Source organism: Camellia sinensis, chromosome 5 (genome assembly GCF_055761805.1).
Source record: "Camellia sinensis isolate YWXY chromosome 5, ASM5576180v1, whole genome shotgun sequence".
In the NCBI taxonomy this organism is placed as follows: domain Eukaryota; kingdom Viridiplantae; phylum Streptophyta; class Magnoliopsida; order Ericales; family Theaceae; genus Camellia; species Camellia sinensis.
In genome coordinates this window covers 211902104-211974192 of record NC_138965.1, presented here as the reverse complement: position 1 = coordinate 211974192, position 72089 = coordinate 211902104, and the positions used below count along the sequence as shown (strand labels likewise).

Sequence of the window (72089 nt, the reverse complement as noted above, 5' to 3'; positions counted from 1 at the left end):
CTCCGTGAAGATGCTCCTATCCTGAAAGAGGATGAAACTGACCGGCAAGTGGTTGCTGCGGTTGATGCTTGGAAACATGTCGATTTCCTTTGCCGGAATTATGTCTTGAACGAACTTGACAACACATTGTATAACGTCTACAGTCCAATCAAGACTGCAAAGGAACTTTGGGAATCGTTGGAGAAAAAGTACAAAACGGAAGATGCCGGCTCAAAGAAATTTGTGGTTGGTAGATTCTTGGATTTTGTAATGGTTGATTCAAAAACTGTGATCAGCCAAGCTCAAGATTTCCAACTCATCCTACATGACATTCACGCAAAAGGTATGTCTCTCAGTGAATCCTTTCAAGTTGCAGCCTTAATTGAAAAATTACCAAAATGTTGGAAGGAATTCAAGAACTACCTCAAACACAAGCGCAAAGAAATTTCTATGGACGAGTTAATTGTGCGTTTGAGGATTGAGGAGGACAACCGCAATTCTGAAAGGTGGGCTAGTAAGCTTCCTATGGAGTCTAAGGCAAATGTGGTGGAACATGCTTCAAAAACCAAGAAACGAAAGTCTTTTGGAGAAAGTTCATCACAAGGCTCTAAAGGGGGGGAAAATCAAAAGTACAAGTTTAATGGCAAATGTTACATCTGTGACAAAGAGGGACATCAGGCCAAAGATTGCCGTAGCAAAGGCAAAAGCAAAAGAAGAACAAGCAAGGAGCCTGCTCAAGCCCATATGACCAAAGTGGACAATATTTCCAATGGTGTCGATGACATCAAACTTTCTGCAGTTATTTCCGAGGCAAATCTTGTCGGAAATCCTAAAGAATGGTGGGTGGACACTGGTGCTACTCGCCATATCTGTGCCGACAACAAGATGTTCACATCTTATTCTACAAGTGGATAATGTTGAACAACTCTTTATGGGCAACTCCTCAACTTCCAAAGTTGAAGGACAAGGAAAGATTGTACTCAAGATGACATCTGGAAAGGAACTCACTCTCAACAATGTGCTGCATGTACCGGACATTCGCAGGAATCTTGTTTCCAGATCTTTGTTGAGTAAGAATGGGTTTAGGCTAGTATTTGAGAGTGATAAATTTGTACTTACTAAGAATGAGATGTATATAGGGAAAGGTTACATGTCTGATGGCCTTTTCAAGTTAAATGTAATGACCGTTGTACCCTCAGTTATTAATAATACTACATCTTCTTCTTACTTGCTTGAGTCTTCAAATTTATGGCATGGTAGACTAGGACATGTTAATTATGGATCTTTGCGTAAATTAATTAATATGGAATGTTTACCTAAATTTAAAATTGATTCAAATCATAAATGTGAAATTTGCGTTGAGGCAAAATTATCTAAAACTCATTTTCATTCAATTGGAAGAAGTACGGAACCACTTGAATTAATTCATAGTGATATTTGTGATTTTAAATCAATTCAAACTAGAGGTGGGAAAAAGTATTTTATCACTTTTATAGATGACTATACTAGATATAGATATGTTTATTTAATTCGAACCAAGGATAAAGCTTTGGAAACTTTCATTCAATATAAAAATGAAGTTGAAAATCAACTTGGTAAGAAAATCAAGAAACTTAGAAGTGATAGAGGTGGTGAATATGAATCACCTTTTGGTGCGTTTTGTAAAGAACATGGAATAATTCATCAAACCACCGCTCCTTACTCACCTCAGCAAAATGGAATTGCTGAAAGGAAAAATAGCATTTTAAAAGAAATGATGAATGCCGTGTTAATTAGTTCTGGATTACGTCAGAACTTGTGGGGGGAAGCAATACTTTCTGCTAATTATATTTTAAATAAAGTATCCCGAAAGAAAATAAATCAAACACCTTATGAATTGTGGCATGGAAGAGTACCATCCTACAAATACTTAAAAGTGTGGGGGTGTTTGGCTAAAGTGGCTATTCCTAGTCCTAAAAAGACTAAGATAGGTCCTAAGACCATTGATTGCATTTTCATTGGTTATGCCAAGAATAGTAGTGCATATCGGTTTTTGATTCATAAGTCAGAACATTCCGAAATGCATGTAAATACTATTATTGAATCTCAGAATGCATCTTTCTTTGAACATGTATTTCGAAAGAAGACTGGACAAGAGACTAGTACTAATAAAAGATCTTTTGATGCTATTACTAGTCAGGATCAAGAACATGATCAAGAACAAGAGTTAGATCAAAATGAGGAAGAGGAACTTAGGCGTAGTAAACGTGCTAAAACCTCAAAATCTTTTGGTCCAGACTTTCTAACATATTTGTTAGAAAATGAGCCTTTAACTTTTAAAGAGGCTATGTCCAGTCCTGAAGCTCCTTTATGGAAAGAAGCTGTCAACAGTGAAGTTGAATCCATCTTGCAAAATCACACTTGGGAATTGGTGGATTTGCCACCAGGTTGTAAATCTCTTGGGTACTAGTGGATTTTCAAAAGAAAATTGAAAGCAGATGGATCAATAGACAAATACAAGGCAAGACTTGTAGTCAAAGGTTTTAGACAAAAAGAAGGTCTAGATTATTTTGACACATACTCACCGGTTACTAGAATAACATCCATTAGAATGCTAATTGCCATTGCATCTCTATACAATCTAGAAATTCATCAAATGGATGTTAAAACTACTTTCTTAAATGGTGAGCTAAATGAAGAAATTTACATGGAACAACCAGAAGGGTTTTCTGTTCCAGGAAAAGAAAAGAAAGTGTGTAAATTGGTTAAATCATTATATGGTTTAAAACAAGCGCCAAAGCAATGGCATGAGAAATTTGACAAGGCAATGATGTCAAATGGATTTAAAATTAATGAGTGTGACAAATGTGTTTATATTAAAAACACAGATAAAGGTTATGTCATTGTATGTCTTTATGTAGATGATATGCTCATCATAGGTAGTAATAATGATATGATTAAAACTACCAAGAAAATGTTAAATAAACATTTTGACATGAAGGACATGGGCATTGCTGATGTAATTCTTGGTATGAAAATTACCAAAACATTAAAAGGATATGCTTTGTCACAATCTCATTACATTGAGAAAATACTTGGCAAATTCAGCAAAGATGATGATCATCTAGCTAGAACACCTGTAGATGTTAATTTGTATCTTTCTAAAAATGTACAGGAAAGTATTTCTCAATTAGAGTATGCCCAAATTATTGGGAGCTTAATGTACTTGATGAACTGCACCCGCTCAGATATAGCTTATGCAGTAAGTAAATTAAGTAGATATACGAGTAATCCGGGAGTAGAATACTGGAAAGCAATGATAAGGGTTCTAAGATATCTCCGATTTACTCGTAACAGTGGGCTTAACTATACTAGATATCCAGCAGTACTTGAAGGATACTGTGATGCAAATTGGATATCGGATACTAGAGACTCGAAGTCCACCAGTGGGTATGTCTTTACTCTTGGTGGGGCGACTGTATCTTGGAAATCTTCCAAACAGACTTGTATTGCTAGGTCTACTATGGAATCTGAATTCATAGCTTTAGACAAAGCAGGGGAAGAGGCAGAATGGCTTCGCCACTTCCTTGAAGATATTCCAATATGGCCAAAACCGGTGCCTGCTATATGCATACATTTTGATAGTCAATCAGCAATTGGTAGAGCATAGAGTCATATGTATATCGGTAAGTCACGACACATTCGTCGTCGACATAACACCGTAAGACAACTACTCTCTAATAGAATTATTTGCATAGAATATGTTAAGTCTAAAGACAACATAGCGGATCCACTAACCAAAGGGTTAGCAAGAGAGTTAGTTGAGAATTCATCGAGGGGAATGGGACTAAAGCCTATTAAATAAGAGTTACCACAATGGCAACCCAACCTAGTTGACTGGAGATCCCAAGATCTAGGTTCAAAGGGACAACTGAGTTGTGATTGACTCAGAAGGATCACTGTGGAGTCCAACTCCTACCCATTTCTTTGATAAAATAGTGATGTCTGCAGCGGTTTAAGTTAAGTAATACTTTTAATGATTCTTATATCTAGGTAAACCTAGTGGAGTATGGCAGGATACTTTTCATGAGAATCACCTATGTGAGTGTGAACTGGGCCGGTTCTATAAGATTTGTGAAGGGTTACAAGTCTTTAGAGCACTCATGAAAGACCAGGTTGTTCAGGGCCAAAATGAACACAATAGTGAGAACTAAACTGTGTCTGGGAATATACTGTGTGAGTTCTATTGTCTTGGTTTACACAAACGGCTGAACAGTTCAAGACATCATGTTCACTGGTTAGCTAGTAAATCCGATAGTGTCTCACAAGGGAAGGTTCAAAGCCAAAAGCTACCTATCCTTTACAGAATATTTCTAATTTCTGTACTCTCTGATTAGATCATGTTGTTGCATTTTCTCTTCGTCAAATTCCATTCATGTGGGGGATTGTTGGAAAAATGGTTTAATATAGGCTTATTTTGGGCCAACTTTGAGGCCAAAATTGAGTGGGCCCCAAACATCTTTTGGGGTGGGTCCGAAGAGGTGACGTGTTCCTTGTCCCGTGGCAAGTCACACGGTGAAGACGGAACGTCAAAACCATTTATGAGTGAATGGGTAGTTGATGTCGTTTTCGGGTTTAACATTAGACAAAGCTGGGGAAGAGGCAGAATGGCTTCGCCACTTCCTTGAAGATATTCCAATTTGGCCAAAACCGGTGCCTGCTATATGCATACATTGCGATAGTCAATCAGCAATAGGTAGAGCACAGAGTCATATGTATAACGGTAAGTCTCGACACATTCGTCGTCGACATAATACCGTAAGACAACTACTCTCTAATGGAATTATTTCCATAGAATATGTTAAGTCTAAAGACAACATAGTGGATCCACTAACCAAAGGGTTAGCAAGAGAGTTAGTTGAAAATTCATCGAGGGGAATGGGACTTAAGCCTATTAAATAAGAGTTACCACAACGGCAACCCAACCTAGTTGACTGGAGATCCCAAGATCTAGGTTCAAAGGGACAACCGAGTTGTGATTGACTCAGAAGGATCACTGTGGAGTCCACCTCCTACCCATTTCTATGATGAAATAAGTGATGTCTGCAGCGATTTAGGTTAAGTAATACTTTTAATGATTCTTATATCTAGGTAAGCCTAGTGGAGTATAGCAGGATACTTTTCATAAGAATCACCTATGTGAGTGTGAACTGGGCCGGTTTTATAAGATTTGTGAAGGCCTACAAGTCTTTAGAGCACTCATGCCATTCTGCCTCTTCCCCAGCTTTGTCTAAAGCTATGTTGTCTTTAGACTTAACATATTCTATGGAAATAATTCCATTAGAGAGTAGTTGTCTTACGGTATTATGTCGACGACGAATGTGTCGAGACTTACCGTTATACATATGACTCTGTGCTTTATCTATTGCTGATTGACTATCACAATGTATGCATATAGCAGGCACCGGTTTTGGCCAAATCGGAATATCTTCAAGGAAGTGGCGAAGCCATTCTGCCTCTTTTTAAGTTATTTATTTGGTTCAACGAAATAAATTTGAATTGATGGCTACTGAAACAAATGCCCAAACAAGTACTACTGTGGTGGCTGCAATGACGCCAACCCCCTCTCCTGTTGTAACAGTACCGGTAAATCACGGTGAAAAGCCAGAGAAGTTCTTAGGAACTGACTTTAAAAGATGGCAACAGAAAATGTTGTTCTATCTTACAATTCTGAACCTGACTCGTTTTCTCCGTGAAGAAGCTCCTATCCTGAAAGAGGATGAAACTGACCGTCAAGTGGTTGCTGCGGTTGATGCCTGAAAACACAATAGTGAGAACTAAACTATGTCTAGGAATATACTGTGTGAGTTCTATTGTCTTGATTTACACAAACGGCTGAACAGTTCAAGACATCATGTTCACTGGTTAGTTAGTAAATCCGATAGTATCTCACAAGGGAAGGTTCAAAGCCAAAAGCTACCTATCCTTTGCAGAATATTTTCAATTTCTGTACTCTCTGTAATTAGATCATGTTGTTACATTTTCTCTCCATCAAATTCCATTCATGGCCCCAAACATCTTTTGGGGTGGGTTCGAAGAGGTGACGTGTTCCTTGCCGCGTGGCAAGTCACACGGTGAAGACGGAACGTCAAAACCATTTATGAGTGAATGGGTAGTTGATGTCGTTTTCGGGTTTAACATTAATTTCTTTGATAAAATTCATTTGAATTTTTTCAATAAAAATTATTGTGGGAATTTAATTTAATTCTAAATTCAAATTTTGGGTTCCTAAGTGGTTTCCTAAGGTTTGTAATTTTGGGAGTTTAATTTAATTCTTAATTCAAATTTTTAGTTCCTAATTGGTTTCCTAAAAATTTGATTAAACTATTTAAATAGTTTAATAAAGTTATTTCATTCAAGTGAAAGGTTTTATTGAATTAACTATTTTAATAGTTTAATTATGAAGGTTCAAACAGTTTGCCTAAACTGTTGCACCTACGGATCACTTTTCAAATTATATGAAAGTGTGTTCAACGGCTTTTTGAATTCAAATTCAAAGGTTGTCCAAGGTGTGCACCTTTTCACTTTGAAATTAAACCTCTTCGGGTGAGTTCCTTGTGCCTATATATACTAAACTTTCTAGCAGGGGGTTGGTATCCGAGATAGGAAAAATTCAATCTGAAATTGTGTTCCTTTGATGTCCAATTTCTTTTAGTTTGTGCATTTTCCTTCATTCTAGTTTTTTAGGAAAATTATAAAGAGAGTATAGAATACAGGTTTGGTTCGCCGAACAAATTTATTTGAAGTGCTTCTTTAGATTTGTGAAGATCATTGTATCCTGGGAGATAGACGCCATTCAACCGTAAGCACCGTAGCGGGGCGAATCTGTCTTAAGGACAGAGTGTCACACACTCGACTTGGTCTTAATTTTATTTGGGTTCGATAAATAAATCTGGTATGTTATTTATTTGTTTTGTTAGTTTTTATTTCAAGTTATTTTATATACACAGAAGATTGTTACAACAGTAACAACTTCCTTCTTGGATATGGATCACAAAGTTTGTATAGGGTGCAACGTGCTGCATCTACAGTGATCATCCCTGCATGAATTGGGCCCCACTATTATTTTTAAGAGAATATTTTAAATTAGTGTAAAAATTAAAAATAAATCCCATTTCACAAACAGTTTTACCGATTGGTCCTAAGGTTATTTCTATTGTTCTGATTAGTCCTATTAGTGGGGGAATATCTTATTAGTTGATCTTATTTCCTTTGTTTAGTAACATTGAGTGGTCAATTATACCCTTCCTTGTGTGTGTCACGTGACATACATCATTTTAAAGCAAAAAGTATAAAGAGTCTTAGTGTGCTTTGTTGATGTGTGGCACCCATTGTATGTGTCACGTGACATATATCATTCCAAGGAAAAAAGTATAAAGAGCCTTAGTGTACTTTGTTGATGTGTGTCACCCATTGTGTGTGGCACCCATTGTGTGTGTCACATGACACACCCTCATAAAGAACCTTAGGCAAAATGCTTAAAGAGTCTTAGTATACTTTATTGATGTGTGACACCCATTGTGTGTGTCACGTGACATATTGTGTGTGACACCCAACAAACGTTACACAATAACTGATGGCAACAAACATTACACAATAACTAATGGCAATTGTGTCCTTTGACAACAGACAGGACTAAACGGAGCACTAGAAAACATATGGAACTAATTGGATTATAAGATCAACATTTAGGATTTATTGGTAAATTTTCCAAAATATATATTTTTTTTATAGATTTTGTGTAAGAGTTTATTCACTTATTTTAAAATAATAAATTCTTATTCGTCAGCGTTTATAAAATGATATTTTTGTGAAATTTTGTATGAGGATGAATTATTTTCCAATAAACTACCTCAACTTATTCAGATGAATAATTCTTCTAATTTTAAATTTACAGGAAGAGAAGAGGGAAGGAATGGCTGGGCCCTGCATGGACTGCAACTTGACAGGATATATTGGGTCACTGCAATTTTTTTTTTTCCATTTAAATAAGAAAAAAAAAAGAAGAAAAAGTTATATACAAAAAATTTCATAATAATAATATGATAGTAATATTTAAAAAATTATAAATCAATAAAATAAGTCCTTTGGTGTGAAATGAATGTATACACAATTTACCACCTCATATATATATATATATATTGTATAATTTCTTATTTGAATATCATCACTAAATCAAAAACTATTTTTCAAAAACATTAAATGAGTTTGTGATTGTGCCAATTAATTATTTTTATTTTTTGATGAGAAATTTTTTTAACCTCCCTAATATTAAAATTTCAAAAGATAAATGACATATAATATTTTCATAATAATTAAGGTCCCTCAACATTTTTTACAGAGAAAATTCGATTCAGAGAAATTTCGCCTGACTCGAAGAAATTTCAATTTTTACAGAGAAATTTTGAAATTTCTTTGGTATGATCACAGAGAAATTTCATCGAGAGACCTTAACTAACAAAAAAAAACATCTTCAACTTCTCTTACTAAACAAAGTTGAAAATCGATGTTTCACTCATTTTCCTTTTTTTGAATTACTAGAAAGACACAGCACATATATAATACACACAAAAAAAATTAAATAATTACTTCAGGTAAATAAATAATAGTTAATAATCCTCTTCCCCGTTGCGAACCCCCATTTTTTAACATTTATTTGCATCACTTAACTTAGAATTTGAAATTTCATATTTAACAAGTTGTATTTTGAAAAGTTAAATCATTTGGTAAAAATACTTTGAGACATAACTAACTATCATTTTGAGAAGTACTTTCAAAATTATTTTAGATCTCAGTCTAAGACTATTTTATTAAATTATAACTAATGTCATTTTGAGACATGATTGAATCGTAATCAAAATTAATCTCACTTTTAAATTGAATATATGTAGAGCCACCATTACTTTAGGATATAATTAACACCATATACTAGAGAATAAAATACTTATAAAATTGGCCTAGTCATAATTAAAGGCTATAGTTAACAATGTATATTTTGTGGTGATGATTTCTTCTCACGCTTACTCCATTTTTAAAGGAGAATGGGGTACAGGGCAACTTCAATTGTTCCTTAATGTGAAGAGTATCATATGCGCATTTTTATAATAAGAATGGTTAGTTTATATAATTTTAAAAGATGGATAATATAAATTATGAAAATAAACTAACCACGGGTCCACAACAAGGACTATTGTGTCAAAATACGACAATAAGTTTAATTTTTTTTTTTTTTTTTGACATTGTTATGATATTTTCACTAATCGAAATGATTGATAGTTATTTTCGCTCATCAAAATTATTGATATTGATAGGACAAAAAAATGTTTAGATTTAAAAGAAATTTTGATGATTTTAGTGAGAAAATTTTTTATGTCGGTATTTTCTTGTTAAAGTTGGATGCATTTAATAAATTGCGAGTTTTAGGCAAATATTCGGCTAATTGTTGTCGTTTTCATTGGTCATATGCTATCCCAACAATCCAAAAAAAATGTGACACTGCTAAGTACGCAATGTAGGTCTCACTTGGAACATGGGTATGTGGGGTATGTGCTCATGTGGCTCCCCACTCTCCCGTGGATTTTAAGTTGGATTTGATTGATGAATTTAAATATAAATATAATATATATATATATATATATATATATATATATATATATAAAATATAATTATATTGCATTCATATTTTATTTATTTTTGTTTATCTCTTCTTTTCCTTCGTTTCTCCAATAATTAGATATATTAAAATATAAATAATAATAATAATGTGTGGTTTAAATTTTAATTTTTGTACAATGAAACTGAATTGGAGTTAACTTAGACTACAAATTACTTTTTAAAAATAAAAAATAAAAATGCTATGGTTACAGACTTATTTATCTAGAATTTTCTGGATGGGTGGTTGTGTGGTAGATTAAATTTGTGTATTGTGGGTTCTATATGTAGAAAATCTGAATAATAAGATGATAATTATGAATAATTTCTACATAGTTAACTCTGAGTTTGTAATATTACTATTTTTATAATTTTTTTTTTATCTCAATTCTTGATTTCTAACTTTATTATTTAATCAAGAGAGATGAACACGGGTTTCGCTTGAGAGAGCATTTGGGTTTAGTGAACCCATTGTGAACTCAATTTCGATGATCTGAACCGTTCACATTTTATTATGATTCGTTGAGAACAATAAACAGGTAAAAAGTTAAAATGCTTGGACTTTGATAGTTGTATGTTTGAATCACATTTGTCTTAAAAAATGAACTGTTATTCTTGAAATTATATTTGCCGTCCATTTTTTTTAAGATAAATATGATTTAAATATATAACTTCTGAAATCTAATCATCTTAATTTTCTCCATGTTTCTTTTTCAAAATGCAAAATTGAACTCACAATAGGCTCACTAAACCCAAATACTCTCTCAAGTTTGGAGCCCAACCCGATGAACATATATACCCTTCCTTTTCTTTTTGAGAAATAAAATTTAATGGTAATATTAGTGGTGTGATATCACCAACTAACAATAAATTTATATATGGCGAATGAATCCCACATTTAATGAATAAACCATATTACCATGTACACATGATAGGGTAAATGGAAAAAATGGATTAGATGATGATACCAATAATTATATCAGAAATTAAATTTTGGCATGAATTGTTAAAAAATGACTAAGCATATTTCGTAACAAATTTAAACTAATTATAATTTTTTTATTTATAAAGGTGTTTGATAAAATTTGTAAAACCAATGAAAACCCTTTTAATGTTGATCTATTTTCGTGACGAAAGCTTGATAACAAATATTCTTGAAATATAAGAGAAAGTTAAAAATATTAAAAAAATAAAAAAGGCGATATAAATTTTATCAATTTTATATAAATATTTTCTTTAATATATTTTAAAAAATAAATAATTAAAATTATTAAAATCAATTTCAAAATAGACTTATCCAACATATCGGTAATAATACTCTACTCTAAAAAGTTAGATAATTTCCCACGTATGTCGGTTAAGTATTCCTATTTGAGAGAATATTGCTTTGGATTGCCTTTTTTTTTAGATTTGAGAATCGGAGACACCGAGTTAAAATCCTGGGCCTCACAATGCTTTTACGCGTAGCATTGAGAGGGGCCCAGTTGGACAGTGGCAGTGGGAACAGGTGGGTTGGCCGACCCATCTAACATCTTGGGCTCTGAAGCGTGTGAGGTCACACGTGTCATTGTGTAGGCCACTCTATTTGTAATTTTTGACTACTAAATACTACTTGAGATTTGGGGGGTGAATTTTGAATTGATTGTGACCTTGATTTTTTCTGTCTTACCCAAAAACAAAAGAATTGATTGTGACCTTGATAGACCATGTCAATGTGTGGTAGTGGAAATATAGGAAAATGATATGGACTTAAATAAATTATTAATTTTTTTATCAAACTTCTCACATGAGTATAGGATTAATACAAATTATATGTGTATAGGTCCTACACTCATGTAAGAGATTAGGTAAAAAATTTGATAATTTATTTGGACTCTCTAACAAAACTCCTACTTAGAGTTTGATACATTAATATTGTATTTTTGATTTGTGAATTTGAGTAAAAATTAAGCAAAATGTGTAAAAAATATGTGAAATATAATTATATTTTATTTATACATATATATATATATATATATATATATATATATGTTTTCTTTTTCTCAATAAACCAAACACAGCATAGGGATTGTTTTGGAATTTGTCTTTTTTAGCATTTTTTTTTTGATTTTATAAAAAGATGTGTCCAAAAATAAAGAAGATAGTTGATTTTTTTTAAAATAAATTTTTAATTCTTTTGCAAAAATTATGTATTGCCAAAATAGGCCTCGGTTTCAAAATTTTTGGATGATGTTTGGTAATTCAATTCAACTTTTGAAATAAAATATATTAATTAAAAATTAATTAAGTTAGTTTGATGACAATTTATATTTACTTGACAATTTAAGTAATTATTAAAATGGATGTTAAAAATTAAAAAAACAATTAAATAATAAGCAACAAACGCATAGGAACTTCTATTTATACATCATTTTATATATTTTTAATTTCAATTTGATCCTTACACAAAAATCCTCAAATTTTAAATTTTTAAAACCTTAACTTACACAACAAAAATATTTAGTGCTAAAGTAGCTCTTGACATGACATTACATGAATTTGTATTTACTACACCTAAAACTAAAGGAATATCTTATATATTCTACGAAGGAAAAACCCTGGGATGCCTCGTATAATTCCACACAGTGGCAGAAATGGAATGCACTTATTATTGGAGGACATTATATATACAGTGGTGATACATAAATAATATATATAATTTGTACATAGAATTATAATTTAATTAAATGATTTTCAATTATAAAAAATGACACTATCACATAATTTTTGTGATAAATTCTGTATAAAAATTTGTATGAATAGTAATTTTTTTTTTTTTTTTTCATATATATATATATATATATGTCAAATGAGATTGTTTGGTTGGAGTGTGACAAATAATGGGATAAGATTTTTGGATAATGGAAGAAAGATAATCCAAAAAGGGTGAGAGATTCAAAATACCTCATATGAGAATTAATAATTCAGTCCAATAGAAATGATCATACGGATTAAGAATACCACATGGTCTTAGTCGTGTTCTAAAGAAATAATGTTTTGCCTGTGTTTGGCAAGTGGGTTTGTAGGCTTTTTTGGCTATTTTAGCCACAAAAAACAAAATAGGCTATTTTAGCCATAACAAACAAAACATCACATCCAACCCATAATCATTACATTCTTCTCTCACAAAAAAACTCAAAAAAGCCAAAAAGCCAAAAAGCCCTTCCCAAACCAAGCTTTTTAGCCCAGGCTAAAATAGCCAAAAAAGCCAAAAAGCCAAAAAGCCAACCCACTTCCCAAACCAACCCTTTATGATTTGTTTATTATTTTTCTTATTTTTCAGGTTATGTAAGCATATATAACCCGTTTATTGGCCAAATGTTATGGTGTTTTTAGAAAACATGACAATTATTCTTAAGTAGGATCAACAATCTCATCAAACAAGCGCTAGACTGGACCAAATTAAGTGACAAAAACTAACAATATAGACCCAAATATCTCCCATCTCAATCCCCTCTAATCCAGCTAAACAAATAAGTCCTAAAAGTCTATGGAGTAGAGAGGACCACAATGACTATCTCTTTCTTCTTTTCTTTCCTTTTTCTTATATATATATATATATTAAAAGGGAAATTTATATCTAAATTGGGTCAAGCTGAGTAGTGGGCTGTTGTGGGCCACGGTAAGAAGGGCTGAGTATAAAGGCCTTGGAGTTAGCTCGGCCCAAGATAGCCTTGGAGTTAGCCCGGTCCAAGATGGCCTTCAAGTTAGTCCGGTCCAAGAGTTAGCTCGGTCGCCACGCTCAGAGTTAGCCTGATCATGGTGTATTATTGTTAGCTCGGTCAGAACCTTGCTGTTAGTTAGCTCGGTCCAAGCACACCATGGTTTGTACAGGAGAAACCGAGGTAAGAGCAGTGAAAGGAAGAACCAAACTAGGCATAGGTTGGTCTACTCTGCGGTTTTAGCATGGCCATGCTTACCTCGGTCATATTGGAATCCGACCATGGTAAAACCATCTTACTTGGTTTAAGCAGTGAGGGGGTGTTGAAGGATAAACATTATCATTCAGGAGTATGACTCCTAGGAGGACTCTACATGGAGGAGTAAAAGTCCTACTAGGATTATGCCACGCGGAACCTATAAAAGCTCATAACATCACCCATTGAGAGGTAAAACAACTTTAATTCCTGAATACACATAGCTTTTTGTCTATTTGTCTATTTTGCTGACTTAGGCATCGGAGAGGTATCCGGCACATACCTGCCGGCTAGCTCACGTTTGTGTTTTCATGGAGTAAAGCGACGTCGTACGGAGGAGCGCAGATTTGATCAACAGGATTATACGAGAAGGTTTATTTCTTTCCCGTACAATTAGCGCCGTCTGTGGGAAGACCAGACAAAGAACAAAACCTCTTGATCAAGTTTCCCTCGCTAATTGAATGGCGCACAACGAAGATTTGCCGCAGTCTGCCATTGACAGACAAACCCCAGAGGGGGGTGGGAGGGGCGAAGGATTGCCCTCTATCCCTCCCATAGCGGATTTAGAGCCCCAGCGACAAAATCTCCGGAGGGATGCAAGGGGGAGGCGGAACAATAGCCCCTGTCGCTCTCGCTCACAAAGTCCTGAAAGGCAAAGGCGAAGAATCGACCCTCAAGATCTGGAGGATTGTGTAAAAGAGCAAGATAAACTAATAAGGAAGATGGCGGCAGACATGGAGGCCATGAAACGCCAGATGAAGGGAAAAAGAGTGGCGACAGGAAAGGGGCGCAAAGGCAATACGCCTCTTCGCCACTTAGAAGATCGTAGTAGGCATACCACGCTATCGCAAGCAGAGAGTAGAAGTCTTAGGACAGGCAACACTCAATCAAGGACTTCCAGAACTCGTTACTCCAGGTCTGAGAGAACGAGATCATTGAGGTCTTACACCGAGGGAAGTACCTATCGGCCCTTACATATGCACCAGACATCATCCAGGCAAACGAAGTTGCCTAGATCGTCCGACTTACGGACTGTGCTTAAAGAAAGGGCGCGACAGAAGGAGGATGCCAGGGCACACGACCCGCACAGAGTTTCAGCTCTTCAGTGGTTGGCTCCTCAGAAGCATGGAAGCGTTGAGGTTGGAATGCCAATACCGCACCTTGCCTACGAACCAACAGATAAAGCGTTGGCAAGACTACATAACTCGCCGTTCGTTCCGGCGATTGAGAACGCACCATTGCCCTCAGGCTTCATCCAGCCTAAATTTACCACGTACGAAGGGAAGACAGACCCTTAAATGCACCTAAGCCACTTTCGCCAGGTTATGGCAGTATACCGGCAAAACGAAGCTTTGATGTGCATCCTATTCCCATCCAGCCTTGGCGACCTAGGTTTAACCTGGTTCGAAAGGCTACCAGAAGGCAGCATAGCCTCCTAGGCGCAGTTAGCGGAGGCGTTCGTGACAAGATTCAGAACGAACACCAAGACATCAGTGGAGATTGATCAGCTACTCTCCATTGACATGGGCGACAAAGAAACACTGAGGTCCTACAACAGTCGCTACTGGGAGACATTTAACCAGATAGGGGACTGCCCCACCAATCTCGTCATCGCATAATACAAAAGAGGACTTCCAGTCAGAAACAGATTGAGAGATTCCACCCCTCACAATGGAGGCCTTGATGGAGAGAGTGCACTAACATATTCGGGTGGAAGAGGATGGCGCCCGTGCCAAAGCAAAATCTGGTGCAACAGCAACACCAGACAAGAAGACTACAACAAAGGTCAATACGGTAGAACTTCAAAACAAGAATGGACGAGGCAAGCGAGACAACGAAAAGGACCGAAATAAAAGATGGTTGAGAATCCGCACTGCCATTAACACGATATTCAAGAAACCAATCTATCGAATTCTCAGTGAGATACGCGATGAACCTTTCGTCAAATGGCCAGCTAAATTGGGAGAGGCACAGAAGGACTACGACGAAAGATCTCGGTGCACCTTTCATAAAGAAAAAGGGCACCGCACTGAAAACTGCACGCCGTTAAGACAGCATCTGGAGGAGTGAGTGGCAGCTGGTCACTTAGACCGGTACATAGAAGGAGGGACGCAGCCAGCCCCCCAAAACCACGACCACCTAGACGGAACACCGAACGACGCCCCACCTCAAGGCGTGATAAACGTAATACATGGGGTATTCGAGCCTGAGTGAGTATGTGAGCTCAGGGGCATGATAAAGAAGGCTGAGCACTTAAGGGAGGTATTAAGTGCGCAGCCCACCATTAAAAAAGAGAAAGCTGAGGCCACGAACGTCATGTCTTTTTCAGATAAGGACTTGGAAATGATATATTGCCCTCACAACGATGCACTGGTCGTCACTCTCCGCATAAAGGATTACGATGCCAAGCGAATTTTGATTGACCAAGGAAGCTCATGCGAGATAATGTACAATGAAACTTTCAAACAGTTGAAATTGAAGGACAAAAACTTGGCACCAGCCGTATCTCCCCTGATTGGGTTCAACTCAATGCCAGAGTGGCCAGACGGCAAGATAATCCTCCCAGTCAGAGCAGGAAGCATGACTAAACAAGGGAAATTTTGGGTATTGAAAGTGCCCTCCACCTACAGCATAATCTTGGAAAGGACATGGCTGCACGCCATGAGCGCGGTAGCATCAACCTACCATCAAGTAATGCGGTTCCCTAACGAAGCCGGAGTAATTGAAGAGGTCTATAGAGACCAAATTATGTCCAAGCAATGCTTCGTTACAGTAAATGGCAGCCGAGCCGCCAAGGGGTTTGTCCAAATGGTAGAAGAGCCCGAAAATAATGAATTATTTACGGATGTCGGCAAAGTCGCTGAACAGAAGGCAGTGGAAGACTTGGTACAGGTGAATAGATGAAAAGAATCCGGATAAGTTCTTTTTGCTTGGCTCATCTATGTCCAGCGCTGAGAGAATAGAGGTCATGGAATTCTTGACCTTTAACATCGAAGTGTTTGCCTGGATGCCGTATGACATGCCTGGCATTGACCCAAGCTTCATCTATCACCAATTGAATGTCCACCTAACTGCCAGACCAATTATACAGTGCACTCGCAGATCGGCACTCCACCATGCCGAGATAGTGGCGGAAGAAATAGAAAACCTGCTAGAAGCAGGAGCTATCAGAGAGGTACACTACCCCAGATGGATCTCCAACACAGTAGTAGTGCTTAAGAAGAATGGAAAATGGCGTGTCTGTGTGGACTACAAAACGGTCAATAAGGCATGCCCAAAAGATAGCTTGCCTCTCCCACGGATAGACCAACTGGTAGATCGGATGGCATGACACAATCATCTTAGCTTCCTTGTTACGTACAGAGGCTACCATCAAATCGCTATGTATGAACCAGACCAGGAGGTCACATCTTTTACAACACCAAGAGGACTTTACTGCTACAAGGTCATGCCCTTTGGCCTAAAGAACACAGGGGCAACATTCCAACGGATGGTCACCAAGATGTTCGAACCATTGTTAGGCAGAACAATGGAGGCTTACATTGACGACATGGTGGTCAAGAGCAAGGACAAGGGTGACCATCTCAAGGACCTAGGTGAGATGTTTCAGATCCTGAAGAAACACAAGTTACGCCTTAATGCATCTAAGTGTGCATTCGGCGTAAGATCTGGCAAATTCCTAGGCTTCCTGGTAAGCAACCGAGGCATAGAGGCAGACCCTTCTCAGATCAAAGTAATCCAGGATCTAGAGAGGCCCAACTCAGTAAAGGAAGTACAGCATCTAACCGGTATGACAGCCATGCTAAACCGGTTCATCAGTCGGTTGTCAGATAGATGTTGACCATTTTTTCAAGCATTGAAGGCCAAGTTTCAGCAGGATGAAGAATGCGACCGTGCCCTGGAAAGTTTGAAAGAATACATGTCTTCTCCACCTCTACTAGTAACCCCAATACCTGGAGAAGAACTATTTTTATACTTGGCAGTCTCACGGCACGCAATTAGCGCAGTGTTGGTCCGAGCAGAAGGGATCCAACATCTACCCATCTTTTATGTCAGCAAGACATTGCTAGGCGCGGAAACCAGGTACTTACATCAAGGAAGTTGACGCATTACTTTTATGCCCACACAATAATTGTCCTCACAGCTTTTCCATTAAAAGCTTTGTTTGAAAGGGTGAACTTTTCTGGACGAGTCTTGAAGTGGGTAGTCGAGTTGGGACAGTTTGACATCAAGTTCCAACCCAGAACCGCGATAAAAGCCCAAGCCTTGGCAGACTTTGTTGCAGAATTCACCCTAGGAAGTCATCATATCTGCCCAGTCGACCTGACTGATACAATCGAACTAGGGTTGGAAGTTGACGCCGGAATAGCGCAACCCCTGGTGCAGGATACCCAGTCAGACCTCAAGGCAGACCAGAGTAAAGTAAGGGAGGAAGAAGCAAACCATGCTACACCAAGCTAAGACTCACCAACAAATAAAGACTTGGTACAATTAGACAGCAAGGGGCAAAAAGCAAGTATGGACCTTGAAGAAAACACCAGCAACACTCTTGATCCCAAGGCATTATCTGATCCCTCCACTTACTGGAAACTGTTCATTGGAGAGATGTGGAAGCTCTTCGTGGATGGAGCGTCCAACAGGCACGATGCAGGATTAGGTATAGTCATCATCTCACCAGATGGCCTAGTGATAGAACAAGCAATCAACCTTGGCTTTCCAGCATCAAACAACGAAACGGAATACGAAGTGCTTCTGGCAGGCTTAAAATCAGCATCCTACATGAAAGCCACCGAGCTAATGGTTTATAGTGACTCACAGCTGGTGGTAAATCAAATTTCAGGTGACTATGAGGCAAAAGACGACAGGATGGCTAAGTACCAAGAATTAGTCAGAAAAGGGATCAAGAAATTTGAAGTAGTGCGGATAGAACAGATTGGTAGGGAAGAGAACAGTAGAGCGGACGAACTAGCAGGCTTTGCTTTAATGGCAGATACATCCGTCCCACATCCGTTACTGATTAACTACTTACCAAGACCAAGCATTGAAGAACCTGAAGTAGAAGAAGTATGTTGCGCCGAACTAGGCCCTTCATGGATGGATCCCATCATAGCATTCTTAAAAGACAGCATCCTACTAGAAGAGAAGAAAGAGGCCAACAAAATAAGAGCCAAGTCGCAGCAATTTTGGCTCTCCCCATCAATGGCCTTGTACAAGAAATCCTTCACAGGACCTTATCTAAAGTGTGTCCATCCTAGCAAAGTTGAAGCGTTCTTGTTCGAAATACACGAAGGCGTATGCGGAAGCCACCAAGGAGGAAGATCATTAGCTTACAGAGCCATTTCGCAAGGATATTGGTGGCCATATATGCAAGCAGATTCAGAGAAGTATGTAAAGAGGTGCGAGAAATGTCAGAAGTTCGCACACCAAATATATCAACCAACTAGAGAACTTCTACCATTAACTAGCCCATAGCCCTTCGCAATGTGGGGCTTAGACATAGTAGGGCCACTCCCAATAGCACCCGGTAATAGGAAATTCTTTCTAGCAGCAACAGACTATTTCACAAAGTGAGAAGAGGCAGAAGCACTAGCATCAATAAAGGAGAAAGATGTAAAGAAATTCGTGTGACAGAATATCATTACTCGGTTCGGCATACCAAAAGCTCTAAAATCAGACAACGGCACCCAGTTCGACGGCAAAATTTATAGAAGCTTTTGTGAAGAGTACAAGATAGAGTTCTACAATTCTACACCGGCTTACCCCCAAGTAAACGGCCAAGCAGAAACATCAAACAAAGTTGTCTTGGATGAATTGAAGAAAAGGCTAGAAAAAGCAAAGGGCAAGTGGGCTGAAGAGCTCCCTCATGTTTTATGGGCTTATCATACCACATCTCGTCGATCTACTGGGGAAACACCTTTTTCTTTGGCCTATGGCATGGAAGCAGTAATCCTATTAGAAGTCGGCCTCCCTACAATCAGAAGTGAAAATTTTGATCCAGACCTAAATGGAGAAGCCATCACCTTGGAGCTCGACCTTGTGGAAGAAAGAAGAGAAAGAGCATTGGTTCACATCGCCTCCTACCGGCAAGAATTATCAAGAAAATACAACAAAACAGTGCATCCAAGACAATTCAAGATTGGAGATTGGGTACATCGCAAAGTCATGGGAAACACTTTGGTACCCGGAGATGGCAAGTTAGGGCCCAATTGGGAAGGACCATACAAAGTGGTTGGATTAACAGAAAAATTGGCATACCACTTGGAAGATGAAGACATCAAAGCCATTCCAAGGCAGTGATCTCAAGTTATTTTATTTTTAGCTTTTCTTCCAAGTATTTGTAGTTTTTTCTTTTCTCAATAAAACAAGCAGTTTCTTTTCAGTATAGCTGTTTCCTCTGTAAAAGATTATTTTAGTAAGTTAGGAGAATCGAAAGCATAATTGGCCGGAATAACCAACTGTGCACCCCTCCTAAGCCCAGGATAAGGATCCAGGCTACAGGATGTTTGGCTGGAAAAACCAAACACTTTACTCTAGGTTGGCTGAAAAAACCAACTTAGAGGTTGGCTGGAAAAACCAACACCCTTCCTAAGCCCAGGATAAGGATCCAGGCTGCAGGACGTTTGGCTGGAAAAACCAAACACTTTACTCTAGGTTGGCTGGAAAAACCAACTTAGAGGTTGGCTTGAAAAACCAACACCCCTCCTAAGCCCAGGATAAGGTTCCAGGCTGCAGGACGTTTGGCTGGAAAAACCAAACACTTTACTCTATGTTGGCTGGAAAAACCAACTTAGAGGTTGGCTGGAAAAACCAACACCCCTCCTAAGCCCAGGATAAGGATTCAGGCTGCAGGACATTTGGCTGGAAAAACCAAACACTTTACTCTAGGATTGGACGGAAAAACCAACTTAAAGGTTGGCTGGAATAACCAACACCCTTTCTAAACCTAGGATAAAGATCCAGGCTACAGGACGATTGGCTGAAAAAACAAACACTTAGTCCTCTACAGCTGAGCTAAGAATCTAGGTTGAAAAGTGGTTGGCTGGAAAAACTAACACTTTGTACTCTTCAACCGAGATAAGGATCAGGCTGAAAAATGGTTGACTGGAAAAACCAACACTTTGTACTCTTCAACCGAGATAAGGATCTAGGCTGAAGAGTGGTTAGCTGGAAAAACCAACACTTTGTATTCTTCAACCGAGATAAGAATCTAAGCTGAAGAGTGGTTGGCTGGAAAAACCAACACTTATTGTTCTTCAGCTGAGATAATAATCTAGGCTGAAGAGGTTGGCAACTATGGCTTGATAGATTGGAAAGCTAAAGATCAGGATAAAGCATCTCGGCAAGAGAAGGTTATACTTCAATCAGATTACAGTTAGAAAGCAAGTACCAGCATGGAAATAAATCGAGATAACAGCTAGAACAAAAGAAGATTTCGTTAAGTGCAAATTGAGTACATAGGAGGGCCTCAGCCCGGTTACAACTCTTTGTCCAAAAGCAAAAAAAGAAGAATAGTACAGAATCAAGCAAAAAGATCATCTAAGTCAGCATCAAGCACAATCCGGTCTTCACCCAGGGATAGCTCGGTTGTGGCAAGCACCCCTTGGTTAGGCTCGGTTGAAAGCACCGCATCAGCAGGCAAAGGTGGGATGGAGATCTCTGGAGTGGGGGAGGTAGACTGGCGACCAGGCTGAGTGTTGTCTTCTGGAGCCTCATCCTCATCTTCCTCTTCCAGAAATTGTTGCTAGACTGTAGCAGCATACTCTGCCAGTGAGCTCGGTATGAAATATGAAGGAGGATTGAAGACCTCGGTCTCAGGTCCATGACCGAGCTGCACCACGGCACCCCTCCACCCGCACCTAAAGAAGAGGTCCTTTGCAGCTTCACACTGTTTAATGTACAAAGCTTCACCTTCTTTAAAGCCACGGTCTTCCGTATCTTCCAGCTTCTTTTCAAGCTTGGTTATTTCAGCATCCTTTTTTCTTTCAAGCTTGGCCAGCTCGCGCAAATATTTGTCTTTTATCACGGCTGCAGCCTTTTGTTTGTCCGCCTCGGCCGAGCTAACAAGACCGGTTAGACGACCATTCTCGGTTCGTAGCTCGGCCAGCTGCTTCCTGGCCTCTTCTAGCTCAGCAGTTTTTTCAGTTATTTTGGCCATAGCCTGCCTTGTTATTTTCCTAAGTTCCAACACTCGCTTGTGAGCGATGTGGTTCTTCTGTATGGCCTACAAAAGGATGAAAAAGAAACTTTTTAAGTATAACCAGGCAGAAAGTTGTAAGAATTTGAAAGATAAGCAAGAGAGCTCCTTACCAGCACCATGGATTTTGTGGATGAGCGAAGTACCTTTAGCTCGGTTAGGTGGTCGTGGTGCTCCATGTCAGGTGGAAGGCAAACACTCTTGGCCAGATTGAATGCCATTAAGTGGTCTTTTTTAGCGACCACTGAGTCAGTATCCCGTATAGCACGGTTCTGAAAAGTGATTTTTGGAGCCCACTTGGAAGAGTTAGCTCGGTCAGAGCGCTCCGGTGGTGGGCTTCGTGGAGGGCTTGGTGTAGGAATGGTATCCTCTTCATCAACAAGACGTGGCTTGGTAGTAGAAGTCTGAGCACGCTTGTTTGGATGAGATGAAGAGGGTTGATGCGTCAGTAAGGCCACCGTGGTCTCTTGGGGTTGGCTTGCTGGTGGTACCTCGGCTTGGTTTGTTTCGGTCAAAAGGGCCCTCACAGCTCGTTTCTTGGCTATCACTTGCTCAGCGGTTAGAGGAATCAATCTGATTTGGGGCAAGTTTGGGTCCGGTTTAGGAGAGGCTTCCAATAAGAAATCAATTACCTTGGTCTTCCGTTTGCCACTATATCGATAGGTTGGTTGAAAGTCCAATAGCTCGGTCCAACTTCGGTTTGGATATCGCAGGGCGGCGCGAAGTGTATTCAGGTTAGGGTAGCTGTATTGGGACATGAGGAAGTTTGAATCTGCATAAAAAAGACAAACAGTTAGTACGGTTTAAGATGAGAAAACCGAAGTAAAGAAAGGCATAGTATGAGGCCGAAGTAACTCTACCGACTACACCCTTGTTCCAATTTATTCTGTCACCAGGGATCTGAACCTGTTGGTCCTCAAAATTTCCAGATACCCAAAGGAAGTCATCATCATTTACGTCTTTATCCGAGGTATCCTTTATTATTTTTTCACGCCGGCATCTTATTCTTAAATAATAGACCCATCTATTTTCGGCGGAGCCTATAGAATATTGATGGAACAGCTCGGCTAAACCGAGATTAAGGCCAGCCCGGCGGTTTAGCTCGGCAATACCATTTATTATACGGTAAGAATTGGTGGAAAGTTAGGTTGGGCAAAGGTTGGTCTGCCTAAGGAATTCACAGAGGAGAGGCTGTACAGGGAATCTTAGTCCGGTCTCCACTATGGACAGCAGGGTAAAGGGAACGAAGCCGTGTTTTTCCCATGGTATGATATCCAGGTCGGCTAGGGAGAGATGGACATCATTAGGGATGTTATAATCTTTTCGGAATTCGGCCATGGCGCCTGGTGAGTTAACTAAGAACCTATACTTTCCCATTTATGGTTTAAGTTATTAATAAATTAAACTAAAGTGTTAGCTCGGTCGAAGAATGATGTTGAGTAGCTCGGTCGAGCGTTCAAAGGAGTACCTGGACAGCCTAAGTCTGCGAAGTGAAAAACAAGGTGTTAAGCACAGATCGATTGGACTGTGCTAAAAGAAACAAAGGCAAGATAAATGAAGTCCTAGCTCGGCTATGTGAGATACTGCGGGACTTAGCTCGGTTTGAGCAAGGTGTTTGTTAGCTCGGTTGAGCCTCTAGGGGCAGCGTTCTTAGTTCGGTCTTGACTAAGAGGGCTGGTTTAGCCCCAAGCTGTAGCTCGGTCGTGGTTAAGGTATTCAAGCACACTATTGCACAGACTTAGTACGGCTCAGTAGTTCGGTGAAAATCAAACGATGGTTCAACTTGTTGAAACTACTAAGTATAGCGCAAAGTATTAAGTCGGTTGGTTAGTCTGGCCAGGTTAACATCAACTACAAATAACTTCCTAGTTCGGTTAGATGGTGATTTTGGATCAAATACAATGTTCTGCAGATTATTTCGTAAATACAAATGGTTTTTACAAGGTTCTTTCCTAGCCACAAGGCGGAACAAAAAATGGGAAACATGTGTCTTGCAAAAACACAAACAATATGCTGTGGATTAAACAAGTGCGAAAACAAGAAAAATAGAACAGATCTATGTAGCTTACCAGATGAAGAGGAAGGAACTAAAAGTTGGAAATGGCACTGGAGGGATTCACGAGCTTTGCAGTTGCAAGTCTGAGGAGTAATGGAAGATCAGAAACAAGGGAGAGAGAGAGGGTGAATAGTGCAACTGAAGTGAAAAATCTAAAAACAAAAGGGTTTTTGTTTTGAGTAGAAGGAAGGACAAAAAGAGCAGGACTGTTCAAATTTTGCGAGATACGAAGACGACAGCTGTATTGGGCCAATCAGAGTGTGCCACGTGTCCTTAAAATAAGAAGCGATTCAGTTGCTGCGATTGAAGAGACATTTTGACCGGGCATATTTAAGTAGCCCGGTGTTAACCTAGCCTGGTTGGAATGCTAAAGAATTTAGTCCAGTTGGAATGTTAACAGATTTTTAGCTCGGCTAGTAAACAGGTAATCCCTATCATGCTGCGCAGATAGAATTAAGGGGCAATTGAGAGAAAAATTTATATCTAAATTGGGCGAAGTTGAGTAGTGGGCCGTTGTGGGCCACGATAAGAAGAACTGAGTATAAAGGCCTTGGAGTTAGCCCGGCCCAAGATAGCCTTGAAGTTAGCCCGGTCCAAGATGGCCTTCAAGTTAGTCTGGTCCAAGAGTTAGCTCGGTCACCACGCTCAGAGTTAGCCCGGTCATGGTGTATTATTGTTAGCTCGGTCAGAACCTTGCTATTAGTTAGCTCGGTCCAAGCACACCATGGTTTATACAAGGGAAACCGAGGTAAAAGCAGTGAAAGGAAGAACCAAACTAGGCATAGGTTGGTCTACTCTGCGGTTTTAGCATGGCCATGCTTACCTCGGTCATATTGGAATCCGACCATGGTAAAACCATCTCACTTGGTTTAAGCAGTAAGGGGGGTGTTGAAGGATAAGTATTATCATTCAGGAGTATGACTCCTAGGAGGACTCTACATGGAGGAGTAAAAGTCCTACTAGGATTATGCGACGCAGAACCTATAAAAGCTCATAACATCACCCACGGAGAGGTAACACAACTTTGATTCCTGAATACACAGAGCTTTTTGTCTATTTGTCTATTTTGCTGACTTAGGCATCAGAGAGGTATCCGGCACACGCCCGCTAGCTAGCTCACGTTTGTGTTTTCATGGAGTAAAGCGATGTCGTACGGAGGAGCGCAGATTTGATCAACAGGATTATACGAGAAGGTTTATTTCTTTCCCGTACATATATATATTTTTTTGGTCCTCTCTTTCAATGAAAAATTGTCTATCAGTGCAGGATGACTTTTATAATACATGGTGCTTTGTAGGGATGACAATGGATAACCTATCCTGTGGGTATCCATGGAGACCCAACCCAAATACATGGGTTTTTCTCTCTTTTTCTTATCCATTGGGTAGGGTAAGTGATATTCTTTAAATATCCACAGGGGATGGGTTGGGAATGGGTACCCACTAATTTCCCCATATGTTTTTTATTTGTATTTTTATTTTTTTTATTTTTTTATTTTAAGATTCACAACCAAAACTAAATATACATTCAATCTTTTTTTATTTATTTATTTTTTTTTTCAGGTTCACAACCATTTTTTGTTTTTTTTAAGATCCACAACCAAAGCTAAATATACCTCCAATCTTTTTTTATTTTTTATTTTTAAGGTTCACAACTATTTTTTTTTTTAATTTTTAAGATTCACAACCAAAGCTAAATATACATTTAATCTTTTTTCTTTTCTTTTTTTTAATTTTTTTTTTAAGGTTCACAACCAAATTTTTTTTTTTTTAATTTTTAAGATTCACAACCAAAGCTAAATATACATTTAATCTTTTTTCTTTTTCTTTTTTTTTTTTTAAGGTTCACAACCAATTTTTTTTTTTTATTCACAACCAAAGCTAAATATACATTCAGTCTTATTTTATTTTATTTGGCTCAACAATAAAATCAAATACACATTAATTAACATTGTCACATTATTCTTGTCAAATTTTATGCATATCTAAAATTTTTTAAATTTATTTAAAAAAATTAAGGACACTGTCTAGTGTAGGTTTCGGTTTGCTTTTCTATGTTATTTTATTTTGTTGTGTATTGTAATTTTCAGAATGGTTTGCTTGTTCTGAAATTTCAATTAACGAGTATAAATCTATTTGTTTTATGCTATCACACAATTTATACAACATATATATATATATATATATATATATATATATATATATATATATGAATGTTTTTGAAAATAAGGAAATTGTAGAGAATCAAAACAAGCATGAGTCGTGATTGGTTAGAAATGATGGGTATAAAGATTTATTTGCTAGAAAAACAAAAAGAGGATACAAAGTCTTACTAAATAATTTTTTTTTAAATTAAAAGAATTTTTCTTAGTTATGAACAGATTTAACTGAAATCAGCTTGTTTCCCAATGTTATGCTTCATTTATTTAGATAGAAAATATTTTTTAATGAAAAATATTTTTTATAAAAAAAATTAAAAATATTTTTTTTTATATTTGGTGGTGGTGGTGATGGAACGAAGGTGAAAGTAGAGATTTGTTAAAATGAGTGGTTCAGATTTGTTAAAGGTATAATTAGATTTTGGATAAATTAAAATGAATGGTTCAAATTTGCTAAGAGAAAGATGGTTTAATGTCTAAAATGTCTATGGCTAGGAGATCTACAAACAATTCCTTATTTATGCCCTGATGCAATTTAATATGAGTCTTATAATACTTTCTTCAAACAAATTTTTTGATTGTCTCAAAATTATATATTTGGTTATTATAAAATAAACTTTTTAATTAATTAATTAATATGTATTTGATTTTGTTGTTGAACCAAATAAAATAAAATAAGATTGAATGTATATTTAGTTTTTGTTGTGAACCTTAAAAAAATAAAAAATAAATAAAAAAATAAGTTGTTAACATTAAATATATTAAAAAAGAAAGAAAAAAGATTGAAGGTATATTTAGCTAAAACCTTTATTAAAAAAAAAAAGAAGGTTGTTAACATTAAATATATTAAAAAATAAAGAAAAAAGATTGAAGGTATATTTAACTTTTGTTGTGAACCTTAAAAAAAAAAATGTTAACATTAAATATATTAAAAAGGAAAGAAAAAAGATTGAAGGTATATTTAGTTTTTGTTGTGAACCTTAAAAAAAAAAAAAATTTGTTAACATTAAATATATTAAAAAAGAAAGAAAAAAGATTGAAGGTATATTTAACTTTTGTTGTGAACCTTTAAAAAAAAAATTGTTAACATTAAATATATTAAAAAAGAAAGAAAAAAGATTGAAGGTATATTTAACTTTTGTTGTGAACCTTAAAAAAAAAATTTGTTAACATTAAATATATTAAAAAAGAAAGAAAAAAGATTGAAGGTATATTTAGTTTTTGTTGTGAACCTTTAAAAAAAAAAAAAAAGTGGTTGTTAACATTAAATATAAAAAATAAAAATGGGGATTAAAGTGGGTTGAGGAAAATCCATACCCATTAAAAAATGGGGAGGGTGGTACCCATGGGGAATGGGGAATGGGAAATGGAAAAAATTTATTATAGGGGAATGAGAATGGGGAATTAATATCCACCCCATTGCCCCCCATTGCCATTCCTAGTGCTTTGAAGGTGGACTTTGAAATTTTTAGGACTTTCTAGCTAGACGAGATGAACTTTTTCCAATTTTCTTTTTCTTTCATGGGAAATTTTGATCGGATCTTTCATGGAAAGTTGATTGTTGCATACTTCAAGCTAAAGAGATTAGCGATGCTATAAGGGGCAAAATGTTGGCTAACTAAGAAATAACATGTAAATAAGATGAGTGTTACTAAAATAAGATGAGTGTTACTAAAATAAGAATTATGAGGTAGATATGTGGCAAGACTAGAAAAGATAGAATTAGAAATGAATATATTGGTGAATCAGTAGGAGTAACACCGATAAAAGATAAGTTGAGAGAGAATAATTGAGATGGTTTGGTTATATACAATGAAAACTAACAGAGGCAATAGTGAGAAAATGCGATACAGTTATAGTAGATGAAAATGTTAGGGAAAGGGGTTGACCTAAATTGACGTGGGATAGTATAGTAAATAAAGATATAAATCTCCTTAATTTAACTAACTAAATAGCCCTTGATAGAGTCGAATAGAGAAGAATGATTCATGTAGTCAATTCCATTTGATAGAATTTAAAGCTTGATTTGGTTAATTTAAAACTATGCTGCCAATTCTTTAGGCAAGTTGGTGATGCACCAAGTCTATTTTTTAATTTGATATGTAATTAATTTATGAACAATCCTTTACCCTATTTGATATACACTTTACTTTTGAACAATCCTTCACCCTTTATAATAACAATGGGAAAAAAAAGAGAAAAAGAGCACTCATAGTTATGGATGAATACACCAATATGAAGGGATTGAAATGGACTACTATTTTTCTTGTTTGGGAGGTAGGAAATAGACTGCCTGGTTCTGTTGGGTCTGGTTGGGTATCTTCTCCATAAATATTCTTATTAATTATTTTCCTTGTCATGTTAGGATAAGGGTTCACTATCATTTGTGTCTATATTTGTATGGTTGGGAGAATATTGATCAGTTCACATCCTTACAGGTTCGGCTGGATCAAAATTCTCTGCAATAGTCTAGTTGTAGTAATTCAAAGCCTATACTCAAAGTTAAAATAAAACTGTATTGTTTTAGAGTATGATTACTTTAATTTTAACTCAAATTGTTGGATTATATGTCATATTGACGTGATAAAAAGTAAAGAAACTAGACTCGATAGCAATAGGGTTCACCACTCATTCTGGATCACAAAACTTCACTAGAGTCTAGACCTAGTCACAGATACAAGAGAGTAAGTAAAGCAATGCTTTCACCCAGATCACATCATTTGTGTTTTCTTCACCATTTTTGGTTAAGGTAAAGTTGCAACTTGCAGGGGCAGTGGAAACCATGTGTGGTGGATATGTTGAATACATGATTTGAATGCCTAACAATTTGGCATTTCGAGGATGCTTTTTTTGGGAAAGGCCACAGAAGTTTGTAGTGCATGTCCATTTAAAAGTGGTCTTAAAGTAGAGTTAGTTAAAACATCTTTAATCGTTCATAAGATATATTATTAAATTAAGTAAAAATTTAAATAAAATTTTAATCTGATAAGATATATTCTAACCCTTTCATCAAATCTGATCGGTTGACTGGTTGATTGTCCAATCGGTCATTCATCTAGAGTAAATATTCATCAAATTTATCCCAAAACTGGTTATCAAGGAGGATGCTCGGAAGGACGTCCGACCCAATAGTCACCTACAAATTTGATGAAAAGATAAGCGTTCCGTTCGTTTGATGAAAAAAGTATTGTTTCTTTCATTTGATACCAAACTGATGAAACGGTTAGAGTACCATTTTCATTAATTTTTCATCAAATTTAAATTTGATAGACAATTGGAGATGGTCTTATATAGTGATGGAGTTAACTTATGTCAAATCAAGCCATGCATATGTCAAGGAGGGGAGAAGGTATTTAGGGGTCGTTTAGCATTGGCTAATATAATCAACTTTTTTAGCCTCGTTTGGTTTTTGTTTTGAGACTTTTTTGACTTTTGTAAGACAAAAAGTGTAATGATTATAGATAAAAAGTGATATGTTGTCTTATTGACTTATATAACTTATTTTGTCTTTTTATATTTTTTTAGTTTCAAAATATTAGCCAAACGAGCACTTAGTAAGTTGGACATCATGTTGGTTGTGTGCTCGTCTTATAAGAAAAAGTTAAATACTTACATGGTATGAAAAACAAAAAAATACAATGAACAAATTACAAAATACCATTGAACAAGCATACAATCACGTGGTATTCCGAACTCATATGAAAATTTCTACAGAAAAGAAAACCAACATTAAAAACGCCTAACGGTATATGAGAATATCATTAATTTTTTTTTTAAAAATGATAAATTATATCATTGGTCCTTGTGGTTTAGGCAAGATTTCACTTTAGTTTTCGTAGTATGATGAAAATGATAAGTATTGTGATTACTTATTGGATGGTGATACCGTCATGTAATATTATCGTTAAACACAATAGTTATTTATTTATTTTTAATTTTTTTTAATGTGTACCATAAAATTAGGTTTATTTTCATATGGTCCAAAAGCTATGGATTGAATTTGAACCGACAAGGCACCCACCATTATCTTGCTCTATATGTTTCAAAGAAGTCACTTTGCTTGGTTAAAGTTTTCCAAAAACACTTTTCATAAAATTCTATTTTCTTATTTTTCGTATTTTTTTGTTTTTATTAAATTTTTTTAATATTTTAAGTAATTTTGTTTTTTAATTTTTAGACATACCTAACATAAATATACTTAAAAGGTAAAAAATTTGTAAAAAAAACCTTTTATAAATTCATAAAATACAAAAAATATATTAAAAAAAACGAGAATTCAGTATATTTTTTATATTTTTATGTATTTATTAACTTTTTAAAATATTTTTTCACAATTTTTTTTACTTTTTAGATACATTTAAGTAAAGTGCATCTAAAAAAGTAAAAAAAATGTTTTAAATTTTAAAAATATTCATTAAAAACATAAAAACATGAAAATAAAAAAACTCAATTTTTAAAAAACTTAATCTAAAAAACTCAAATCAAATACACTGATTCCTTCAACCAATCACAAACACCATAGCCTCCCTTGTTATCTCCCTATCACTCAACACATAAATGTAGCTCTCACTCTCTAAATCAATGAGAGAAAAAAAAGATACCATATGATACATACTTTATTTGCATCCAAAAATTTCTCCTGAGATTCAGATAGAATGATTTGATCAAAACATGCCTAGGAATGTCAAGGCTTGTCCTATATATTCTTCAATCGTTAATGAGAATCGATCAGATTCCTAACGAATTGAACATGCTAAATGTTGGTGTCTCTTCTTTGAGATTCGGTTCAATGTTCTCACGATTAAAAGTGTGCAAAATACAATGGAAGTGGGAAGTCCTCCCTCAAACCTAGGGGGAATTGATTCACTTTTCATGGTTGGAGTTCACAATAAGCTGCCAAGTATTAGTTTTTTTTGGGTATAATGTCACATTATTACAAAATTGACAAATTATATGTACTTTGTCTTTTTGTACAACTCTCATAAAAATTTTAAAAAATAAACGATGGCTTGAAATTGATTGACCAAAATATCATATTTAAATTACTTTTTTATATTCTAATTCTTTGAGTATTACTATTAGAATATAAGGAAGCATATTTAAATGCCGAAATTGTTTCAGACCCCCACTGGGAGTGACCCCCAGAACTCCCAGTGGAGTCTGATTGGCCAACAATATATATATATATATATATATTTCTTCCTATAACCAACCTCCACGTGGTGTGGAGGTGATGAGGGAGGGTGGGGGTGGGGGTGGGGGTCGGGACAGGTGGGGTCTGTTCTGCAGTAAAATTTGGGGAGGAAAGTCTATTATTTCTCTTTATTTAAAAAAGTGAGATTCTCTAGGTTTATGTATAACCTCATCTTTTACACTAATTTAAAAAATTAACAAAAGCGAACCCTATCATATATTAAACTACTCACTTTATACTCTTGCAGTTCTAATTTGTTTGATTTTACTAATGCATTGTGTTATTTTATTTCAATTTGATCCAAACAATAACCTGAGTTAAGGAAATGGACAAAAAATAAAAGCAAAGATCTGGACAAAAAATTCTACATAGCAAATTACACATTGTACAAATCCACGTAGCAGTCTTTAGTGAGCAAGAATGCTTTAGAGTTTTTTTTTTTTTTAAGTTTTCTAAAGTGGTGCATTGTGTGGTTGAAATTTAATGACAAGTCACATCAATTTTTAAGCATTAAATCTCAATCACATAATACACCGCTTTAGAAAACCTTAAAAAGAAACACTCTAGAAAATCCTTGGTCGTCTTTAGTGACTTGGATAGGATTGTGTATTCTTTTAAAAAGTGACTTGGAGTTGGGCCTTACTAGAAAAACTCTTCCAGCCCAAGAATGCCACATTAGAGACCAACCCAGGAATATTGCTACTGCCTAGCCTAGTGGAGTGGGTGATATCAGAGATCACCTAGGACAATGAGTGGTGGGCTTACAGGCCCAAAATATTGGACTTTACTCATGCACTAGCTGCTGGACTCTGGGTACTAAAGAATAGGCTTCAAATTCAATTATGATTGTTAATCTTGCATTTACAGGGCCTTCAAGTTGGGTACTAAAGAAAGGGCTTCAACTATCTGGAAGCTCATTAGCCCAACAGCCTTTGTTGTGCCCTGATGACAGGCCCACCATGATCCTATTTCTTTGATCCAAACTGAATACTTTTATAAGATTTATTGAGTAATTCATACATAAAAAAAATTAAATTGATCGTGTATCTCGATGACTTCATGATTGAATCACATTGTCTTTAAAAAATAGACAATTATTTTCAAAATCATATTAAACATATTTTTTTAATTTAAATATGACTTAATCATATAACCATCGATGTTTGATCAATCTAATTTTTTATAAGCATAATCTGCTTAGCAAATTCTTAAAAGTAAACAGTTTAAATAATGAAAATAGGCTTGCGGAAGACCCACCATGGGTCACAACAAGCACAAAAATTACTCCAATTCCCAATAGGACAAAAAATATACAATCTTAATTCAATTACCAGAGAGATTGTTTCCTCACCCAAACCCAAACCCAAATCCAAACCCAAACCCAAACCCAAACCTGCACCATCAAAGATAATAACAAGAAGTCTTTTTGTTAGACCAAATCGCTCTTTCAAAAATAATCAATCCTTGCCTTAGGCAAGAATTAATCCCTTATCCTTTTATTTGGGAGCATATAGCTCTGATTAAGCAGAATGACAAAGAAGATTCATCTTATTATCATCCCCACTTGATTATCAACGCCACTTACGATACCATATACAAGTCTCAATTTGGTTTGGCTTTGGAATCTCTTAAAATTGGTGAAGACTTTTCTTTGGGCAAATCTGTCCCCACAATTGGACAAAATTTTCTGTAGTGGATAATATGGTATCTAAGTTTTTGGTTTATCCAAAATTTTGAATAAAAACCAGTGGGTGTGTGTGATGGAAAAACCTTGAAACAACACAACCACCACTCATTTCAATTAACAAATGCAAGCAACCAAATCCACCCTCATCTTCCCTTTTCCACCCAAAAAAATTAAATAAAAATTAAAAATCTAATAATTCAAAATCAACACAATGCAGACTCCTCTACTCTTCCTCCTCTACATTCCATGGCCAAGATTCTACCTGAATAATCCCATATTCTCTCCTCTCTCTTCTTTCTCTCTCTACCTTCTTTCTCTCACTGCCTCATGCCTCCTTGTTGCCTATCTTCTACCAGAAACACCATCCTCTATGTCCCAAGATATCTCTCTCCTTCATTAGCCCATGAATACCAAATCCACCTCCCAAAGAGAGAGACATTCATTTTCAAGCCACACCCACCACTACCCAACTCATCTCTTACACTCCTAAGACTCAAAACCAATAAACTCACACACCCTTTTGCAGCCTTATCGTCTTTTGCTGAGGCTGAAGGAGAAGACAGACAAGAAATCAAAGCCAAAAAACATCAAAGAGATGCGAAAACTGAAGATGAAAACGTGCCCGGGATGGCACAGGCCTTCCACATATCGTCTAGAACGGCCTCCGCTGTATCGGTTTGCATTGCATTTGCTGCTCTTACACTTCCATTCTTCATGAAGTCTCTGGTTCAGGGATTGGGATTGAAGACTAAGTTGTTGTCCTATGCAACACTTTTGTTTGGGTTTTACATGGCTTGGAATATTGGAGCCAATGATGTTGCCAATGCCATGGGGACCTCCGTTGGGTCGGGGGCGTTATCGCTCCGGCAGGCGGTGATGATGGCGGCGGTGTTGGAGTTCTCGGGGGCATTGTTGTTGGGTACCCATGTGACCAGTACGATGCAGAAGGGAATACTAGTTGCCAATGTTTTCAATGGGAAGGATAATCTGCTTTTTGCTGGTTTGCTTTCTTCTTTGGCAGCTGCTGGTACTTGGTTGCAGGTGCATTTCCAAGTCCCTCCGTTTTTCAACACTCATGTTTTTCACATATAATCTTCAAATCTAATTCTTCATATATATTTGAAGCTATTAGGCATTGTTTGGTTTACTAGAATGAAGGCTGGAATAGACTGGTCATTCTGTGGGAAACTCTTTTCTGTGTTTGGCTTCTATGAAAAGAAAGGAAATGTACATTCCAAATGAAATCACCATTCACTAGTTTAGGAGAATGGTTATTCTAGCCACATAATAGTGATTTCATTCCTGTCCAAAAATCACTCAATCGAACCAAACACTACATTAGCGATGACCTTGATTAAATAATCAATGCCATGACTATTATGTGATCCTGTCCATCAAGGGGAGAAGTTATTTGGTGTTCTCACCCAACACTAGGAGCAAATCACTAATTTTTTAAAAAAAAAGGTTAGGAATTGTAACATTCACTGTAATCCGATAGCTAATTTTAGTTCTAATTTAGAATTTTTTCTTGTGAAAATTTGCACAAAAGTGAGATGAGTCTTCATTTGCTCTGCTCTGCTCTGCTTCAGTTCATCTGTCATTTTGTATTTCAAAGAAAATTTCATTGAATTATCATTTGAAATTCTAGTAATGATGCCTTTTTTATTTTCATATCTAGTTATAATAGGGGAGTGTCCTATTGAGATATTTTTACGAGTTTTTGATTGGTCTAAATCAAACTCTCAGTTTGATAGTCCTGTTCTACTTATTGACTACTCGCATTGGACGAAACACAAAGGGAGTTAGTGAGAAGAAGTCTGTTGACTGTAATGTCTTATGGAAGTTGGGAGTACCAATGATAAACTTTCTTCAAGTAAAACAAGTAAAAGAAACCAGAACTCTTTGGTGCATATGTTTTGACACATGATGTGTTTGCTAACATAATATGTCTGCAAATACTATGTATGTTCTAGGTTTTTTTTCGTAACCTCTAATGATTTATCATGTGTATTCAGGTCGCATCATATTATGGTTGGCCTGTCTCCACTACTCACTGTATTGTAGGATCCATGGTTGGATTTGGTCTTGCCTATGGAGGAACCGGAGCTGTCTTCTGGAGCACACTAGCAAGGGTGACTTTTTCGTGGGTGGTCTCGCCTGTAATGGGCGCAGTGGTGTCATTTCTTGTCTACAAATGCATCCGAAGGGTATGTACTCACCACGTAAAACTTGAATCAAACCCTAAATACCCTAAACCCTAAGCATATAAACTGCGAGGATGGAACTTAAGATTGTGTTTGGGTCATAGATTTGCGTAGAAATTTGGAAAGAGAAAGGAGAAGGTGAAAAAAATGTGAACGAAATATAAATTAAAATTTTCCTCCATGCATCTCGTTTTTTCTTTCTCTTTCCAAATCACTATCCAGTCCCTACCCAATCCATTACCAAATATAGCCTACGAAAATTTCAGCATCAATCCAAACCTAAAATTTGGTAAACTTGGAAAGTTATCAGTAATTCTAAACTGGTTTACCTTTTCTTAGTTTGTATACAGTGCTCCAAACCCAGGACAAGCAGCCGCTACAGCTGCGCCAATTGCTGTTTTTGCGGGGGTTACTGCAATCTCATTTGCAGCCTTCCCTCTCAGCAAGAGCCCTCCTTTGGCTCTAGCCCAGGCTTTAGCCTGTGGTACTTGTGGAGCAATCCTAGTCAACAGAATCATCCAGAGACAGCTTGGTCACCTACTTATTAAGTTCAACTCATCACAATCACAGCCAAAAGACAATCTCATCATCCCCAACAAAAGCATCGGGCTTTTGACTGATATTGCAGGCCCTAAAGGTACCCAGCTTGAAATAGTTTATGGGGTGTTTGGCGACATGCAAGTCCTGTCAGCCTGCTTCATGTCATTTGCGCATGGTGGTAATGATGTTGCCAATGCAATTGGCCCTTTGGCTTCAGCGTTGTCGATACTACAAGGTGGGACGAGCGGAGCCGAGGTAGTTATTCCCAATGATGTTCTAGCATGGGGAGGATTTGGAATTGTTGCAGGTCTAATGATGTGGGGGTATAGAGTGATTACAACAATTGGGAAGAAGATAACAGAATTAACACCGACTAGAGGATTTGCAGCCGAGTTTTCAGCAGCATCTGTGGTTTTGTTTGCATCAAAGCTTGGACTACCCATCTCAGCAACCCATACTCTGGTTGGTGCAGTCATGGGGGTAGGATTTGCTAGGGGACTTAACAGGGTTCGAGCAGAAACCGTGAGAGAGATAGTGGCTTCTTGGGCTGTGACAATACCGGTTGGTGCTGGCTTGGCTGTTTTCTACACATGGATCTTGACTAAGTTCTTGGCATATATACTGTGAGTGTATATTCGAAAGACTAGGATGGAAACGGTTTGATGTATATAATTAGTTAACAATCACCAACATTTTTTGAAGTGACTTGTCAAATTACTATATATCTAACGTTTAATATGAGCTCTAGCTTGAAACCACTACATTTGGAATTGAGAAAATGAAATTGGTTTTTGCGTTTTGGAATTGGTTACCTTCTGCACTACCATTTGTTTTTAGCTTTCATCCACAATTTCAGAAGTTTTGGTTATATGCTTCTCCAAATATGAACCTTTTTTTCTTCTTGAGCTAGCCCTTGATAGTATGATTAACTAAGTACATATCTAAGGACTTAGGTCCAAAGGAGGTTGTTACCTTTGATAATCCTCCATCCAAGTTCGGATAAAATAAAAGAGAGAGACTATTATCCTCATCTCCCCTCAGACCGACACCACCATCAAGTTTACTTCTGCACACATTGTTCCCGTTCACAAGGTGGATTTTTCCCTACCCACAGAAAGTTTCTATTAAGTCCAACATTGTCAACACAGAGAAAAGGAGGGTCACAGTTTGCATTAAATGATTTGGAATGGGAATATTCACTGATTAGATCAAAGTAGTTATCCCAGCAAGGGATGAGAGATTGGTTTTCCAACCAGCTAATCTATTTTGGATTTTTCAATATGTGAAATTGTTTTTCGTGACTCTAGAGTGGAGAAGGGATCATTGGTCAACCCTATACCGCATCTAAAGTGAGAATCAAAGCTTTGTTTCTAGGAATGTTGGAACTTGGAAGAGACATATTGTTTGCATATCCGGAGAATAATTTTGGACCAAAAATGCCACAAAAGCCTTGAAGAACATCTATGAAAGTCTGGCAGTTCTCATATCAACTTTCACAAAAAGAATGAGACATGGTTTTTGTTTGCCAGAAAACTTGTTGGCAAACTGTTTCCAAAACCTGATATCATTTTTGTTTGCTAGTTGCTACCCCTAAAATCGTGAATTGATATTACTTTACGTCAAAATCTAAAAGTACTACTAAGCATATCAGGAAACTTTAAATTAAATTAAAGTTAAAGTTTAATGCGTCACACAACCGAAAATAATTCAGGGGGGTCATTTCAATCCAACAAGAAACTTTAGTCAAGCAAAATCCATATATCATAGAAGGGTCTCTAATCCAAAAAAAATGCCATAAGTAGCATATCGATTAAATGAGTACAGCAAAAGACTTATTAGAGCAAATTTCTTTCTGTTGCAACAAAAGTACAAAACATAAGCAGCACAACTGCATGGAAGGATCTACATACCAGATTACATGGTAAGAACTAACCATCAAATATCGTGTAGAAAAGTCACGGAGAGACCTCTTGAATGGAATTTAGGCTGGGCTCCCATACCATTCCCTTCAGCATTTTTGAATTTTGGATTGGGGGTACAAATGGTTTCTTCTCTTTTCGATGTTTTCTCAGCAAACGTCCAGTCGGCTTTTCTTCAGAGACATGGAAGTCTGTTGAACAAAGAGAAACCTCTGAACAATTGTCACCTACATCTTCAACAATCTGTCCATCCAACATCATAGCTTTCCCCTCATCAGATTCTTTTACTTTACCCTTCTCTGAATGCTTACGCTTCAGTTTCTGCACAGTTGTAGACGGGATTATATAATATTTTTGTCCTGGAAAAAGCTTCTCTTCTGCCAATAAAAGAGATTCATGGGGAGATTTGAAGACTCCCGGTCTAGCCACACACATCCCAGGATATTTTTCCATTAACTTTGATGCAGAAATCTCTGTTCGATACAGTTCTTCACGCCCGCCCGCATGAATTATTCTAACAGTAATGTCCTTCAATTGCACACTCAAGTCCATCGACATGGAAGCATCGCCAAATCCATTTTTCCTTCTGGACTTTTCGTCGCTGTGCTTGCATAGCCCGAACAAACAAGCACATATTTTCAGCATTGTCTGCAACCAGAAAGCCCTCCTCTCTCACCCCAATTGTTAGCATCACAATCCAATGTCAGGAGGAGTTGTGATGTCAATTAGATTGAGCTATTTCAATTGGACTAAGCATTGCCCATGTAGAAAACTTCTTTTTGTTTTTCATGGCCGGCTCTATCAATTCTAACAGTTGTCAGATAACAACACTGATAGATACAAGGCTTAACAGAACATATATGGCATTGGCATCTGAGCAACAATAATAGTCTTTTGTACTCTTCTCCTTGACGTGAAAACCCAAGTTAGCCAAGTTGACCCAAAAAAAACGAAGCATCTTCCAAGTTTAATTTGATCTTGTGCCAGCTCTGCATACAAATCCTTGAGCTAATATCATACTCCCATAGGCCAAACAACACCTGGCATGGCATCGGTTATAGCTCAAATGATTGGATCCACCTTCCCCACATAATGTACCATAGAAGCTTGGCTGCTCTGAAAGATTGGAAGTAGCTGCATGCTTCACTACCTTCTCCAATGCAGCCCCCGTTGAACAATCAAGCAAAGTAGAATCCAGAATCCAAGCGTGGAGGGGACCTGAAGACAAGAATAGTTAAGCTCAATACTTCAAGAAAAAACCAGATGGCGGATTTCTAAAATTTTGGTTTTATACTTTTGGAACTTTTAGTACTTTGTTTTCTTCTTATTTTAGAAAGAAGAGAAAAAAATATAGAATATTCCAGATTATGCTGTCCTACTCATCCAATCTAGCAGTTATGCTAGTCCTTTTCCTTGATTTCTATCCAATAGCTATACAAAAAGCGATTACAAAAAATAGTTCTTAAATTTAGGATTCTTGGAATGAACACCTGTTTTGTAGTATTCATCAGATTGTGCCACAAGAAATGCAGGCCCAAAAGAGTAAAGAAATGGCAATGGATTTTTAAACCAATAGACATCAACATCAGTAAGATGTACATTTGTAACCCAGCTCCAGTATCTGCAGAACCACTCTGGACTTCACTTTGGTCACCCTCTGAAAGCATTTTGTTCCAAAGTGGCAATCATTAAAACTGATGTTTGGAGCAATCGAATTGTCTAAAATAGTTGGGCCCTAGGAAAACATTTATCTTTCAAGTTCACAGAGAGAGAGAGAGAGAGAGAGTAAAACTGAATATTAATATATAGATGAAAGTCAGAAGTTAAGATATCTAAGGTCTTTCCCAACAATGTTTAAGGGCTATCAACATGTGAAATGAAAACTTGGGTGAAAACTACAGGCAACAAGATCTATCTATATAAGCCAAACCAAACTAAGCCTTGTGTCCCAATCAAGTACAGTCTGCTACACGAATCCTTTTTTGCCACTCTGCTCTACCAAGAGCATATATCAAGCCCATTCTGCTCTGCCTTCACATAGAAATCTCTAGTTCCATCTAGTGATTTAAAACCATTAACACAATCCACAATTTTCTTCTCTATCCTGGATCCCCAGATCTTGTCCTTCCTGAAGCTCAATGATCTCGGGTATCCAAATGGTAAACAATATTTTTTGAATACACTCGCTTTTAACCAAGTTAGAGTAATTAGTTTCATGGAAATACAATGACCCATGCACAGCCCCAAGATAGAAATTTCCGACATTATCCCAACTTCTCCTTCCAATATTTGTGACATTGAAATTTGAAATCCAAATGATTTATAAGACCTAGGGTCAAGATAGTTTAGATAGAAATTTGAGATGGTTCAACCTTCACCACCTGCCCCCACACTGTGCATTGTCCCTGTAGGCAAATTTAAGTAGGCATTCCTTTGCTTATTGGACAATTTATTTTTCCACATTGCAACAGAATAAGAATTTGCAAGATAGCCCACAAGCATTAAGAAAAAATAATTAATTAAAATAAGAACAATGGATCAAGTAAGAACAATGGAATTTAGGCCACGAAGCAATGCATTCACACAACACAGAATCATCGAGCTCTCAGAACTTTTAGCAGTTGATTCAAAGTTGTTTACCATAATCAAACACGGTTATTAAAGTCAATAATACAACATGTACTCTTAAACTCAAAGAACAACAAATGAACAAAGAGCATAGAGCTCACGAGCTTTGACCTTCTGCAAAAGCTGTGACCCATGCACTTAGATGCCACCGTTTCTATGGCTATAGTCTGCCAAGTCCCTTAGTTCTAGTGCCATCTCTCATATTCTTCTCTCCAACACCTGTGTTCTCTTCCACCGTTTTGTTTGCACAACAAGAAACTCTGTCAGAACCAGAGCAACAGCTTGTTCCATTCAACAAGCCACAGCTATTTTGTTGAAGCTTCGGTTCTTCAAATTTCTTCCCTTCACTGTTCAATGAGCCCATTCGACCCCTGTGTAGAAGCAAACTTTCTCAGTGCAGATATGGAAGCTACTGTATCACAACAAATTTAAAAACTTCTTCATTGTTTGGAAGCAATAGATAGAAAAGAAAGAGCAATGTAAATACCAGAAAACAGGTATCCACTCGTGTCTTTGCAAAATGTTTGTTTTTATACTACACAAAATTGTGAGAATGACAAACACATTTCTTGCATAATAGTCTGAGCAATCATAGACAAATTGTATAGGACGTGTTATACAAATTATAGACTCTTTAAATTGTTGTCGATGAGATTTTGCAATTTGTTCATTTCACAATTCACACCAACTTTAGTTTCAAAGGATTTTAAGGATAGCTGTCAGGGATGATCCTATGAGATTGCATGTAACCATATGAACAGCATTAGTCAGAATGATTAAGTGGCAGTTCTACTGATAAGGTCCTTGGCAAAGCAAATTAGAAACAATTAAGCAAAACATTTTATAAAGTAAGCACAAAATTAGAATTGAACAACCTCCAGAACCGTTCAACAATCTTTCGCTTCCCGATATGCTCATCAAGCAAAATAGGGACATCATTTGGAGTTACATAACCATACCTACAATATAAAAGTTAAAACACCAACCATCTCCATTTGGAACATTTGAACATATGCTGAGAAAGAAGTAGAACAGAAAACCAACAAAGTATATGAAGAAATTACCAATGACCTTCACATTTTCCCTCAAGAAGGCTGAAAATGATCAAGTTACCAGCATACTGGTGCCCACCAAGGTGAGAGCAAGGACTAACAAACACTTGATGTTTCATGGATCGTGATTCAATCTCTTCTTTAAACCTCTCAACGAGAACAGGGCCACATAGACCACATCTCTTGTCTCTATTCTGATGGCAACACACAAACACATATGAGCCGGTCAGCGTCTCTGGCACTTGTGATGCCCATTGGGAACCCCTCACAAACACATTGTCTACGAAAGTGTCCACATCAAGATGTGTCAAACCCCTATACCAGAGAAAAACAAAGGAAGGAAACAGCTCTCATACTGAATTGAAATGAAGCAAATTCAGGAATCTGTAATCACTGTTAGGTCAGGTACATTACCTATATCTAATCATGTCTGGAAAAATTAAAATGTCCCCATTCGAAGACTCTGTACTACCATCCCTTCCCTCACACAGCGTTAAACGAATCTACTCAACAAAAAAGTTTATAGTGAGTTTGGTTGGTTAAAGCATCTCCAATACTTCATCAAATTGTGCGTGGACTAACTCCCTCATATGATGCCTTTTTAAACAACAAATTTAAAATTTAAAAAAGAAAAAGAAAAAGAAAATGTAGATAGAAAAAGCGACCTTTCCATGGAATTGGTTGTTACGGGACTTGAGAGCTGAAGATAGAAGCCTGGGAATAGGATCGAACTCGGGGTCTTCGACACTGGCAGGCCAGTTATCGGGACTTTTGTAGCAGAGGAAGACATGGCGGCCGTACGCGTCGACAGTTCCGGCGAGAGAGGACTTGTACATGTCTTGTCGCTGGAAACCATACTTGAGATCGTCGTCAGTGTTTGATTGATTTGTCGAATCGCCATTGATGTGGGAATTCAAGGAGTTCATAATATTCTCAAGACACCAAACTTCTCTTCTCTGTACTGTCTGTATCCACCACCAAGCAACCGGGCTTTGGATAAATGGTCCAGAATCGGAGCAGTCAAAAGCTATTCAAGTACCCAAAATTAAAAAATGCGATGCTATAAAAATCTATCAAAAATTTTAGGGTGCTGCTGTTAGCAATTATCAAAATTTTTTAGATTTTTCATTTTATAATTGGGTGCTGTTATTAGTACTTATTAAAATTTTTTGGACCCTTATTTTTTTGGATCTCAACTCTAAATTCTAAATTTTAATAATATTTTTTTAGATATCCCAGTTATTACCAAATCTATCCATATTCATAATAAAATACACACTCACCTGAATCCATTCCAATTCCCCCTCTTATCTCTCTCCTCATCAGTAATGTCTCTCCTCTCTCTTTTCTCTCACTCTCTCAAAACCCTTTTTGTTCATATGAGAAAGTAAAGATTTTTCTCTCTCTTTTCTCTCTCTCTCTCTCTCAAAACTCCTTCAAAACCCTAGTTTTTTCTTTCTCTTCTCTCTCCAACATTAATCACATCTAAAAAGTGGTTCCTGAAAACACAATGCATTTACTTGTAGGGTTGGTGTTCTTCGTCGATTAGGATTTCGACGACGTGGGTCTCTTTGGAATTTGCCATTGATTGAGAAATTCAGATGAGAAAATGAAGATTAATGTGAATTGTAGGAATAGAAAACAATGTATATATATGGAAAACTAATCTCCATAATATTTCCATAATATTTTCAGAATAGAAAACTAATCTCCATATTTTCACAATGAAAAGTACACTCACCCAATTTGTTCACCACTGTGTAGCCGAAAAAATGTATTTTGTTCAGAACTGTTTTGTCGAACAATAATGATCCTGTCAGCACTGTATGTCCGAACAAAATTTGTTCATCACTGTGTAACTTGAATCCATTCTAATTCACAACTTAAAATAACATGAATTAAATCCATTCAAAATACATAACTTAAATCCATTCCAATTCACTCTTTTCCATTCTAAGTTAATTTAACAAAGAAAATTATATAACTGACTATCTGCATTAATGTTCGGAACTTATGTATTGAACGAAAGGATTTTGTTCAGTACTGTGTTACCGAACATAATTGTAATAGTTAGCAAACCAGTACCGAACAACTCGAAGGAAACAAGAACGACCGAAAACGACCGAGAATGTTAATACAAGACAGATAAACGACTGAGAATGTTGCCCTCGTCCTCCATTGCTCTACACAGTGAAATAAGTGATGAAGTATACGTTATACTTGAAGCAAAACTTTCAAGTTCAATAGCGTTGATGATGGTGATGAAGATGACACATTCAGGATTTAAGATGATTATGAAAAATAATAGATTTAGGGTTTATGTTAATTGGTTATGAAAAGTAATAGGTTTAGGGTTTACAAACATGGAATACGTATAGTTGGAGTTGGAGGTGGGGGTGAGGGTGTGGGTGGGTGTCCAATATTATAGAGTATTAGTTATTATTGATAGGTGGGTATTCTATTTCATAATGTCTTTTAATGTAATTTTACTTTAGGGTATAATTGTAATAAAAAAAATTATAAAATGGGGGGTCCAAAGAATTTTGGTAGGTGCTAATAGCAGCACTTTTTATAATTTTTTTTATTACAATTATACCCTAAAGTAAAATTATATTAAAAGACATTATTAAATGGAATACTCACCTATCAATAAGAACTAATACTCTATAATATTGGACACCCACCCCCGCCACTACCTTCAACTCCAACTATACATATTCCATGTTTGTAAACCCTAAACTTATTACTTTTCATAACCAACTAATATAAACCTTAAAACTATTATTTTTCATAATCATCTTAAATCCTGAATGTGTCATCTTCATCACCATCATCAACGCTATTGAACTTGAAAGTTTTGCTTCAAGTATAACGTATACTTCATCACTTATTTTACTGTGTAGAGCAATAGAGGACGAGGACAACAATTCTAGTGAGACCGGCGTTCCATTAATAAGTTTATCTGTCTTGTATTAACATTCTCGGTCGTTTTCGGTCATTCTTGTTTCGTTCGAGCTGTTCGGTACTGGTTTGCTGACTGTTAGAATTATGTTCGGTAACACAGTACTGAACATAATCCTTTCGTTCAATACATAGGTTCCGACCATTAATGCAGATAGTCAGTTATGTAATTTTCTTTGTTAAACTAACTTAGAATGGAAAAGAGTGAATTGGAATGGATTTAAGTTATGTATTTTGAATGGATTTAATTCATGTTATTTTAAGTTGTGAATTGGAATGGATTCAAGTTACACAGTGATGAACAAATTTGTTCGGACATACAGTGCTGACAGGATCATTATTGTTCGATAAAACAGTTCTAAACAAAATACATTTTTTCGGCTACACAGTGGTGAACAAATTCAAAATCATCACTCGAATCTGCTGATCTCCTATCGAGATTCTTGAATTCAGGGCATTTAGATGAAAGCTTTAATCTGGTTCTTCTGGCTTCTCTCAAAAAACCCAGATGTAGAAATTGAGATTCTCAAAGAAATCAATGAGAATCCGAAGCTCCGATCTACGAAGAAGTGAAAGACATGGTTTACACACAAGCGTCGCTGAGCGAGACCATAAGACTCTACCTACCCATCCTCATTGACGGAAAGCAAGCTTTAAAGAACGACATGTTGCCAGATGGGACAGTAGTGAAGAAGGGTATGAGAGTGAATTACCATCCTTACGCAATGGGGAGGTCGGAGGAACTATACTGGACCAAAGCTCCAAACTCTGAAGATTGAGTGAGTCAGGGAAGGAGAGGGATGAAAAATTAGGTGTGTGTGCATTTCATTGTGAAAATATTATGAATATGGGTAGATTTGGTAATAAGTGGGTGTCCAAAAAAATATTATTAAAATTTAGGGTTTAGGGTTGGGGTCTAAAAAAATGGGGGGTCCAAGAATTTTAGTAGGTGCTAATAGCAGCACTCAAATTTTATCAGATGTTCATAGAATCTACATAAAATTTATTTTATGTGATATTTATACCAGACATTAATAAAATTTTTAGAATCTCTCACATTACGCACCCAAAATCGTTTTATTTGCATGACTCCAAGCTTTATTGGCGTAATAATAATTACGATCAACATGACACGAGTGAGATTAGGTCGGTAATTATAGGCTCCGTTGATTAGTTTAGTTGATTTTTTAATTTTTTAACTATTTTAATTCAATTAAAAAAATTACGTTTAAATAGTTGGTTGGTTTTTGTTAAATATGGTACTTTTTCAGTAAATCCATTATCTAAGAGTGTTATTCCATAAGACTCATTGTGTTTTATAATATTCCATTAGGCTCATTTCATACGAAAAGACCAAAACAAATCCTCAAATAAACACACGTCTCTCTCTCTTTGAATCTAATAACCGTCTCTCTTCCCCTCTCTATTCTTGCGCAGGAAATCACGCACAATATCTCTACATTCTAGAAATCCAAATCCGTATTCCACATCGCCTCAACGCCCAGAAGACTATCTTCGTTCCATCATCGCATCTTCTTATCATCTTCTTCGTTATCCCTACGCCGTCGGTCGCCGAAATCGTGGATTCATCATTGCTGAACATCCGTAAGGTCTATCTTCGTCAAAATCACCTTCGACGACTATTTGTGACAGCACAACCGTCGAAATGGGCAAAAAACGTAAGCATTCTACTCATTCGTGTATTTAAACCCTAAATCTCTTTATCAACAAACAACATTGTGAACTTTTACAAATATCCCCTGTTTCTATGTATACAATATATAGGAGTCCATATTGTTCATACTCTAACCTTTAATCTGAACCCCTCAATCATAATCCCTAATTATATTGATTTTTTAAGTCAAAAACATTACAGTTGCCATTATATTGTGTTCACAACTGTGAACATTTAAATGGTTTGGAAAGATGTTGGCCAAACTGAATTGTTTCTGTTGTTGTTGTTGTTGTTGAAAGCTGTGAACATTCACATTAATTGAAAATGTTTGGATAATCAAATTATTTCAGATGTTATTGGGTTGTTGTTCAATGCTGTGAACATTCACATGGATTAAAAATGTTTTGGCCAATTCTGTTTTTGTTGTTGTTGTTGAAAGATGTGAACATTCACATTGATTGAAAATGTTTGGATAATCAGGTATTAATGGTGTTGTTGTTTTATGCTGTGAACATTCACATGGATTGAAAATGTTTGACCAATTTTTTTGTTGTTGTTGTTATTGTTGAAAGATGTGAACATTCACATTGACTGAAATTTTTTAGATAATCAGATATTATTGGTGGTGTTGTTCTATGCTGTGAACATTCACATGGATTGAAAATGTTTGGCCAATGAATAGGGATATTTAGATTTTTTTTCCCATTTTGTAAATGTTTGCCTTGTTGGTATTGTTGATTGTTAATGGTGATCCAATAAGTTGAACCTTCAATTCTTCATTATTTTACATGAAAGTGGCATGAAATACAGTCCCTGCAAATATTGACACTATCCCTCTCCCCCTCTATCAAATTGTTGTTATTAGCCGTAGTGAACATTTACATTTAAAGTTCTTTGTGTTAGATGTTGTTGTGATACATAATTATGTTGTGAACAATCATTGCATGTGTAAATTAATTAGACGATTTGTGAATATTAACTACTGTGTTTAGAGAAAATATATCACTTTTGTTATCCCATTTTTCAAATTGTATTTCAATTTTGAGGTTGTTTTACAATATTGGCATTGCATGATTGTAGTAAGAATGTGCATTGCCATACAAATTAGGACTGTAAATATTTACAACATCATTTTATACGTTTGTGTTAACATCCACATGTTCTTGAATGTTGTTCATGGTTGTATAAAAATACATTATTTTTTACACACTCACACAATATGTACATTGTGTTTGTGCTGACACAGTCAACATACACATCCATGTACGGATGTGGATATTCATATCCACACACAAACTCTGGTCATTCACACACATGTATACAACTGTGAACATGCACATCAGTGGCAATGCTGTGAATGTTTACATCTATTCCACTATGCTAATCACATGAGCCTTGACTTAATTTTTTTTAAATGCTCCATTTTGCAGATCTTGCACAAAAAAAAAAACCTCAAAGAGAAAGAGAGATGAGTACCATGTCAAGGAAGAACGCCCATAAGCAAATACTAGCAGCAATATTGACATGCGGCATGTGAACTATCGATCTAACATGATCGGACTGGTGAAATTAATGAAAAGCACCAAATTCACACAAGCACAGCATGGCTACCTGCAACAAACACCTTTTTGGCATTTGTTAGATGCATTGAGAAACAATCAGATCGACCTTGACAAATGCATGAAGTACGATGATGTTGTTGTGCATATCCTACAAATGTATAAAGCTTCAAAAGATGCCTTCTACATTGGGGAAAAAAAGATGAACATACACGACAGCGACATCAAGCTGATTTTTGGTGTGGACTGTGGTAGCAAGCCGATGGACATATCATATGGTGTGAAACCAAAGACTGGTATTATAAACAAAAGGTACAAAAATGTCAGCCGGTTGACTTCAAAATAGATACACACCCTTTTGACCGAGGCATTGAAAGGCAAAAAGAAATATGACAACGAAGAAGTCGCTCGACTAGTTTGCATGTATGCTTGCCAAAAAAAAATTTTCTCAACAAGTGGAGAGACAATAGGATAGGGCTACTACGCACATATGGACCCATTGGAAAGCATGCAAGAATATGATTGGGCTAAGCAAATTAGAACAAAGTTGACATCGCCCATTTCCCAAAATGACAAAAAGACAGCAAAAGTCACCGGTTGTGTCATGTTATTGATGGTAAGTACCCATGTTGTCAAATAATAGCATTCACATGTCTTTCAGTGATGTTCATCTAAGCCAACTATGAGCATTCACATCTGTACCACTGATGTGAATGTCCACAGGCACTTATGTTTCACAGATATGAATGTTCACATTTGTACCACTGATGTGAATGTTCATATTCACTCATAATATACTACTGTGAATGTTCACAACAGTGCCACTGTTATTAATGTTCACATATGTTGAGATTACTATGCAAATGCTAAATAACATATGTCTTTGTTGTTTTATTGAAGTATTGGTTGTATGAGCACACAACCATCCTACAACCTCACAAGCCCAATGTTTTTCCTCGCTGTGTCAAGTGGGATTTGACTGCTTTACAAAAGAAGATGAAAACCACCTCTTTGGCTAATTTTGCTTTTAATGAGGTAGGGCCTTCAACTACTGATCAAAACATTCACATTATAACACCACCTAAATATATACGTTAAGTAACATAATTTTTTCATTTTCAGGTTAATGTCGGTGAACTCTTTGCAATCCAAACAGAATTACAAAAGTTCAAGCGTAAAACATTAAAGGTGGAGCCCGAAATTTATGAACCAACTACAACATCTCCCAATCTATCTGACATCAAGGAAGAGCAACACAATGGCAGCAACTCTCAATTTTCTAAGGATAGAGTGGAGCTAAAGGACAGTAATGAGGACATTCACATTTCGTTTAGCAGCCCACATGATGAGAGAGCTATTGTCATACCAAACACAAACTAACCTGATTTCATTAATGTGCTTATCAAAGAAAATCGGAAGGCTTGGGGCGTCATAAAGCAATGGGAAGCAAAGTACAAACACCTTCAATTCTCATGGGAGTTAAGGGCAAGAGTCATAGCTAATCTTGAACATAAATTGTCCAACCAGTCAAGCCCACCCAACATGAATACCGAAATAAAAAAGTGCATGGAACAGAAGGATGAAGAAATAAAACGCTTAACACAGCTGGTCATCGACTTAGAATGAGAGAAAGCAATTCTTCAGGACCTTTACAATGACCAGTCAGTCCACATTGTCACACAGGCTGTGGCATAAAAGCAACCCCCTAGCCCAATGCAACACAATCTAAGTCCACCTTCTAGGGTGAAGCGTATAAAGGAAAAAGATCAAAAAGAACATCGCTTGCCTGACTTCCAGTACCCAGACTTACTTGGCCAAAAGTAGCCCCATACAGTCGAAATGGTTGAAGATCTGGAGAAACACCCACCAGTGAAGCACCCAAAAAATTTAACCTTGACCAACAAGTTCAAAGTCTGGAGCAAGATGTCCAAACAAGACAAGCAAAAGGTCCGGGCTTTACAAAAGAGTGGAGACGATGAGTAAGTGACTGTACAAACACCTAATGTTAACATTCACATTCCATAATTGTCAATATTCACCATTGTGCTTATTTATTTGATTTGTTCAAATCTGTGCAATGTTAATATTCACATTGGTTTGTTTAAAATGCACAAGCTGCTTGTGTGGAAAGGAGACTCGAAGTCTACACATGTGTTTTTTGATGACATTGTGAACCTTATCAAGAAGGAATCCATACACAGCAATGTATGCCATTACAAAGATGATTCACTCTTCATGCATATATGCACAGACACACCCACACACCCACAACTACAGACACACATTGTTCACCCACCACAAATAATATAATATGACCCTATGTTTGTGCAGCTCATAGATGCATATGCTGAACTATTACATGAACAACAAGAGGTGGTCAACCCAACTTCAGATGAAGCGTCATTCATCTTCACGAGCATGTGTTTGGTAAAATCTATCATTCTATTTTTTCTAATGTGAATGTGAAACTTCACAGTCCATTAATTATTTGCCCAATGTGTACAGAAAGTGATACAAGAGTACCATCCTCGCAAAAGGAATAAACACATTGATGCACGTGTCAAAAACTACCAAGGAGAGAGATACCTATTATTCCCATTGCACCATGACTACCACTGGACGATAGTTGTGTATGATGCTAAAGACAATTTGTGGAGGCATTACAACTCACTGCGCCCAAGGACAGGCATACATGACCCGCATATTGACCAAGCACAGGAAGTTGTAAGTGGCTCTTTTTGAACACAAATATGACTTGTTGTCATGCGTTAAATGACTGTACACACACATATGTTTGTTGGTGCCTAATTTGAAATTCCCCATATAAAGGAAGTACATCGAGCATGTTGTGCACGTTATTGGCGAGTCATCACCGCTATGCACTAAGTTAGCAGGCCAATATCCGGCACAACCAATCATATCAGTTGATGTCTGTCCTCGGCAAGGCGATGACTCGTAAGCCTCGCTATATTTTTTACAAATCCTCCATAACCATTATGCAAACATACATGTCAACTGTTAATCAAAACCATTTTGCATTTACAGAGTGTACTGCAGACCTGCAGTATGTTACATCATGCGGGCGCACATATACCATGAATAAATTGTGAGCAGCCTCACTAGTTCAGAATGGTGTGGACTACGAGATTTGTTAGTACATAGTTTTTTGAATCATAAGAGATCAGAGCTTCATTAAAGCCTATAGGTGGGGGGTGTCCACCTACAAACTAACCAACACTCATTATGAATGTTAATATCAAATGCTTTGACATTTTGACACAACATTTGATTGTAAAACAGTGATACAACATCTATTAATGGGAAAAATCCACCTATGAATTTTGATCTACCTTTGGTGTTGTTATGTTTTACAGATGTGAATGTTCACAGTTGCACCACTAATGTGAATGTTCATATTCACTTACGACATTCATACTGCTGTGTTGTTATGAGTGTAATTTATATGATTGTTTGAACCCGATTGTTCTATAATACACATATTTTGTGCATGAATGTACACATGGTCTACATGACATCATTACAGATTACATACACATGTGTGAATATTCTCATTTGTTCTCATTCATAACAGTTGTGAATGGTATTCTTCTCTGCCAAATGTGAACATTCACTTATGATATTCATACGCACTAATGTTTTACAGATGCGAATGTTCACAGTTGCAACACTAATGTGAATGTTCATATTCACTTATGATATTCATACTGCTGTGTTGTGATGAGCATAATTTATGCGATGGTTTGAACCCGATTATTCTATAGTACACATATTTTCTGCAGGAATGTCTACATGACATCATTACGAATCACATACACGTGTGAATATTCACATTTGTTCTTGTTCATAACAATTGTGAATGTTATTCTTGTCTGCCAAATGTGAACATTCACTTATGATATTCATATACACTAATGTTTTGCAGATGTGAATGTTCACAGTTACAACACTGATGTGAATGTTCATATTCACTTATGATATTCATAATGCCGTGTTGTGATGAGCATAATTGATGCGATTTTTGGAACCCGATTTTTCTGTAATACACATACTTTGTGCAAGAATGTACACATTGTCTACATGACATCATTACGGATAACATACACAGGTGTGAATATTCACATTTCTTTTCATTCATAATAGTTGTAAATGTTCACACCATGTCAATCTCTATGCATGTGAAAGTTCACATCACAGTTTATATTCATGTCAACATTGACAATAATAAGGTAAAAAAGTTCAACGCATGTGCAAGTTTTAACATAATATGATTCTTTTACGCAAGTGTGAATGTCCACATCATGTATTCATCATTAAAACTTTAACAAAATGTCAGTTTCGTACCCAAAAAGAAAAAAAAAAAAAAACACAAATGAAATACTAGGTTTGCCAAACCATTATTCTGCTTGCCAATACAACGTAATCTTATTGCAACACAATGTTTGCCAACACAACACAATCTTATTTCAAAAATTAATATAAGAATCCAATGTAAAACACAATGTTGAAATGAAAAATGTACATCATATATCGGCTCTTTGCATGATTTCTAATTATGGCTCCCGACCTTATCACATCTCCCGTACCTTATTTACTTCAGTTTCTCATCCCTTGATGGGGTCCTATTCTTTTTCGGCCTTCTAAGTGGTCTTTTCACAGTTGGCGGGTATATAGTGAAGTCCGTAGAATCAAAAGGCGGCTTTTTCACCTATGGTATAGGGAATATGGCACCCGAATAGGCTGCACGATATGTCTCTGTATAAAAGTAATGTTTCACACAATCATTGAGATTGTAGCTGCTCTTCTGAATCGCAATCATAGCATGGTCACATGGGAATCCGTTGATTTGCCATTTGAAGAAAGAACATGTACGCCTTGCAATGTCAACTGTAACAGATGGTATTGAATGAACTTCAAACACATCCTCATTAGCTTTGCTAACTTGCCAAGACCTGCTGTCATTGAACGAATCCATAAGGATTGTTTCGAATGTAGGACAAATAAGCTCATTCCATTTGTTTGCTTGATCACGCCATGCAGACATTTGCCGCATCAACTGCGTACGAATTGTGTCCACCATTTGAGTGATAGGAAGATTACGTGCTTCTTTAATCTATTTATTAAATGACTCCGTCGCATTGGATGTCATCTCCCCATAATGCATGCCCCTGCACAACATCACAAACATTATACAATACGAAATTTAATTTCTTCTAAACTGAATATGAAATTTCACATTGCCACAAAACATAATTGAAACTTCACATCGCTACCATTCTAAACTTGACAAATGGAATATATTAGGAAACTACTATTACCTGAAATATGAATTTGCCTAGTGCTCAAGTGTCAAGTCCTTGAAAAAATTATGTGCTCGTTGCTTACCCTCATCTTTTAATTTCTCAAGCTTTTCATGGAACCCTACCCCAGTTGGCTCGTAAGTACAGTCACCCAAACTACAAACTAGGTGATCCCTAAATCCATTATCAATTCCTTTCTTCCGGTCTCTTAAATTGCTCTTCAAGTGTTGTAAGCAATAACCATGGTGAGCTAATGGGAACACCTTTGGCATAGCTTCTAACAGACCAAGATTACGATCCGAAATAAAAGTAATCTGGCGCTTACCATCAACAACCTTCCCAAGTTCGTGTAAGAACTACGACCAATTGGCCGTGGTCTCTGAATCAACAATCGCAAATGCAACATGAAATAGACCTACAACACAACACCATTACACAACTGTTCACAATATTTCAAAGTGAATAGAAAACAATATAAAGCAAACAGGTCATGTGGATATTTATATCTACATTGCCCTGTTACTATTGTTTTTTTTTTATTTGGGTTCGTAAATATCAATGATGTCAACATTCACATTTACGTCCATTAATAATGTCATTGTTGATTGTTGAAGTCATTGATGATGTGAACATTCACAGTACTGCTCAATAATGGATAAACTGACATTAGCAGACATTGATGTGAACATTCACATCAGTGTATAATAATGTGAATGTATCCATTATTGTCATTAGCAGACGCAGGTGTGAACATTCACATCAGTGTATACTACTGTGAATGTTTACATTACTCATAATTTCTCAATCACTCATATTTTGTTGTTGTTCACATCAATGTGTATTGATGTAAACATTGACACCAGTGTAAATGTGGAACACACTGTGTAATTGTCTGTCATATGTCCAGATTATGCTACTCAATGTGAATATTTACATGAATAGACAACTAAAAAAAATACTAACCATTGTTTCCATCTTTCACCGTTGCTGAAAGTAGCTGACCTTTGTACTTTCCTTTGAGGAATGTTCCATCGAGGAATAATAAAGGCCGACAAGAATTGAACCCAGAAATACACGCAGCGAATGACATAAAGAAATGACAAAACTGTTGACTACTCGCATCATAGTCAATATTGACATAACTCCCCGGATTGTAACGCATCACAACATCCAAATACCACCGCAGCTGGTCAAACGATAATGAATGATCTCCATGAATAACAGCATTTGCTTTCTCCACGCCCAACCATACCACGTGGTAACTCACATCTACCCCATAATCCCTCTTCAAAATAGTCACATCACACGGCCGAGTCAACAGCTTGTCCCTCACAATTTCAGATATGGTACTCGACACCAAATTCGAACTAACTCGCGGATTCTTCGATGTTCGGACATCCGTACCACAACTATGCACATCACTAAACCTCTTGATGTAGAAAAAACCATTTGCTCGTTATGCTCTACAATGTATAGCCCACAAGTAGCCTCTCTCATCACGCATCGCACACACAACAGTAACTCTTGTTGTCTCGTTCTTGACATACTTAAACTGAAACACACATTGGATGGCATACTTACATAAAACATCACGAAATTCTTGTGCCCCTCTAACAAGCCATTATCCCGCATGCGTAATACCATTTGCCTAATGGTCTGACAACAATACATTCTCCTTATGGTGGCAAAATCTCCATAGTGCATCAATTTCTTCCTCAACCCCCATACGCAGCGACCTAGAGCTACTTAACTGACCAATATCACTTTTCAACTCAACAACAACTTTTACATGTTGTACCCGTATTGATTTAGCAATAACATGTTTTGAAATTCTTCCTTATTGTCTAAATCACACCTGTTAATCCCAGGTAGTTTACAGAATAATGAAACAAAACTAGCAGACAACTCATCCCATTTTTCAGACAAACACTCCACCAAACGAGAATAACACAATGCGCAGGCAACATTTATTACAGTTGTACTGCAACTATACGTACACACCAACATCATAAAGGTATCCATCTCTTATAAAAACACAACGATACAACAATGAACAGTAATCCAAATCGATATGAAAATTCACATTGTGCAAAAATTAGAAGACTATGTGTACAGTTCAAGTGCTAAATCCATAATTCACATTAACAAGATGTGAACATTCACATTGATACATATACATATACTTCGAACTATATCACCCACACAGAGCCTCATTAAGCAAACATCAAAGTAAAATGAGAACATCCACATTCTGAACATAACATTAACAAGATGTCAACATTTATATTGACACATATACTCTGAATTATATTAAACACACAGAGCCTCATTAAGAAAATATCAATTTAAAATGAGAACATCCATATTCTTCACATAATTCACATTAACAAGATGTAAACATTCACATTGATACATGTACTCTGAATTATATCATCCACACAGAGCCTCATTATGGATACATCAAAGTAAAATGAGAACTACACATTCTTCACATAATCTGAATGAACTCCCCTCCACAGGACCACGTAAAAAGCATATAATTGAAAAAACAGAGCAACCAATCCATATCAATCAAAAAACAGAGCATCTAATCCATTATACAAATGAAAACATAAACTAAACATGTATTCATAACTAAAATGATACTAACTTTAATCATGCAATCCTACAATCATCTAGTAACTCGAAAACAACTGATTTGAACTAGCTATACTCCAGAAAATGTGACAACTGAACACCTTCCAATTCGTCGTCTTCACTCGAAAATCACCAAACCAGACTACAACAGCAAGAATGAAACCCTAGCACATCAAAGCCTTGGAACGAACATGCAAAATAGAAACGTATCCCTCTGAATTAGAATGATGATGAAAAGCATAAAGATAGAAACTGAAAAAACTGAATCAACGAAGAAACAGGCAACGTGATATGTATTAACACTGTATATATATATATATATAAGGGCATAATAGTCCAGGTAAAAAATATTAAATTAGAAAAATAGACTTTATGGAATAAAAAGAAAAGTATATGGGGCTAATCAGGTTATAATATTCCTTTGTGAACCTAATGGGTTATAACAACTCTAAAATGGATTTATCAATAAAAATTCCTTTTTAATAATTGAATTGATGATTATAAAAGAAAAAATGAAATGATTATAATTTAAATGTGACATTTTATCTTATTAACTATTTTAACCTATTTTATGTTTATTGATTATTTTAGTCTCTAACCTATTCCGCAAACACTCTCGTAGAAACTAAATTTTGGAAAATACTACCATATGAAGTTACATTTATGCCACTAATAGCTTAATTTTTTTTTTTTTAATTATAACTAAATAATTCTTTAGATCATAAGTAAAATAATGTTATAATTAATGTCACAATTAATAGCACAATAAGTTATAATTAAGAACACAGGGATCATAACTAAAGTGCATAAGGGCATGTACCATAGAATCTCCTATCAATTATTTGGGATAAATTACAAAACTTTCCTTAAAATTCAAAGAAAATACAAGTAGTTTAATCGCTATCTATTTTAGTAAGATGAAAAGGATTGACATTTAAAATTAATACAAATAGTATGAAGGTGTAACGATAAATATATATTTTAATATAAAATAGATTATAATATTATTTCTTTTTCATATGACTAACGAACTATTTATAAAAATAAATTAAATACTATGTATATTATAATTAAAAAAAATTAACACAAATATGTAAAAACTAACAAATTTATTATATTTTTTTTAAACCTTAAGAAAAGTTATTGTACTTTACCTTTTATTTTTATTTTTGGAATAGTCTATATTTAGGAGTTTTTTTTAAATATTCTAAAAAAATAAACTATGTAGAGAATTGACTCACTTTTCAAATTATTTAGAAAACTAACTTACTTTTTGAATTTGAAATTGCATTTTCAACATGCAATTTCACCTTGAAATCGTAAGTTGAAAATGCTATTTATGATGACAAACTTATGATTTCAAGGTGAAATTGTATGTTGAAAATGCAATTTCAATTTCGAAATCGCATTTTCAAAATGCGATTTCAAAAACATGTTAGTTTTTCAAATAGTTTGAAAAGTGGGTCAATTCTCTAAATAGTTTATTTTTTTAGAATATTAAAAAAAAACTCCAATATTTAGAGGGTGTTTGAAATGATCTAAATAAATATATTTTTTTACTTTTACTAAAAGATAAGTAAAAGGTGATGTGACCTAAAAAAGATGAATAAATAAATAAAATACACTTTTATATGGGATGTCAAATAGTGCCTTGGTATAATTTTCGCTTCTTGTTAAGATATAAATAATTTAAATAAAAAATAATTGTAGACACCCCATTTTTGACCGTCCTCAAGACTTGGATGTCACCATTGGAACACTTGGTGATTACCTTTGTTTGTGTTCGTTTGGAGTTCCCGGAGGTCTCGGCTACGCGCCTTGCCTCAGGATCTCCGAACTCGACCGTTTAGTGTCTGGTCTTGCACCAAACACTTGTGTTTTGCCTTGGAGGGGCAGGGAATGCCTTGTGAGGCATCCCCACACACCACCGGCCATAGCCACAGGCCACTGGCTGCGTTTTGTTTCCGTCAGCAATCTATTTTGCCGGTCGGCACTATTTGTTGCCGGTCGGCACTATTTTTTGTCAAAATGGCAATTTTGAGTAGCCGACCACTGTTCATCTACTTTATGTAGATATTTTGTGCCAGCTGTGATAGCTGGCACCAACTCTGCTTCCCTCCATACACGTGTATGGAGGGATTTCCCTCTAAGCAAGCTTGTTGTGTAAGCTTTGCAAGAGGGACTTCTATAAGAGGAGAGGTCTTCTCCTTGTTCTAGGTTAGAAACTTGGAAGGCAAAACCAGAGCTTATACATATAGATACACCCTCTCTCTATATTTCCCTCTCTCTCCTCCCTTGTGTGTGTTTCTTGGCCTAAAAGTGTGATTTTACCTTACTTTTGCGCTAATACACACACTATTACACCTTGCTCCGAGATTGAGGGACTTGGAGGGTTGATTCTTGAGTTTTTGGGCTGTTTTTTGATCAAAAGAAGAGGGCTGCATTGGCTGTTCTTGAAGTGTGCTTCAAGGGTGAGCATTTTACTTTAGTTTCCCCAAACTTGCACTAGTCTTTTACCTATCTTGCTTGCTGATTTAGTTTTTGTGCATAACATAAAAAAAGCTTATATTTTCATGCTTAAGAACTTTCATTAAGGGTCTTTTGTGGTTTGAGTTCAAACTCACCCTCTTAGGCCTTATTTGGCATCTTTTGTTGCCTCCTTGGTAAGGCCTTGTTTGCTTAAGTGTTTTGGTCTTTTCACCACTGAAAACCAGTGGATTTTCAGTGGTGAGAAAGGTGGTTTGAAGTCTTGCATAGGGGAGGGACACCCCTCTCCCTTCATTGTCTTATTTCCTTGCATTTTGGCATAAAGGGTAACATGCATGCTTGATTGGTTTTGGCCCTTTTTCAGAGGTTTTTGAGTGTTTTTAGGTCATATGTAATCTCTGTTTTTGGTCGGATTTAGGCCCCTTTGCATGCTTAACATACTTGCTTCACATCTCCCTAGTTGGCCTAGAAATGCATCTTGTGTTTAGGCCATGATTCTTGCATGTGTTGGCTTTGTCCCATGAATGTGTTGGCATTATTTTATCATGTTTAAGGTCTGTTGGCTATCTATTTCAGTTATGCATGCCTTATTTGGTGTCCTCTCTTTGTGTTTTGGCTTGTAAGCTTTGAGCATTTTGACTTCTAGCATGTATGGCATAGACCATCCTCATGATTTGGCATCATTTAGGGTCATATTTCAGTCCATAAATCATGTCTATATGTGTGCATAAGTGACCTCTTTCATACTTTGAGGATATGCCTTTTATGCTTAGAAATGAGCTTTGGTGCATGCATCTCATTGGAGCCATTTAAGCTGCCATATCAGTAGGTTTGGAGTCCATTTTGCATGCTAAGTCTCTGTTTTGGCTTGTCCAATTCATGCCATGAGTGGTCATGTTGGTGGGAGTGAAGTGCCCCCTTTTGTGCCTTAACCTTAGGACCATTGGCTTGCTTGTTGGCATGAGTATTTGTCCACCCTTTTAGGAACTTTTGGCCACTGTTTTGGGGTGGATCAAGGTCTGTCCCCTTTATGGTTTAAGGCCCCTTTGCATGCTTGTCTTATGTCCATTGCATGATTGCTTTATCAAGTGGTGTAATATGTTGATCCTATTGCTTAGGTTGTCCATGTTTACATTGCATTTGCATCTTGTATGCCTAGCATTGCATACTTGCCATATTAGTTGCATGACACTTGGCATGCCTTGCATTTCAATCACATGTTGTATCTTTGAGTCATGTTTGCATAACATGCATTGCATTACTTGGTTTGGGGTGTCAAACCAAGTGTGAGGGTCAAGGAGCATTCATACTATAAGTGATGTAATGCGCCTTGACTCTCGGTCACGGGGGCCCTTGACTTTGGTATGATAGGGTCTTGGTCCTCATTTGTGTGATTACATGCATTTTTACATCAAGTGGCAAGCTTGATCTCTTGGGCTATCATGCACCATTGATGGTTTGAGGATCAAGGGCCATGCTTTCCTGAGTTCAAAGCGTGATGGGAAACATGACTGTGCTCACATGTGCCAGAAATCCCATGCCATATATTGTCTGTCTTCTGTTACTGTCAAAACTGGCTTCTGCAGGAATCTTCTACCGACTGACAGAATTCAATGCCGACCGGCATTGTATGAATGGCCGATAATTCCAACAACAGCCGATGGAAATTACATTTGGCCGGTGGGAATTTCCTCCAGCCCGTGGTATTCTGCAGCATGCAGGGAACCTGTCCTAGGACTTTGGCAATTTTCAGAGAGACAGGGCAGTATAAACTGAGGCGGCAGTGGTATGGTACGGGCTTTCCGGGCGAGCCAGATTTCGAGCATGCATCATTCGCGCATCCCGAGGCGGAGGTTGTGGCCACCTTTCCCCTTTTTTGCATTCTTTCTATTAATTAATTAGAAATTTTGTAATAATTAATGTATTTGTTATCCGGACTGTAATATTTGTTTGTACCCACTGAGTGAGGGCAATTGTGTAATAAGTGTGCGTGAGTGGGTGTATGTCTTCCAACCCCACGTCTTTCTTCTCTTTTATTTACCCGTTTTTGATGATAGATTAGGGCATCTTTAAAATTAGCATACCTTATGCAATGTATGCGTGCATTCATAAATTTGCCTTGCATGCACCAGGCTCGGCACATCATTCTAACTGCATTTGTACTTCAATTTCAAATTGAATACGTGATAGTTGTAGCATTTCGCATGCCATGCTTAGGTTAGCCGAGCCTATCTAATTGCATCATGTATGTGCTGCATTAGTCAATTTAACATGAACTAGGATCACACATGTTTGCTAACCAGTTTATTGTTTTGGCTTGGAGTACGATGTAAGTATTTTATGCTTTAGCATCTCGCATGCGTGTGAATGTCAACATGACAGTATGCTTACCATGTGGCTAGATGCTTATATGATAAACTGTTTGAATGCCTGCAAATGAAGGTTGGATTGTTTGAGTTGGAAAAACTCGTTGAAATCCGTATTTTAGCCTACTTGCGAGTAGTAAATTCCAAAACATTTTCCGAAACAAGCGGATATGCAATGTTTCTTTCCAAATTAGGCAATCTAGTCTATACTTATTTGCTGTGCGCATAACATAGTAATTCTAGGCTAACAAATGGAATAAGAACACATAATGTTTTGAAAAACGGATATCACGGTTAGTAGAAGCCGATCTTCGGATCGGGTGAGAGGGGGTGCTCATAGCTGACCTTCCCCAATCGTACCCTAGCTCTCGAGCCGAGACAACTCCGATGATGACGGACATGTGGCCTTCGGCACCGAGTCAGGGTTTCCTAAATTCCCCCATTTTAAAATATTTAGGTGGCGACTCTGTATCTGGCAAAGCAGTCCATGTTTGGCACTTCTTTTCAAAAAATCTGTTTCTCAAAACGATTTGCCAGATTTGGACTCTTTGGTTCAAGATTAAGAACCGTGACACAAATCGAGTCCGAACTGTAGCGGGGTCCCTCGCGGACGTGCTACAGTTTAATGCCTTGGATGAGGGATGGTGGTTCATTTGGATGTGCCGCTTGTCCGCAGACCGTATTGCTTGGCGATGCCCTTGGCTGAGCCTCTCGGCAATGAGTTACAATATGCCCCGGCAGACTGGGATTCAATTGGTTGGTCTCACTCACTGTGTATTCTATTTCCCATTCCAGATTCGACGCCAATTTGGCCATGATCAAACTTGCCCGCCAGAGGGAATAAAGTATCCTGCCGCATTCCCAGCTCGAGGCGCACAGCTGGCTTGGCAGGCCACCGCGTGGAGGATGAGAGAGCTCCTGGCCCCCGCCCCTACTTTCGGTTGTACTTTGTCTGACGAGTGCGTGGATTGGCTCAATGAAGAGGCACAGATTGGGCCCAGCTTGGCATCAGAGGCTTCGACCAGCTCTGGGAGGGGGTGCAGGAGCACCTGACTTGACTATGCCCTAGATTTATTGCTTTATTAGTACTTTCAAGTTTTCTTTATGAATGTAATAAAAAGTAACTTCGATTGTATGCAAGAGCAGGAGAACTCTGTTTTGAAATCAATGAAATTGAAGGTTGTGGTACTGAAAATTTTCCGCTTTGGTCCAAAAATGGTCAAAGTTGTAAAAAGATTATTTGAACAAAGTCGGCTTTTATTTAAAACTTTTCAAAATCGTTTTCGATGTGGATCAGAATTGGACACGCCTGAGATCTGTCACTGAGATGCACAACCCCAGATCCCTGCAACTGGAAAGTTGCCCCCTAGTCTGAAGAGCACCGCAGCACTACACAGCAACGGAAAGTTGCCCCTAGTCTGAAGAGCACTGCGCTGGAGGTTCCAATGGATGCTGATAGAAAAAGATGACTGAGATGATCAAATGGACAAAGTTGATCGGGGAAGTGTTATGGCTGAACTTCATGATGAAGTTGCCTACGTATCCTAAAGATGGGAATCAAGCCTTACGTAGTTCAGGCTTAGGTTCACTCGGATATTTTCACTCTCCTTTTGCGCTCTAACTTTTGCCAAAGCCGCCCTTTGCGGGTTTTCAGCCTTGCGAGCTCAGTTTTTATATTTTCTAATTTTTTGTGCTCTAACTTTTGCCTAGGTCGCCCTTTCGGGTTTTCGGCCTAGCGAGCCTCTCAAGGGTAATATTTCTTCAACTTGTCCATGTTGATCGGTTGGGAGAACTCCAGGCCATCTAAGTCCATCAGAACCACAGCTCCACCTGACCAGATAGCTTTGATGATGTAGGGACCGGTCCAACTGGGTCTGAACTTGCCCCTTGGGTCGTGGATGGGAGCTCGATTGTCCTTGAGCACCAAATCCCCTTCCTTTAGATTTCTGGACTTAACCTTCTTGTTGAAAGCTCGGGCAATCCTGCGCTGATAACTTTGAACGTGGTATAGTGCTTTCAGTCTTCTCTCGTCAAAGAGCATAAGTTCCTCAAACCTGCTCTGCTGCCAATCTGCTTCGGCTATTTGACACTCAGCCATTACCCGTAAGGACGGAACCTCAATTTCGATAGGTAGAACGGCCTCCATCCCATAAACCAATGAATAAGGAGTCGCTCCGGTAGAAGTTCTAATTGAAGTCCTGTAGCCCCACAGAGCAAACGACAACTTATCTGGCCAATCCCGGTAGGTTTCCACCATCTTCCGCAATATATGCTTGATGTTCTTGTTGGCGGCCTCAACTGCTCCGTTGGTTTGCGGCCGGTATGTGGATGACTTATGAAAAGCCACGTTATATTTCTCCAACAAGTCAATCACTTCCTTCTTAAAGTGGGATCCATTATCCGAAATAACCTCGTTTGGCACCCCGTAGCGACAGATGATGTTGTTTCTGATGAACTTTGCGACGTGCGACGCCTTCAACACCGCCTATGATTGGGCCTCGACGCACTTTGTGAAATAATTTATCGCTACCAGGATGAACTCATGCCCATTCAATCCCTTCGGGGTAACAGCTCCGATCACATCAATTCCCCAAACGGAAAATGGCCATGGGGACGTCATGTTGTACAGATTTGACGGCGGGATGTTCATACGGTTTGCATGGATCTGGCATTTGTGGCATCGCCGAACAAAGGCGATACAATCCTCTTCCATGGTAGACCAGTAGTAGCCCTGTCTGAGGATCTTTCTGGCCAGCATTACTCCATTCATGTGTGCACCGCACTCTCCTCCATGGATGGCCTCCATCAGGTGCTTCGATTCTTCAGCTTCTACACAGAGCTTATGCATTCCCAGATGACCTCTCTTGTACAGCTTACCCCCGCAGATGATGAACTGAACAGCCATTCTTCTGATTGCCCTTTTATCCTTGGCATTTGCCCCTAGCAGATACGCCTCTTTTTCCAAGAAGTTCCAAATGTCGTAATACCAGGGGTTGTCGTCCTGAGCCTCATCTATGGCGGAAATTGACTCGTACGCTGGCGCAAATTTCTGATCAATAATGACTAAACGCATCCAGACTCCGGACGGGATGTCTATCATGGAAGATAGAGTTGCTAGTGAATCTGCGAACCTGTTGTTCTCTCTTACTAGGTAGGTGAAATTTAGCTTATCAAATCGAGGAATTAACAAATCCAAGGTTTGGTGGTAAATTATCATCATTTCCTCTTTGACTTTCCAGTCTCCTTTTGCTTGAGATACAATAAGGTTCGAGTCCCCAATAACGTCCAACCGTCTTGCCCCTAGTTCTAGGGTTGCTTCTAGGCCAGCAATACATGCCTCATATTCTGCTTCATTGTTCGAGACTTTGAACCGGAGTTTGAATGCTAAAGGGATACGGGAATCGTCCGACGCTATCAGCAACACTCCTATCCCATACCCGTATTGGTTCGACGCTCCGTCAAAGTACATCGTCCAAGTTTCATCTTTGATGTGCAGAATGGCTTCATCTGGGAACAGGTACTCAACCGCTTCATCCCCTTCAACTGGGTGGTCGGCAAGGAACTCCGCTACTGCTCTTCCTTTTATTGACTTGCGTGTTACATACTTCAGATCAAATTCAGAAAGCAATAGCAGCCAGCGAGCTAGCCTACCCGTAAGTGCCGATTTCTCGAAAAGATATTTGATGGGATCCAAGCGTGAAACCAACATTACAGAGTGAGCTAACAGGTAGTGCCGTAGCTTCCTGGTAGCCCATACCAAGGCCAAGCAAGCCTTCTCCAGCGGGGTGTAGCGGGTCTCGTAATCCAACATCTTCTTGCTCAGATAGTAGATGGCCCTCTCCACTTTGTCTTCTGACTCTTGTGCAAGCATGCAGCCCATGGTAGTCTCAGTTACTGAAAGGTACGATATCAACGGCCTCCCCGGCTCTGGTAGTGACAACACGGGCAGGTTCTGTAAATATTCTTTGACCTGTTCAAAAGCTGCTTGACATCGACCGTTCCATTGGAACTTCTTTCCTTTCTTCAGGAGACCAAAAAGTGGTTCACAAGTCAAGGTTAATTTTGAGATAAACCGTCTTATGAATTGCACTTTACCTAGAAAGCCTCGCACTTCCTTTTCAGTCATTGGTGGTGGCATTTCCAAGATGACCTTGATTTTGGAAGGATCGACCTCGATGCCCCTTTGTGTAATCAGAAACCCTAGCATTTTCCCCGCTGTAACACCGAATGTACACTTTTGGGGATTCAACCGCAGCCGAAACTCTCTGATCCTTTGAAAGAACTTTTGTAAGGCGGTGTAGTGGCCCTCTCCTTCTTTGGACTTGACAATCATGTTGTCCACGTACACCTCGACCTCTTTATGGATCATATCATGCAATATCGTGGTTGCTGCCCATTGATAAGTAGCTCCAGCGTTCTTCAACCCAAATGGCATCACTCTGTAGCAATATGTACCCCACGGGGTAGTGAATGCAGTCTTCTCCCGGTCTTCGGTTGCCATTACTATTTGATTATAGCCTGAGAAGCCATCCATAAACGAAAGCAAGGCGTGTCCTGCCGTGAAATCTACCAATTCATCAAAGTGCGGCAAGGGAAAGTCGTCCTTCGGACTGGCCCTGTTCAAATCTTTGAAGTCTACACATACCCGAATTCTGTCATCCTTCTTCGGACTCGATTTGTGTCACGGTTCTAAGTCTGAACCAAAGAGTCCAAATCCGGCAAATTGTTTTGAGAAACAGATTTTTTGAAAAGAAGTGCCAAACATGGACTGCTTTGCCAGATACAGAGTCACCACCTAAATATTTTTTATGGGGGAATTTAGGAAACCCTGACTCGGTGCCGAAGGCCACATGTCCGTCATCACCAGAGTTGCCTCAGCTCGGGAGCTTGGGTACGATTGGGGAAGGTCAGCTATGAGCACCCCCTCTCGCCCGATCCGAAGATCGGCCTCTACTAACCGTGATATCCATTTTTGAAAACATTATGTGTTCTTATACCAATTATTAGCCTAGAATTACTATGTTATGCGTACAACAAACAAGTATAGACTAGATTTACCTAATTTGGAAACAAGCATTGCATATCCGTTTGTCTTAAAAAGTACTTTGGAATTTGCTACTCGCAAGTAGGCTAAAATACGGATTTCAACAAGCTATTCCAACTCAAGCAACCCAACCTTCACCCACAGGCATTCAAACAGTTTATCACATAAGCATCTAGCCACATGGTAAGCATGCTATCATGTTAACATTCACACGCATGCGAGATGCTAAAGTATAAATACTTACATAGTACTCCAAGCTAAAACAGGGAACTCGTTAGCAATCAATGCATGATCCAAGTCCATGTTCAAATGCCTAATGCAACGCATGCAGGATGCAATCAGAGTGGGCTCGGCTAACCTAAACATGGCATGTGAAATGCAATCAATTGATGCACGTATTCAATTTGGAATTGAAGTACAAATGCAGTTAGCATGATATACCGAGCCCGGTGCATGCGAGACAAACGTATGGATGCACGCATGCATAGCATAAGGTATGCTAATTTAAACATGCCCTAATCTACCATCATAAGCAGGTAAATAAAAGGGAAAAAAGAAGTGGGGGTTGGAAGACATGCACACACTCACCCACACTTATTACAAATTTACCCTCGCTCGGAGGGACCAAAAGAATAATACAATTTGAATAATGAATTAACTAACCTAGCTAATTAATTATTACAAATTACCTAATTAGTTAACAAACTAACTAAGCTAGGGAAAACAATAAACCGCCTCGGGAAGAGAGCCCAATGCAATGCATGCCCGGTCTTGCTCGGAAGTGCACTGTCATGCGCAATCTGCTTCTGTTTTCCCTGCTATACTCCTCTGAAGACTGCCAAAGTCTCAGGATTGCTTCCCTGGACATTGGGAGACACCACCGGCTGAATAGAATGGCCACCGGCAGTGGCATGTGATCACCGGCCGTTGGTGAAGCTATCGACCCTGGAAAGATTGCCGGTCGGCATTAGACACTGCCGGTCGGCAGAAGGTTCCTGCAGAATCTGCATTTGACAGCAACAGAGGGCAAAGCAGAACATGGCAATGCAATTCAAGCCATATATGCACTAATCATGTCCCTTATCATGTTAATGACTCAAAGGAACATGCTCCTTGGTTCTCGGACCATCAATCGCGCATTTCCATGCGTGATGGCCCAAGGGACCAAGTGTGCACATTTTGATGTCAAATGTAATGCAATGCACACAATCAAACCAAGAGGCTTCTACCTCCATCATGACTTGGTCAAGAGGTAGAGCATGCATGCCAATGCAATGCAACTTTAATCATATGAGCTAGCATGCAACATGAACATACAAGCAAGTGATGCACACTAGGGGCATAGACTAGGCAAACAAGCACACAAGCATGCCACAACTATGCAAACTACTTAGAGCATGCAAGGCGTGGTCTGATCATGCAACATGCTAGTAAATTGACCAAAAGAATGCATGCCAAATGCAAATGATCTCAAGCATGCAACACATGCAACCAAAGCATGTAAACATGGGATGATGCAACAACACTTGAATGGCATGCAAGGGACGGACTTACACTAATTGGACGGCTCTAAGTTAGGTCCAAAACAGTGGCCAAAGCCAAGGAGATGAGGCCCAAAACACATGCACACATGTATGCAAATATGGTCCAATTCCTAAGGCTCACCAAAGAAGCATTGAACTACACTTAGTGCAACCGCACATGGCATGAATTAAATGACTAAAAACAGAATTTAGCATATTAAGACAAGGCCTGAAGATCACTTAGATGGCATTCAAATGACCTAAATTCAAAGGCATGCACAAATGCCAAAACATGGAGCATACTACACAAGCTTTCAAAGCATTAAAGAGGTGTCCAAGGCAAGCATACAGGCATGTCAAAGGGACTAAAATAACATGGCAAATGGTCCCAAATCACTAAATTAAGGCAAGTAATGCATGCTATATCCTCACATACTTAAGGCCAACAAGCCAAAATGCAAAGGGGCTATACTAAGCATGCCAAAGCCGACCTAAACAACTATGGACAGACCTTAAACATGGCAAAATAAACATGAAAGATTCACAAGGCTAAGCCTAAAACATGCTAGAACAAGGGTTTACAACCTAAGGCATATTAAGGCAACAAAGTGGCATTACAAGGTAGGTATGCTAAGCATGCATGGTGTACCAAAACCAACAAAAAAAAGAGGCATATTATAACATAATAAGCACAAAAAACAGCCAAGGCATGGTCAACAAGAAGCCTAGCTAGGTGCTCCCTCAAGAGGCCAAAAATGATCCATTTCAAGGACAACAAGGAAAGGGAGTGGCCCTCTCCTTCTTGGGACTTCAAGGCACCATCCTTACCACTGAAATCCCTCAAGATTTCAGTGGTGAGGAGGCCCAAACACCAAAGTCTCGGAGCTTACACAAAATAGCACAAAATGGGGCCTCTCAAGGCCTAAGAGGGGTCAAACACCTCCAAACCACAAAACACCCTAAACAAACTATTTAGAGGGCCTAAAAAAAAAACTTTTTTATGTTATACACTAAGCACAAAAACAGTTCTAAGATAGGCAAAATAAGTATGCAAGAATGGGGAATAAAGGGACTAGTTTCTTACCCTTGAAGACCCCTTCAACAATGGTGGACCAGCAGCTTCTTTTAAGTTGAAACCAGCTTCAAAACCTCAAAAACAACCCTCAAGAGGTCTCAGCTCCAAGGGATGGTGTAATGGTGGGTGCTTGTGGGCAAAAGTAAGACAAAACACACACACTAAGCTCAAGATAGAGAGAGAGAGATATAGGATAGATACAAATTCCTAACCCTAATATCAAAACCCTTTAAAATGTTGTCTAACCCTAATGCCAAGAGAGGAGACTCTCTCTTATAGAGCTCTCTCTTGTAAAGCTTGTCAAATAAGCTTGCTTAGAGGGGAAATCCCTCCATACACGTGTGGAGGGGAACAGAGTGGGTGCCAGCTATCACAGCTGGCACAAAATATCTACCAAAAGTAGATGAATAGTAGTCGGCTGCTCAAAAATGCCATTTTGACAAAAAGGAGTGCCGACCGGCAACAAATAGTGCCGACCAGCAATATATATTGCCGATGGCAACAAAACACCAGCCGGTGGCCTCTGGCCATGGCCGGTGATGTGTGGGGATGCCTCACAAGGCATTCCCTGCCCCTCCAAGGCAAAACAAAAGTGTTTGGTGCAAAACCAAACACTAAACAGTCGAGTTCGGAGATCCTGAGGCAAGGCGCGTAGCCGAGACCTCTGAGAACTCCAAACGAACACAAACATGGATGATCACCGGGTGTTCAAATGGTGACGTCCGAGTCTAAGGGTTATTATTCAGTATTTTTGAAATATGGATACGTGGTGCTTCATAAAGTTTTGATTGGTAGAGAGGGATAGGAGTTCACAATTTATGTTGGGGATGAAGGAATAACATAGGAACTAAGTAATTGGTGATTGACTTAGAGTATGGCCACGTGGTATTCTGAAATTATTAAATAATTTCCCCCACCCCTAATGTATTGTGATTGGCCAACTTTTTTTTTTTTCCTATCTCTGACTGGCATATGTCTGTGATGGGGGTTTGTGGGGGTCAAAAAAAAAAAGAGGGTCTGTATCATTTCTGTTTGAATTACCTAGATGATCGGAATGTTCATGTTGTAATATTAAATTAATTAAAGATCAACATGAATATGATTATATTGCATTTGTTTGAGAAAAAAAAAATCTTTTATCATTAAAATATTTTAAAGACAAAATATGAATTGATTATTTGGTTAATAATTCTGATTAATTTATTTTAATTTTATGAATACCTTAAGGCATCTCCAACGGTTTATCTTCTTTCTTTTTTTTTTCACACCAAATTCGAGTAAAAGTTTCTTTTGATGTCAAAGTGCTCCAATGAAGTTTCATCAAACCATCGGTCGACTGGGCAGTATAACGTTTTCACAAATTTTTGTCTTGAGCTGGTCATCTAGAAGACATCCATCGGTGAAAATCCAATGGCAATAAACAATAATTTGATGAAATGCATATCCGTCCTCAGTTTGATGAAAGATTTGAGAAATTTTAGGTTTGATGATCTATTTGATAAACGGTTAAAGCAGCAAAAAGTAAGCTTTTTCATCAAATTTAAATTTAATGATCTATCTAATGAACCATTAGAGATTGACTTACTAAATTTTATAAAATAATTTTTTTTGATGAATAAGTAAATAAAAAATGTGTCCACCTAACCATGCACCACCTCAATCCCTCTTGCCCAAAAATTATTTCTCCTCCCATATAATAATGTCACAAACATATCTAAAATGTTCATTTATGTACTTATGGGGTATTTTTAGAAGTGTGTTAAAAACTGCTTCCTCCCTCACAAAAAAAAAAAAAAAAGAAGAAATTAAAAAGTCAAAAAAAATTAAAAAGTCAACTTTTAACTATCTTCTCAAAAAGTATTACTTGTATAGAATTTTTTAAATGGATAATTTTATGATAGAGATTAATTTATGTAAGTTCATGTCAAAAGTAGTGAATGTTAGGTATCATTTGGCAAGTGGCTTTTTTAGTCAAAAAGTCACTAAAAAAATTAAAAAGCCAACAACCCATACCAAAAAATCAAAGATTCCCTTTTCTCTCTACTTTTTGCACATCTTTTCGTAAAAATGTAAAAAGTCATCCCAAACATACTAATTTTTTTTACATCACATTTTAGCCAAAAAGTTACAAAAAAAGAATTTTCCCAAACGAGGCCTAATTTTTAAATAATTTCTAAGTAGATAAAGATAAATTTGTAGTATTAAACAAACCTCTTTATTTTTTGGTTTTTAATTTATTTTGAGTTATATCATCTCTTTATTTTTTTTACATATTTTTTAAAAAAAAATCATAAAAAAAGTAAAAAAGTTAACTGTTAGAATATGTTAGAGATCATGAAAAAAATATTATGAAGATGATCATGAAATATTCTCTAACTTTAGATTATACATACAATAAAACACCACACACTAATCAAAGGATGAAAAATCTTCATGTTGCATTTCATAATTGTTTTTCATGATCCCTAGGATTATTCTAACTTTTAACCTACTTCTCAAAACAATCCCAATTCTTCTGGGACAACTTTACCCTTATTAAAACACCTTGATACAAACTCTCTAAACCCATAAAAACCCAAAATTAATGGCCCTTTTAGCCATCGTTTTTGGATGTGGGTTGACTTTTTAATTTTTTGACTATTTTAGCCGGAGACTAAAAAGTACTTGTTTGGGAAGAAGAGTTGGATTGGGTTTGGGGCTATTTTATATACAAAAAGACAAAATATGTTTTTTAACTCAATAAGACAAAACATCACATCCAACCCATAATCATTTCATTTTTTCTCTTACAAAAGTCAAAAAAGTCAAAAAGCGTATCTAAACAAAAAATTTAAAATTAACTCCCTTATACGAGGCCTTTTAAACAACAAATTTATTTATTTATTTTTTTTTAAAAAAATGTAGATAGAAAAAGCAACCTTTCCATGGAATTAGTTGTTGCGGGACTTGAGAGCTGAAGATAGAAGCCTGGAAATAGGATCGAACTCGGGGTCTTCGACACTAGTAGGCCAGTTATGGGGACTTTGGTAGCAGAGGAAGACGTGGTGACCGTACGCGTCGACAGTTCCGACGAGAGAGGACTTTGGTAGTAGAGGAAGATGTGATGTGATCCAAAATAATAAATAAATAAAATACACTTTTATAGGGAATATCAAATAATGCCTTAGTGTAATTTCCGTTTCTTGTTAAGACATAAATAATTTAAATAAAAATAATAATCATTGCAAAGTTAAAGGAATAGTGCTTTTCGTTTTTGCATTTTAATTATCAACTATCAAATTACAAGAATTTACACGAAACCTTTGTTGTTGAGATTGGGATTTGAGGTGCTTGTTGTGTTACTTGATGAGATATATTTTAGGTTATCTAGATTATCCAAATAAGAATGGCAACGGGCCAAGGCGGGGCCGAGGATTACACTCCCCGTCTCCGATCCCTGAAGGTAAAAAAATCCTTATTCCCGCCCCCGATCCCTAGCGGGGAACCCATCACCCCCACTCCTGTCCCTGCCCCTGCCCCGTAACGGGGATTGGGTTTCCTGACCCCGAAATATTTCCAATCTTTTTTTTTTTTGAATTTTGTTCAACACAAGAAAAAAAATAAAAAATAATCTATTTCAGCACGTTTCATCATTATCAACAATCATCATCAACAAAAAATGAGTCTGAAAGCTCTGATCTATGAAATTCCTACAAAATCCCCATATTCAACCTGAAATTGCACAAAAAACAAACAATTTCGCAATGTGTCATCAGTTCCCAAACCCTAAAAATGAAAATTATCTAAAAAAGAGATATATCTGTGATTTTTTACCTAATTGCGATGAAAATCAGGGTGTTCTTGATATGATAGGCTTGGATTCACTGCCGTCAACATTGTCTTCTTGGACTCGGACAAAGAAGTGAATGTGAGTTGTGAGGAACGAAAATGGGTAAGGACGAAACGACAACGTCCCCTGTAACAACCTCGACCTATGATTAGCCGATAATCCATGATTAAGTATGCTTAATATGTAGTTAAGAAGAAATTCTGGTGTAATTACATGTGCATTGTATTATTTGTGTTTTTATCTGTCTATCGTAGAAAGATCTGTTTGTATTTCTGTTTTGTTCTGCGAATTGAAGGCCTTATCGGTATCCGAACATGAAATTGACTTGGTTTATGAGTTATTTTGAATTTTTAGAATC

General features: G+C 37.4%; 2 protein-coding genes across 4 annotated transcripts; one reads left to right on the top strand and one right to left on the bottom strand.

Moving 5' to 3' along the window:
* Positions 1–33120: 33120 nt before the first annotated feature.
* Positions 33121–36419, top strand: LOC114314445 (inorganic phosphate transporter 2-1, chloroplastic). The gene is made up of 3 exons (XM_028260928.2): positions 33121–33955; positions 34930–35121; positions 35458–36419. The coding sequence occupies exons 1-3, from the start codon at positions 33242–33244 to the stop codon at positions 36283–36285; spliced, it is 1734 nt and encodes a 577-aa protein (XP_028116729.2). The 5' UTR covers positions 33121–33241; the 3' UTR covers positions 36286–36419.
* Positions 36420–37396: 977 nt separating this feature from the next.
* LOC114314444 (altered inheritance of mitochondria protein 32) lies at positions 37397–42336 on the bottom strand. 3 transcript variants are annotated; one of them, XM_028260926.2, is made up of 6 exons: positions 41923–42336; positions 41672–41760; positions 41270–41572; positions 41081–41164; positions 40317–40576; positions 37397–38795 (listed from the first exon to the last, which is right to left on the bottom strand). In XM_028260926.2, exons 1-5 carry the CDS (start codon positions 42181–42183, stop codon positions 40366–40368), a joined length of 948 nt encoding a protein of 315 aa, XP_028116727.2. In that variant the 5' UTR covers positions 42184–42336; the 3' UTR covers positions 37397–38795; positions 40317–40365. The 3 variants fall into 3 exon arrangements, with proteins under 3 accessions (XP_028116727.2, XP_082727531.1, XP_082727532.1); XM_082871405.1 differs by lacking the exon at positions 41081–41164; XM_082871406.1 differs by lacking the exons at positions 37397–38795; positions 41672–41760 and having other exon boundaries at positions 40181–40576; positions 41923–42298.
* Between the last annotated feature and the right edge of the window lie 29753 nt (positions 42337–72089).

What these genes read in the sequence shown, in the direction of transcription:
- LOC114314445 (XM_028260928.2), top strand. Translation starts at nt 33,242, where the DNA reads ATGCCTCCTTGTTGCCTATCTTCTACCAGAAACACCATCCTCTATGTC. An exon ending in CTGCTGGTACTTGGTTGCAG is followed by an intron (nt 33,956 to 34,929) that starts GTGCATTTCCAA and finishes ATGTGTATTCAG; the next exon opens with GTCGCATCATATTATGGTTG. An exon ending in TCTACAAATGCATCCGAAGG is followed by an intron (nt 35,122 to 35,457) that starts GTATGTACTCAC and finishes ACCTTTTCTTAG; the next exon opens with TTTGTATACAGTGCTCCAAA.
- LOC114314444 (XM_028260926.2), bottom strand. Translation starts at nt 42,183, where the DNA reads ATGAACTCCTTGAATTCCCACATCAATGGCGATTCGACAAATCAATCA. An exon ending in GGAAAATGTGAAGGTCATTG is followed by an intron (nt 41,165 to 41,269) that starts GTAATTTCTTCA and finishes TTTATATTGTAG; the next exon opens with GTATGGTTATGTAACTCCAA. An exon ending in ATTGTTGAACGGTTCTGGAG is followed by an intron (nt 40,577 to 41,080) that starts GTTGTTCAATTC and finishes GCTTCTACACAG; the next exon opens with GGGTCGAATGGGCTCATTGA.